Source organism: Petromyzon marinus, chromosome 80, assembly GCF_048934315.1.
Source record: "Petromyzon marinus isolate PM22_M1 ecotype Great Lakes invasive population chromosome 80, UKy_Petmar_22M1.pri1.0, whole genome shotgun sequence".
In the NCBI taxonomy this organism is placed as follows: Eukaryota; Metazoa; Chordata; class Hyperoartia; order Petromyzontiformes; family Petromyzontidae; genus Petromyzon; species Petromyzon marinus.
Genome location: NC_133746.1, coordinates 6976978 through 7049066, shown reverse-complemented (window position 1 = coordinate 7049066; position 72089 = coordinate 6976978). Strand labels below are relative to the sequence as shown.

At 47.4% G+C, this 72089-nt stretch overlaps 1 protein-coding gene across 1 annotated transcript; it reads left to right on the top strand.

Annotated features, from left to right (window-relative positions):
• The first annotated feature begins 55752 nt into the window (after window positions 1–55752).
• On the top strand, window positions 55753–70868 carry LOC142907642 (uncharacterized). The gene is made up of 8 exons (XM_076057212.1): window positions 55753–56601; window positions 57149–57350; window positions 58311–58432; window positions 65032–65128; window positions 66332–66370; window positions 66778–66816; window positions 68310–68438; window positions 69807–70868. Exons 2-8 carry the CDS (start codon window positions 57184–57186, stop codon window positions 69934–69936), a joined length of 723 nt encoding a protein of 240 aa, XP_075913327.1. The 5' UTR covers window positions 55753–56601; window positions 57149–57183; the 3' UTR covers window positions 69937–70868.
• Window positions 70869–72089: the final 1221 nt, after the last annotated feature.

The following is a 72089-nucleotide window of genomic DNA, read 5'->3' as shown; positions in this document are numbered from 1 at the left end:
CAACCAGATCCGGAAGGCTAACATTTAAACCATATTAGTCAGCTGCAGACAGGACCAAACCTGACTTATTTTACTCTGCTCCAATCATAAAATGGTGCTCTGTTGTCGGGCAAGTGTGAAAGTGCTGCCCCCTGCTGTGTGAACGAGCGATCGCTTGAAGGGACATCGGAAGTAGCTCGGTGGTATCCGCTAATGACACATAATTCTGTGATCTAACGAGAATGAAACCATTTATTACGAACAATACTGTCCTTTCCATCAAATGTATTGTGATTGTTTGTTATCGGCACCATGTCACAACACTACGCATATAATTAGAACTTCGCAGTCCAGTGCAACTCTTTGTGTCAAAAAGTAGCACACAACCTGCCACTACCAGACACAGCCAATTAGTAAAGTTTGTCACGTAAACAAAACGTGCCATTTAGTTACTACTTAAGCACACTGGTATTTAAGATGGCAAACTCACAACATTACTATTTAAATACGACGTTTTGCCACAAATTACATCCAGCATCATCGGGCGATTTTGCCAGAATTGTTTTGGTAAACCTTACTAAGTGGATGTGTCGGGTGGTGGTTGGTTAACGACAGATGTATGCTTACGAACTCGAAACCAAACCACCTTTCTTATAAATAAGACAGTATTGGTTAGTAGAAAGCTGATGTTGCAATGGTGCATGGTAAATAAAAACCGTGTGATGTTTTTTGTTGCTCTAGGTCGCAACAGTTGCAAATGGTTGTCAGATATCAGGTAAGCCCTACAACCATTGCTCTGTAAAACATAGCCTCACTATTTCCTGTGCTCACGGTCAACAAAAAAATTGGTGCAAACGTGGAGGAGGATCCTACAGATAGAGATACAGAGACACACTCAGACAAGATGTGAGCCAAACAGATAGGACACACAGTGACAAGTTGCAAGCAAAAGAGATGGGCCACACACCGAGACAAGATGCGAGTCAAACAGATAGGACACACACACACAGACAAGATGTGAGTCAAACAGATAGGACACACACACGCACACACGAGGACAACCAATCAGATGAGCTAAACAGATAGGGCATACACAGGCAAGATGCGAACCAAACAGATAGGACACACACAGAGCAGTAGTGTAACCATAAACTAAAAACTCTTATTATTTTACCAGATAAGGCCCATTGAGCTATATAGCTTTTTTCAGTAGCGTCCTGGATATAACAAATTATATCTCATCGAAGTATCTTTTCATTACGTGGATATGTATAGCAGCAACCAAATAGTTTCAATGCACGATGTTGATTCTAAATGTGGAGGGAAAACCCGGAGGACCCGATTGAAAAATCCACGTGACTATGGGGAGAGAGACAAGAAAACTTCAAATATACAGGCGTTAATGCCGGTATGGAACCCACTACCGACTGAATACCAGGCACGGGAGTTAACATCTTCTATCGTCGTGGCAGGGGGCGTTTTGGCCCCGATTGTTGACCAACGCTACGAGTTGGGGCCCCCTTGACAACCACGATGAGATTTGTTTTCAACAACAGTGTAAAATGCGGTTAAAATGTATGTTCATTAAAAAAAATCACATAGAACTCCGTTACAGGGATATTTATTTAATTAGATACGTGTCAACTGTACTGCAATAGGCATTACCGAGGTGTAGTGGCACCATTTTTCCAAAAACGGAGCGCCCCTATGGTGTTAAATGTTCGAGACCATGAGCGTAATGACGCCACAATGTATTATAGCCTGGGTGGCATCGTGCGAAGACACAAATCGCAATATTGGGGCTCCACCTGACCGATTTCCACACCCCCAGAGCTGATGATTTCACGCTACAATGCCACTGATAACACCGTGTAACGTATTTTTTAATTCCTGGGTAGTAAGTGTTATTTCCTAATTGCTTATGCCTCAAAAGTAAAGAAAATGGCTATTATTTCCCACAAACTTTGCTTCTGTTACCAATACATTGATATTTTGAAATGTATCTGTTTTCAATGATAAAACAGGCAAATTTGTGTCTTTTAGTTCACATAAAGCCAGAAAAAACAACAAATGAATCAAATTTTGATTTAAAGCTTTCGTGACTGCATGGATTAATCTTCTTGGCAAAAAAAAAAATATTTAATTATTTCCCTTCTACGTGACTTTACCGAAAGAACCTAGAAGATATTAATCGAAATTTACATGTATTTATACTAAAATAATAGAAAATTTACTACAAAAGATTTAGAAACTAAGGCGCACTACCACAGGCGGGACTGGCCACAGCGGACCGAGTTCTCTGTGGGGAGGACCAACATCAAGTGGGAGCCACTGGTGGACCCTTATGCAATAATTTGTATCTTAAAGACTGCTTCACTAAGCTGTCTGAGGCAAAGGTCAAAGCTGGTGTCTTCATCGGACCACAGATAAAAAGATCCTGGAGTGCAATTAATTCCCCAAGAATCTCACTAGTAACGAGAAAGCGGCTTGGAACAGCTTTGCTGCAGTGGTTCGTGGCTTCCTGGGCAATCACAAGGTCGAAAACTATGTGGAGCTGGTTGAGACTCTGGTGAAGAGCTACGGCACAATGGGCTGTAGGATGTCCTTCAAAGTCCATATCCTTGATTCTCATTTTGATAAATTCAAGAAGAACATGGGAGCGTACTCGGCGGAGCAAGGCGAGCGCTTCCACCAGGATATACTGAACTTTGAACGCCACTACCAAGGACAGTATAACGAACACATTTGAGAGCCGATTCCTGAAAGTGATTTACAGTATAATCGTAAATCTCTAAAAACTACTTACTTTTGAATCTTTTGCCATGTACCGTCACATCTTGGGTGAGAACATCCTTCCCTCAGCCAGGGCATTGAAAATGGGTCGTGGACGGGTATTCCAGCATGACAATGACCCAAAACACACGGCCAAGGCAACAAAGGAGTGGCTCAAGAAGAAGCACATTAAGGTCCTGGAGTGGCCTAGCCAGTCTCCAGACCTTAATCCCATAGAAAATCTGTGGAGGGAGCTGAAGGTTCGAGTTGCCAAACGTCAGCCTCGAAACCTTAATGACTTGGAGAAGATCTGCAAAGAGGAGTGGGACAAAATCCCTCCTGAGATGTGTGCAAACCTGGTGGCCAACTACAAGAAACGTCTGACCTCTGTGATTGCCAACAAGGGTTTTGCCACCAAGTTCTAAGTCATGTTTTGCAGAGGGGTCAAATACTTATTTCCCTCATTAAAATGCAAATCAAACATTTTTGACATGCGTTTTTCTGGATTTTGTTGTTGTTATTCTGTCTCTCACTGTTCAAATAATCCTACTATTAAAATTATAGACTGATAATTTCTTTGTCAGTGGGCAAACGTACAAAATCAGCAGGGGATCAAATACTTTTTTCCCTCACTGTACATGTTAATTTTGATTCATATGTTGATTCACAAAAGCAAAGTTTTTTAGGAATAATAGCCATTTTCTATACTTTTGAGGCATAAGCAATTACTAAATAACACTTACTACCCATGAACAAAATACTGTATTAAATAGTATAATGTAGTAACTATGCCACTGATAATGTAGCTGCAACACCACTTATAACGTACCTACTACGCCAATGATAATGTCGTTACTGCGCCACTGATAATGCAGTTACTGCATTGTTCGAGACGACGTGAGCGTAATGACGATGTGGTTAGGGCAATAGGAGCCACGATATAGAACAGCCTCTATGTGCCACCGTTCGAAGAGACAAATCACAATATTGGGGCCCCACCTGACCCATTTCTGCACCCCCTGAGCTAATGCTATAGCCACTATGCCAATGACACAGAGACAAGGAGAGAGGCAAGGAGATGTTCACATAGTCGCAGAGACAAAGATTCCCTGAATAGGATTAACAAACTATTGGGGCAAGTGCCGTTAGGGAGTAGCAGAGCCTATTAAAGCTGGAATAGCACACGATGGAGTTGGTGGTGCGGCTATTGCTGTACCCAGCCGTCTTTGAGACTGGCCCAGGGAGACAGGCATATTGACGAGACAGAAATACATATGCAGAGGGATATTTAAAGAATGGGTGAGAGATGAACACAGAGAGGGCAGGCAAAGAGTGAATACAGCGAGAAAAGCCAAGCTAACAGACATGAGAATAATCGGAGTCAAAACAGGGAGACAGACAAAAGCAGAAATAAACACGGAGATAAGGAGACACAAATCCTGATAGATCCAGACACAGCTAAACAAGGACATGAGTACTATAGAGAAACAAGGAGACGATGAGACCCGAAAAAAGAGAGCACAAGTGATTTTTTAATGGTGCGAGATGCACCGTTTTTAATTTTCAAAGAACTCCTTGCATTTATGGAGGAAGCATTGCCTTCGTTGAAGCATGGAGTTCCACTAAGGTTACCATGATGTGGAAAAGCACGAGATATTGTCTAAGGTAGGGTCCAATATAATTGTTTAATACGTTTTGTTAAATTATTCTACCGTGATTGGTGAAGATTTTTTCTGTTTAAAAAAAGATGTCTTAAATAAAATAACAAATGCAATCACATTCTTAGCTCTTTCGGTAAAGTCACGTTGAAGGGAAACAATAAAATAATAAAATAAATATAAAACAATAAAAATTCTCACGACGTTTCGACCATAACACAAACGGTCGTCATCAGGTGTGTAACATAATTCATAATTCACCTGATGACGACCGTTTGTGTTATGGTCGAAACGTCGTGAGAATTTTTATTGTTTTATATTTATTTTATTATTTTATTGCTTCCCTTCAACCTGACTTTACTGAAAGAGCTAAGAATATGAATTACTGCAGTCACGAAAGCTTTAAATCAAAATTTTAACGCAATCACGTTAAGGTTTAAACGAATATGAATTATTCATCAAGTTTTACAAAATGTTTGCGGTTTTATGTGATAATTGATTAACTTGACTATCAATTGTGTAATTGACAGCATCTGTGTCATCGATTTTAAAGATCAAAGGTTAGACTCCTCATGGCAAACGTCGAACCGCAGTTGAACTTTAAATGGCATCACGTTAACTATGCACATTTAATTCACAATCTGTGGACAACTGATGTAATGCTGATCGTCGTACTATTAAAAATTAATTAAACTAGCACGTAGGTTTTCGCAGTTATTACGATTCATAATATATTTTTTGGGTAGGCCACGCAATAATCTGACAAAATATATGCGGTAAAAGCCATCCACCACCCAACACGGCCCAATAAAAATGTATTGTCGCGTGTTCTACAAGCATTAAACGATTGCATACTTCGTTGGTTCGCTGATGTAACCAGCATAATCTGCTGGTTGTAACTGGCGAACTATGTTCAAACGATAAATATTGCGACATTGCTCTCCAGCGAACCGGTGGTTCTGCAGAAGCCAAGTGATAAATTGGTCACATTTGATCATCACGTGACAACTTTATTAATTGGCCGTGTTTGGTGGAGGAGGTTTCACGAACGCAACATTTTACTCATGCGGCGATTTGTCAATTATGAACCCTGATATCCACCGCTGGCTGAGGACACAGCAGTGGAGACGGCCGCTGGCCAGAACTTGTGAGAAAATGGGTGACATTGAGTTTGTTTTACTACGTATATTTGACATGAAGGAGGGCAGTGATGGCATAGTGGTTAGTGCACTGGTCTATGAACCCGGCGATCCGAATTAAAATTTTGGCCATGGATAGCATCCGTTTGACAGTGATATCTGAACTGTTTCTGCCGAACCTTACCCTTCCGAGCTCCCTCTCCTACCCCTTTCACCAATCCAGAATCATAATAATATGTATTTATACTGGTGGAATCCGATGAGCTATGGAGCTCTTTTTCACAAGTCCATGATCGACATGGCATGGTTGGTCTTTGAGCAGCGGAGAACTGACAAAAGATTGTTATTTATTCTTGTTATTACTGTGTTTATTAATATAGTGTGGATTATCTATAACTGAAGGAGAGCAGGTCAGTGCCAGGAGTGCTACAACGATCACAGTCACGTGGACTGAGGACAGCATGGACGCCACCAGCTACGTCTTAGAATTGACCGACTGGGTCACATTCTCAATCTCGTCCTTCACCGTCTATGGGAGTGCGTCCAACTTCACATTCACGGGGCTGGTGCCGGGCAGATCCTACAGCATCAGCGTAACTGTCAACTGCACTGGCGGAAGCTACGTCTCTGGCACCGTGTACGACAGCACATGTGAGTGACCTGCTATGAGGTGGAAACACAATGGAGTATTTTTTTTCACCACAATTTGTTTTTTTTTAAGTTTTTCTCTGGCTGACTTCCTGCCTGGCTGGTTGGCTGGCAGGGTTGGAGGGAGAGATACATGGTTACGTACCAATGACGTGCCGGTTGCTATTTATATGAAAAGAATCTTACCATCAATGGCACTGAGTAATCGAGTGGCCCTTTGAAGTGTGGGGCCCGTCGTCCACCCCACCGCCCTCGTTAGGCAGGTGGGCGTGACGTCCGCCCAACCGAGTGATCGGACCCCCCACGCTAGAACCCTCTCTGAGGGACATAGCTGTACTGCTGGCTCACCGCCACACGGAGTTAACCCACACAACCACGCACACCACAGACACCACGGCCATTCTCTGTACTAATCACAGACACCACGCCTATGCTGTGCTAATTTTTATTGTCGGCACAAACCCCGCACTGCACGGAGGGAATATTCTGTGAGCAGAGCTTTGTGACGTCTTATTTGACTTTTTGTGAAGCCGTGTGACGAAGGGGGGGGGGGGTTCAAAAATCGTCCAAAATACCATGACGTCATTTATGCAGATGGCTGCAATAATGAGTTCCTGTCCACTCTTAACTCGAGCGTGCTGAGGTCAGCTTTACACGCTGGCCTTCAGTGTTGTTTTCATTCATTATTTTGGAAGAAAAAAAGAATATATATGTATAGGCAAATTTCTCGTTAATATCAATGATGGAAAAATGGGCCATATACAACAATACAACAAAAAAATAAGTGAACATCTCATACCTGCAATAGTGATCAGTAACAACCTTCATGTCATACCACCGCAGCTGAATTCCTCTGTTAATGGGGTTGAGTGCCAGTTATTTAAATAATCTTTAATATCAAAGTCTTAACTGTACATATCTTCATTACCACCAATAACTCAATCAACAGTCAATCAACATTACCGAGTTCCTGTCAGTCGATTAACATTCAAGTATTATAAATTTAACATTTATATATTCGAACGTTTGTTTGTTCGTTTCTCAATCCACTTTAACCTGGAGAGGGTCGCTGCGGCAGCAAGTTGTGTTGGGCAGTCCAGATGTGGTGACAGACTTTAGCTCTTTCAAGGAATCAAGTCTGCATTAACCACATGTACTTATGGTGAACATGCAAACACACATGCTCTGATAATATATGCATTGTCTTTGAAAATGATTGGCCTACACCACAGACAGCCTTCGTTAGGGCCTAGTCTCACGCGTTTCAGACCAGAGAATGGTAAAAGTTGGCAGCTCTGCCCCCTCTCTTCACATGAGTGTCCAGAACATGCGGCCTATGATACAACTACAAAGTTAATCATTGACATTTGGCCGAATGTGCTCTTGAACCAAGTACACTTATGAACATCCTTGTGTTTGAACATGGTGCTTGTTATTGAAATTTCGTTACTAGCGCAGAATTCCTACAACATCTCAACATTGGGTTCAGATCAGGGGTGCTATTCCCTCCAATCATACCTCTCTAGGTGTCTCCATCTTTCCCACTAAGTATCGAAGTCGCTCAGTAAGATTATGGAGTCGGCAGGGGGCACTCTGTCGGGCATTTAACCTACTGTCTCCAGGAAGGCTGTTTGGTGCATAAGCACTAACATCAGTCAGAGTTTTCCTTTCTGAGACCCGAAGTCTCATTGAGGAAACCCTATTATCCACTGGGACAAACTCCAACTGAACAGCACCCACCCGGGTGCTTTTGAGCATCTACACACCCGATCGGGGCCTCTCACCAGGGGTTACTCTGAAATAGGAGAGAGACCACCCCCGTTAGAGAAGTTTGGTTCCAGTGCCAATGCTGTGTGCGGAGGTGAGACCGACTATATCTAGTTGGTACCAAAGGTCCAGTTCATCTGACACCATCCCTCTCCCTGCCATTCCAGTGTGGTGTCTTGTAAATCACTCAGGCGGACACGTGGTAACAAGTCACCTGCTTACACTTTATTAACCTATTTTTGCACCAGTTTTAGGCACTCTTAGAGCTATCTACACGGTAACTTAGATCTAACTTAAACTCGTTTCTACGTTACACCTCACCTATCCTGCCCTCGGCAGCTCTCCTCCCAGTGACTCTGCACACAGCTTAGTCGTACCCAGCATCTTAACATACAGAGACTTCGCACACAGCACCTCGGCAAAACAGCTTATTTTCCACACAGGGGCTTGCACGCAGCGCCTCAGCACACAGCAGCTTCTCACACTCCACCACTGCACTCAACTACGCTCCCTCAGTCCCACTCACTCGTCTGTCCCGGGCGGGGGGATCAACCATCACCCGCCCGGCGACTCGTGAGGGTTGAGGTCTGTCATGTGAATGTGATTCCAACCAGTGACAACATAAATGGCAAGTTACATCTGATGCAGTCTGTCACATTTCACTCGCTTACCCTGATAGTGGTGGTTACATTTGGTCAATAAATCCCTATGAGTAATAAGGCATGAGGAGGCTTTCGTTTACCAGTGGATTTGCAAACGGCTGTAAATGATCACTGATTAGTATCCCATGGTCAGAAAATAATCAATCCAGTGTATAATGAATTTGGTTAATGAGTTGAAAAAAGCGATACAAACTAGCCAATAATATGGTGTTCAATATTTATAATTAATTCCCGCAAAACCTTACATAAACCAAAAACATATTTACATATTTGTCCAAGTAATTGAATTATGAAATAATAAAGAATGTCTTGTTATGATTAAAATGTTTTTTTTTTCATTTGGATTATGTTTTGTTAAAAGCGTGAAACATCTTCATAAAATGTCGCCCATTGCATATGTCATTTCAGTGTCAAGTTACACCATTGTAACCATCACCAACAAGAATATGACGTCCATTACAGTCTCTTGGATGACTTCTCTCCCGAACGCATACTACTACTGGATCTACATAACAGAGACTATAAGTGGAAGAGAGATTTACAATTTTTATTCATATTCAAACACATCCACATTGACTAACCTGGTTCCTGGAATGAACTACTCCGTGTCTGTGACGGCATACAATGGGTACTCCTCCCAAATATCAGATGTCGTCATGGACAGTACTTGTAAGTACTTATACGGTCTACTATCAATTATTGTCCTGCATATCCAATTGACCACACTAGCAACGACGAACCCTAGCTAATCCATTAGCAGCCAAAATGATCATTTGACATCTGGCACAATAGAAAATTACCCATGAGAAAGCAAAGATGGTCAAAACCAGCGGGATGGACTATGGGATGTATCACACAGTAAATAGGGATATATTTAAAGCTCTGTGTCACCAGGTGCGTTAGCAACTGGGGACAGGACTGTTTGGCTAAACACAGACAACGGCTATGTTATCAGCTTGTTGCCACTAGCTGTGCAATCTGGAGGTCACGTTTCCGGTCCTTTGAGCAATTAGGTAAACGAGGTGCTTTGTGATAAAACGGTATCTCTGTGGATTGAACACATTTTTATCAGAGTTACATATGGCAGGTCCTGCACCTTACGAGTTGAGAAGGTGAATTGTTCCCTAATGTCAAAAGGAGTGATGTTGGGCAGGACTGGCAGCAAAACATCCAAACATTCCCCCAATATTATGAGCTGTTCTATGATATTTTTACTGAATGTAATAGCCATATTTATAAATTCACATGTTAGATGTAACAACTTTGCTAGAGCAGTTCTGCAATGGTTTACGCACATTGTGTCATGAACCCTGTATCTGAGTGTGATTCCCACCATCGACAACATCAATGTCAAGATATATCTGAAGCAATTTGTCACACTTAACTCGCTCACAATGGTGCTTCCCACTTATAACCTGCTTTGTCGCCTTGGCCTCGTGATAGGCCATCGACGTGGCCCTCATCGTACGGGCTGTTGGGGCGGCAAGAGACTTACAGTGCAATTGGGACACCATTCGGCCCATCTCGCGCTTAGACCGCCCTCAACCATTGCCGCACCCCCACAATCCCCTCGCCCCCAAGCTTCCCCCGTCATATTCGTCTTTCACTGCAGTATCACCTGATCTTGACGCCGTCATGACCATTGTCACACAAATAGCTCACACCTCCATGCACCTGAATAACCACTCTGCCATGGTTCCCAGGCCTCCAATACCTCCACAAATTACCCCCATCCACCTTGGCCTATGGAACTCACTCTCCATTTTAAATAAGCCTGCATCCACCCTCGATGCTTTCCTTTTAAAAAATCTAGACGCCCTCGCACTAACGGAAGCCAGGGTCTCTCCACTGAACACCTCTACCCCCGCTGCGTTATCCACCCGCCTGACCTAATTCCACCAATCACCAAGCTAGACACTGGATTTTTAAACAAACAAGTATGTCCTGCCCATAGCGGACATAGGAGCGAGACATTGCACTTCTAAATAAACAAGCATGGAGAAAGCAATTTTAGTAAAATTAGGAAGTTTAATTCACTGCAAGACAGAGAGTCGGTTAACACGCAGTTAACCATTTGCCTGGTTGATTACATTCTTCCAAAATATTGCTAAATTAGAAGGTAAGTGTGAGAAGCACGGCAAATCCTCGTCATAGAGGTGGTTAAAACAAGATTCGAAGCTTTCGTGACTGCATGAATTAATCTTTGGTTATTTCGGTAAAGTCACGTAAAATAAATGTTATGAAATAATAATAATAATAATAGAATACGACGTTTCGATTGAACACAAGCAATCGTCATCAGTACTCTTTGGTCCTTTCGGTAAAATCACAGAGTTACCTACGTGACTTTACCGAAAGAACCAAAGAGAATGGATTCCTGCAGTCACAAAAGCTTCAAATCAAGTTTGAATTGTCAACAGGTACGAGTGAATGAGAAAACAAACCTAGTAAACTTAAAATTATAATGCAATATAAAACAGAGAGTGGTTGGTCCACACCAGAGACGGCTTTGTTTTGAGACTCGTCTCAATTTGTGCTAGACCAGAGGACGCCAAAAGGTGTACAGCTCAAAGAAAATGCACTATCAAAGTAATGAGGGCTCGGTGTAAGCATCTATAACATTAGACCCCCTTTTCCAGTACGAAAATATAATAGGGTTTTCCCCCTTTTTTCTGGCAACAGAAGTGATACCTTTTTACGAGGAATCATGTGTACATTAACCACAATACTTGTGGTAAAATGCAAACAAAAAAACTGCTAATATATGCATATTCCTTGAAACTGATTGGTCCACACCAGAGACAGCTTTCTTTAGCTTCAAGGACAATGCATATATTATCAATGTGTTTTTTGTTTGCATTCTGACAACAAGTATTGTGGTTAATGCAGAGAGGATTCCTTGTAAAAAAAGGTTTTAGTTTTGTTGCCAGAAATAAGGGGAAAACCGTATTCTTATCTTCATAAAATGTCGCCCATTCCATGTCATTTCAGTGCCAAGTTACACCATTGTAACTGTTAGGGTCGTCGGCCCCCGGTATCTCTCCTGCCTGCGACCCTGTCCGCGAAGTACCGACGCCCCCAGACTCTCCACTAGTGTGGGAGCTGCCGCCGCTGCACTCCTCACCGGGCGGGGAACGGTCGCCGCGCTCCTGTTCCCCCCCCCTGTGCTGTCCCCCCCCGAGTCCGGGTTTCCTGCCGGTGAGGCATCACCCTCGACCGCCCTGGGACCCGCTAGCGCTTCGCCGGCACCCGAACGTGACGCTCCCCGCCCGCGCAGTCCCACGCACCAATCACACGCGGGTAACAGGGTGTTAGAGGTCGGAGGGTAAGCGACGTCGTTCGTACCCACTCCGGCGATTGGGGGGATTGGATTAAATTGGTTTAAAGGGCTATGCGATGGGCATGCGTGCGAGATGGGTATCCGCTCGCAACGTGGGAGTCCGCAGCCGACGGTTTGTAGCGCACACACCCCACGCGGCGCCGCTCCACACACGCGGCGACCACCGCGAACAGCAAGCGCACCCACGCTTCCACTCTCTTTCCACACCCTCGCAAAAACCACACCAGTCCGTTATTTAATCGCCGACGATTTATTCCACCGGGTCGGCGAGCCCTTATTTAACCGAGTCAGTCGGGATCAGCGGGGCAGGACCAATCTATCTCTCGATAGTCGGCACTATACTCTACCTGTCCTTCTCCCCTTAACCCTCTCAGTTTTTCTTTTTAAGCTAAGTCCCAACTCCCTCTTTCTCTCCCTCCCTTACTCACGGTTCGTCGTCACTGTCGGCTGGTCCTCGCGGCGCGTCAATACGTCCCACGGACGTTCGCGCGGCTGGACTCGGCAGTTGACGGGCCTGGGGTTGACTCGAGTAGCCAGAGACCCTTTTTCCTTCGCCCTGACCCGCTTTATTCTTTCTACATCAAAGGGGCTACCTGGTGCCGACTCGCGGGCCAATCAGCTCGCTGGGATCACCCGCCAATCGGTAGGCCCATCTGTATCCCAGCATCCCCCGGGCCATTGTTTTCAGCGACGTCCGCATCTAAATTTACCTGCTCAGCGGCCATCCAACCAGAGGGCGACCCTGCTTTCCCGCCGCTCGTGGCTCCGCCCTCCCCCCTACCTGCCCTGCCGACCCGTGTGCGTGAGGTGCGTACTAACCGCGGTGGCGGGGCAGCCCCGCCGTGAACATGTCATTTCTACTCAAGTCACGGCGCCACGGTGTGTGTTAGCGTCGGAGGAGACCGTCCAATTCCCTGGCCGCAGGAAACCGTGAAGATTATCCCTTTACGAGGGCTTCTGGGTGAAAACCTGTAGGCCAGGGTGTCTCCCCACGCGCTCTAATGGTGTGGGGAGTGCGTGCGTGTGTGTTTCGGTGGGGGGGGGGGGTGGGGGGTGGTGAGGTGGAGCAATGTCGGCCTCGCCGCTCGGGGCCGGCGAGATCGCAGGTGGGCCACCCGCCGATCGGCTCCATGGCGGCGGCATCACATAGCCCCCCGAGGTGCCAGTCCCCGTTCCGGGTTGACTGGAGCACCTCGCCTGGGCCTCGCCCACGAGGTAGCGCTGTGGGGTCCGGGGGATCCGCCCGGATCTCGTGGCTGGCCTCGGGGGAGGTGGCTCCGTCCTCGGGGTTTCCTGCGGCGGTCTCCTTCTCCACTCCAGTGGCTCCTCTTGTCCCTCGGCACCTGGGGGCTGGGGAACAAACTCCGCGGCAGTGGGGTTTAAGGGGCGGCGTCCCCGCCGTCCTCTGGCGGGGCCGGGACGCCTCGGGGCTGGAGGCCCGGCCGGGCCCATGTAGTGCGCGAGGCCCCCGAGCACGGGTGGCGCGGGGGCCCCGGGATTTCACGGTACTCGGGCGGCGAGGTTCTCCCCCGCCGGGGATGCCCTCCATGGTTTTAAGCGGCTGACGTTAACCACCGTTTCTCAGCCCCTCTCTCCACCCTGGATTAATACCGTCCAGGGAGAGATCTGCCGTACCACGGTCCAGGGTCCCCGCCAGTAGGTGGTCAGCTTCCCCACCTGTCCGGCCCCGACGCGAGGGGTGTGTAGCCACACCTTGGTGCCTGTCAAGAAGAGGGGGGGCTCCACGCGGGGTCGGGTGCTCTGCTCCTGTCGCCGATGCGCGGCCTCCCCTTGCGGGTAGGCCCGGTCTCGGACCCCTCATAGGGTCTCCATCAGGTGCTCCACGGGGCGACTCCCTTCCTCCGTTTGGGGTGGAGGAATGCCGAACAGCAAGTCTGCGGGTAGACGAGACTCACGACCAAACATCATTAGGAACGGGGTTTGTCCCGTCGATGTGTGCACCGTGGTGGCGTAGGCGAACAGGGCGTAGGGGATTTGTTCATCCCAATCCCGTTGGTTTGCGGCCGCCATACGCTTGAGCTTTCCGGCCAGAGTCTGATTCATACGCTCAACCATACCGTTCGCCTGGGGGTGGTACGCCGTGGTTCGGTCTTTCTGGATTCCGAACTCCCGGCACAGTGCCTGAAACAACTCGGCCTCGAACTCGCTACCCTGGTCGGTAAGGACTCGCTCCGGGATCCCGTGCTTAAGTACATAGTGCTCCACGAACGCCCGGGCCACTACCAGGGCCGTTTTATCGGGGATGGCCACCGCCACGGGGTAGCGGGTGAAGTATTCCACCGCTACGAGGATATAGCTGTTGCCCCGGTGGGATCGTGGGAACGGCCCCTGGAGATCGATGCCGACCAGCTGGTTCATTCGACTGACGCGGAACGGCCTTAGGGGTACCTGGTATCGTGCTGGTTTCGGTCCGCACTGCTGACAAGCGCGGCAGCCCTGTACGCAGGCGGCCACATCTTGCGTCAATTTGGGTCAGAGATACTGGCGACGCAGAGTCTCCCGAGTGCGCCGTTCCCCGTCATGGCCCCCGAGCGGGTTGTCGTGTACCAGCCGTAGCAGCTGGGGTCGCACCTGGGCGGGAACACAGATGCACCCCGGCTGGCCGGCCTCGGTTAACTCCCGTACCACCCCGTTCTGCACACACAACCAGGCATACAAACCGCTCCAGGGCCCTGGTAGGGTGCTTTTCTCCTCCCGCAGGGCCGCTTCCACCGCTGCCAGATCCGGATCCCGCTGCTGGGTCTGCCTCAGCTGCTCGTCGTTCAGGCCCGGGAAGGCGCAGCCGACGTACTCCTGGATCCGTCCGATCGGGGCGGGGTGGTCCGCTGGGTCCCGAGTCGTGGGCCCTGCGCTTGCCGGGCGGTCGACTGGGTCCGCGCCTCCACCTGTGGGGGTCTCTGTGGCGCATACCGCACTCCCTCTCGCCGGGGGTGGGGGTTAGGTTCAGCGGGTTCCCGGGGGTCCGTTGCCTGTCGGCAACGTCCCCCCGTGAAGCACGGGCAGGCCTCCTCCGCCCTCGTCTCGGCACACACCGCGGGTCGCCGTGATAAGGCGTCCGCGTTTGCATGCGTCCGTCCTGGCCGGTACTCGATTTGCAGGTTGTACTCCTGCAGCTGCGCCACCCATCGGGCCATCTGCCCCCGCGGTTCCTTGAAGGTGAGGAGGAACTGCAGAGCATAATGGTCCGTGCGCACCCGACATTTCCTGCCGTACAAATACGGCCGAAACTGTTTACACGCGAAGATCACAGCGTACAATTCCTGACGGGTCACACAGTAGTTCAGCTCGGCCCCGCTCAGGGTCCGGCTGGCGTATGCAATAACCCGTTCCATCCCTTCCTGCACCTGCGACAACACCGCACCCAGCCCGCTGCTGCAGGCGTCGGTGTCCAAAATAAAATTGGTGGTAAAATCGGAGAAAGCCAGGGTGGGGGTGTGGGTGAGGTGGTCTTTGAGGGTGGTGAAGGCCGTCTGGCAGGCATCCGTCCACTGATAGGGGTTCTTGGGGGAAGTGAGTTGGGTGAGGGGGCGTGCAATCTCGCTGAATCCCTTTACAAATCGACGATAATAGGTGGCGAGCCCCAAAAATGATCTTATCTCCGTCAGGTTCCTTGGCTGTGGCCAATCAACTACGGCGCGTACCTTGTCCGGATCGGTGCGCACCCCCGCCTCGCTGACGCGATGTCCGAGGTACCCCACCTCGCGCTGTGGGATGTAACACTTACGCGGCTTGAGCTTGAGATGAGCCGCTCGCAGTCGCTGGAACACCTCCCGTAACCTGGACCAGTGCTCAGACAGAGATCTACTGAACACGATCACATCATCCAGGTAAATCAGGCATTGCTCCCACTGCAAGCCCCGCATCACGAACTCCATCAGCCGCTGGAACGTCGCGGGCGCGTTGGTGAGCCCGAACGGGAGTACTCGAAACTCGAATAGTCCCATCGGGGTGGTGAATGCGGTTTTTGGCCGATCCTCCTCCGTCATCTCCACCTGCCAGTACCCGGACGCGAGATCGAGGGTGGAAAAATACCGCGCTCCGGCGAGGCTGTCAAAGGTGTCGTCGATGCGCGTATGGGAAAGGCGTCGCCGAGGGTGACTGCGTTTAGTTTGTGGTAATCGACGCAAAACCGGGTTGACCCGTCCTTTTTCGTTACTAGTACCACCGGGGCAGACCAGGGGCTCGCCGAGTGCTGAATTATGTTATCGCGGAGCATGTCCCTGACCGCCTCTTTGATCTGGGCGCGTTCGGGTGCGCCCACGCGGTACGCGGGGAGTTTTATGGGTCGGGCGGCCCCGGTGTCGATTTGGTGCTTAACGAGATCTGTGCGACCCACGTCTGAATCGTGTTCGCTGAACACGTCGGCGTACTCCCGCAGTAACCCGCGTAGCTGATCAGCCTCTCCCTTGGTTAAATCTGCCCAAGGTACGTGTACCGCGTCAAGAAGGGGAACGACCTCGGCGTGGGGAGTCGGGCCAACTCGCCAGGCCAGGTCCTGGTGGTCCTCGGGGCGACCGGGGTCCTCCGCCCAGAGTGCGAATACCGAGTCGCTGGAGTGGCGCACGTGTAGGGGGTGCACGGTGGCTACTGTGGTGCGCCATCGTAGTATTGCTGGGATGCCGTGGGGGTTAAACACACGCATAAACAATCGGCCCCCATCGGCGTTTACCAACGTGGCTGACCCCACAACCCCGTATCGTTTTGCCAACTCCGGGTGAGGAGTTAGCATTACCTCCCCCGATGGTCGGTGCGCGGGGTCGGTGGAGGGTGTCGCCACAGGCACCAGCATCTCGGCGAGCGGCCCGATAGTGACGGCCGTCGTCAGGGTAGCGGCCACGGGTGTGAAGCGGGGGCGATTCGGCTCCCGTCCCAGGAATGGAATCCGTTCCCCGCTGCCTTCCACGGTGGCGCACCGCTGTCGGGGCTGCACGTTGAGCCCCAGCTTTTCCAGGAGGTCGGTACCTGCGATACACTCATGGCACAGCACACTCGAGACGTAGAACTCCTGGGTGCACACCTGGTGGCCTATGCGGACCTCCAGGGTGGCCCTCCCCAGGAGCCCCATTCCGGCTCCGCTCGCCGTGTGCCGTGCGCGGTCCGGGGCCTGCAGGCGGCTCACGTCGACCCCGACCGCGCTGCAGTGCGCCGCGCTCAAAAGCGAGGCCACCGCCCCCGTATCCAGCAGGATCCGGGTACGCATTCCGTTAACCTGCCCTTCTACCAGCGACGTGGCCCCCGTGATTCCTGCCACCAGCTCCCGTAGCCAGTCGCCAGGAGTCACCGCGTCCACGGGCGTTGTCGCTGGAACCTGTGTGAAGATCACTCGCTCGCCATTATTCCCATTGTCGTGGATATGTGTCGGGACTGCGTCGATTGCACCCCTAGGTGGTCCATTCTCTAGGGGGCGTTGGCGTTTAACCCTTTGGTATATCTAGCGCGGGCGATCTGTGGGCAGTCTCTCACGAGATGCCTCTGACGGCTGCACATATAACACGCCCGGGGGGGGGGGGGTGGCGGCTCCGTAGTGGGCACCCTGCCCGCTCCCTCTCCCCCCAGTGCGCCGCTGCCCAGACTCTGCTTCTAGTCGGGCTACCCTCCCTGCTAGCCCCCCCACCGTGGAGCGCATCTCCCCCATCTCGAACTGGATGGTCCCGACGGAGGACTGCAGCTTGGTCATACTTCGGTCCATTTTGTCCTCCATCCCCCCGATGCTGGTCTGTATCCCGGCTACCCATCCGGGTATTGCCTCCCGGGGTCTCGGGGGCTCCCTTGCCTGTCCCCTTGTCGCGATGGCGAGCTCCTCTTCCTCCTCGCCGGAGATTAAGCTCGCCACGGCGCTCTCCCGTCCCCGCCCTCGGGGCTGCGTGCGCTCACCGGAGAGCTTCTCACATTTACGCGCGCGCTCGACAAGGGTGTCGAAGGGGAGGCGTGCCCCGTCTACATTTGGTTGCCACCACGGGGTACGCATCAAATATCGCTGTACCTTCCCGGCGGCAAGGTCATCAATTATTTTCGCCTCATACTCCGGGTGCGCCATCCGGGTTAGTGCGCGCACGTCCTCGGCATAACCTCGCAGATCCTCACCGGGTTGGCGGCGGCGCGCCTCTAAGGCCGCCTGCGCCTCCTCCTCATCATGCGTGCCGAAGCGTAGTTCAAGCCGGCGCATTAATTCCCCCCACTGGGTTTGTGCGCTTGCGGGCAAAGCCTCTACAAAGTCGGCTGCCCGCCCATCCAAGTGCATCTCCAGCTGCTGCAACGCCTCCGCGTCCGTCCAGCCATTAAAATTCTTCGCACCTCTGATGCTGCGGGCAAACGATTTCCATGACGGAATCCCCTTGCCCGTGAACGTGCATTTTATCTTAGCCTGGGGTGGGGCGCCTCTCTCACTTGGGGGTGCGGGGGATCGTACCACCTCTGACACCAATATGTTAGGGTCGTTGGCCCCCGGTATCTCTCCTGCCTGCGACCCTGTCCGCGAAGTACCGACGCCCCCAGACTCTCCACTAGTGTGGGAGCTGCCGCCGCTGCACTCCTCACCGGGCGGGGAAAGGTCGCCGCGCTCCTGTTCCCCCCCCTGTGCTGTCCCCCCCCGAGTCCAGGTTTTCCTGCCGGTGAGGCATCACCCTCGACCGCCCTGGGACCCGCTAGCGCTTCGCCGGCACCCGAACGCGACGCTCCCCGCCCGCGCAGTCCCACGCACCAATCACACACGGGTAACAGGGGGTTAGAGGTCGGAGGGTAAGCGACGTCGTTCGTACCCACTCCGGCGATTGGGGGGATTGGATTAAATTGGTTTAAAGGGCTATGCGATGGGCATGCGTGCGAGATGGGTATCCGCTCGCAACGTGGGAGTCCGCAGCCGACGGTTTGTAGCGCACACACCCCACGCGGCGCCGCTCCACACACGCGGCGACCACCGCGAACAGCAAGCGCACCCACGCTTCCACTCTCTTCCTACACCCTCGCAAAAACCACACCAGTCCGTTATTTAATCGCCGACGATTTATTCCACCGGGTCGGCGAGCCCTTATTTAACCGAGTCAGTCGGGATCAGCGGGGCAGGACCAATCTATCTCTCGATAGTCGGCACTATACTCTACCAGTCCTTCTCCCCTTAACCCCCTCAGGTTTTCTTTTTAAGCTAAGTCCCAACTCCCTCTTTCTCTCCCTCCCTTACTCACGGTTCGTCGTCACTGTCGGCTGGTCCTCGCGGCGCGTCGATACGTCCCACGGACGTTCGCGCGGCTGGACTCGGGAGTTGACGGGCCTGGGGTTGACTCGAGTAGCCAGAGACCCTTTTCCCTTCGCCCTGACCCGCTTTATTCTTTCTACATCAAAGGGGCTACCTGGTGCCGACTCGCGGGCCAATCAGCTCGCTGGGATCACCCGCCAATCGGTAGGCCCATCTGTATCCCAGCATCCCCCGGGCCGTTGCTTTCAGCGACGTCCGCATCTAAATTTACCTGCTCAGCGGCCATCCAACCAGAGGGCGACCCTGCTTTCCCGCCGCTCGTGGCTCCGCCCTCCCCCCTACCTGCCCTGCCGACCCGTGTGCGTGAGGTGCGTACTAACCGCGGTGGCGGGGCAGCCCCGCCGTGAACATGTCATTTCTACTCAAGTCACGGCGCCACGGTGTGTGTTAGCGTCGGAGGAGACCGTCCAATTCCCTGGCTGCAGGAAACCGTGAAGATTATCCCTTAATGAGGGCTTCTGGGTGAAAACCTGTCGGCCAGGGTGTCTCCCCACGTGCTCTAATGGTGGGGGGAGTGCGTGCGTGTGTGTTTCGGTGGGGGGGGGGGGGGGTGGGGGGTGGTGAGGTGGAGCAATGTCGGCCTCGCCGCTCGGGGCCGGCGAGATCGCAGGTGGGCCACCCGCCGATCGGCTCCGTGGCGGCGGCATCACATAACCATCACCAACAATACGCCGACGTCCATTACAGTATCTTGGATGACTTCTCTCCCGAACGCATACTACTACATGATCAACATGACAGAGACTATAAGTGGAAGACAGATTTACAATTTATTTTCATATTCAAACACATCCACATTGACTAACCTGGTCCCTGGAAGGAACTACTCCGTGTCTGTGACGGCTTACGATGGGTCCTCCTCCCAAATATCAGATGTCATAATGGACAGTCCCTGTAAGTACTTATACGGTGTACTATCGATTATTATTTTGCTTTTTCCATTAACCAAAGAATAACAAATAACCCTATTTTATCCATTTAAACAACAACATAAATGGCAAGTTACATCTGAAGCAGTCTGTCACACTTCACTCGCTCACCCTGATAGTGGTGGATACATTTGGTCAAGGAATCCTTATGAATAATAAGGCATGACGAGGCTTTTGATTACCAATGGATGTGCGAACGGCTGTAAATGATCACTTATCAGCTTCCCATGGTCAGAAAATAATCAACCCAGTGTATAATGGATTTTGGTTAGTGAGAATTAAAAGCCATATAAACTAGCCAAGAATATGGAGTTAAATATTTATAATTTATTCCCGCAAAACCTTACATAAACCAAAAACATATTTACGTATTTGTAAAAGTAATTGAATTATGAAATAATATAAAATGTCTTGTTAAGATTTAAATGCTTTTTTTCATTTGGATTATGTTTTGTTAAAAGCGTGAAACATCTTCATAAAATGTCGCCCATTGCATATGTCATTTCAGTGTCAAGTTACACCATTGTAACCATCACCAACAAGAATATGACGTCCATTACAGTCTCTTGGATAACTTCTCTCCCGAACGCATACTACTACTGGATCTACATGACAGAGACTATAAGTGGAAGCGAGATTTACAATTTTCATTCATATTCAAACACATCCACATTGACTAACCTGCTTCCTGGAATGAACTACTCCATGTCTGTGACGGCATACAATGGGTCCTCCTCCCAAATATCAGATGTCGTCATGGACAGTACTTGTAAGTACTGATACGGTCTACTATCAATCATTGTCCTGCATATTCAATTGACCACAAAAGTATCGACGAACCCTATTTGATCCATTTGCAGCCCAACTTATCATTTGACATCTGGCACAGTTCAACACTTCCCATGAGAAAGCAAAGATGGTCAAAACCAGCGGGATGGACTATGGGATGTATCACACAGTAAATAGGGATATATTTAAAGCTCTGTGTCACCAGGTGCGTTAGCAACTGGAGACAGGACTTTTGGGCTAAACAAAGACAACGGCTATGTTATCAGCTTGTTGCCACCAGCTGTGCAATCTGGAGGTCACGTTTCCGGTCCTTTGAGCAATTAGGTAAACGAGGTGCTTTGTGATAAAACGGTATCTGTGGATTAACCGCTCCTAGTTCCCTCCCCCCCATCTTACCCCACACCTCAGCCACAACCTACGCTCCTTTGACAACTACGCACTTCTTTCCTTGGTTTCCTCATCGCTTCCACCGACCTTTGATTTCTCCTCCATGCACCCTGGCACTATTTTTTTTGTCCTAATTTCAGTACTTTCTTCAAATTTGGACGTGCTTGCACCAATGCTCCCCTTCCACTCTCCACAACGCAGCCCATGTCTTTGGTTATCATCAACGCTCTAGTCACTGCTTCGGATCATGCTCAAAGCAGAGCGCATCTGGAGGGCTTAACGAGCCGATGACTCACGTTCCTAATATTATTCCCTACTATTCCATACTATCAAATGACGCTTCGTCCCTGGAGGCTTCTCAACACTCATACTTAATTTTTTAATTTCCTCCCTATCTCCACACCCTGCTCTACTCTTCAATACCCTAAACTTTTACTCTACCTGCAACTTCCTCTGCCGCCCCCACTCCTGTGGTCTTCTTCAATTACTTCATGACCAAGATCGACCATATCCGCTCCTCAATGATCACTGCGAAACCTCCTGATATCCATTAAACCTACTGATCCCTCCGCGCTCCACCGTACTACTCTTTGGTTCTTTCGGTAAAGTCACGTAGAAATAAATTTGATTAAATAATAATAGAATACGACGTTTTGATTGCAACGCAAGCAATCGTCATCAGGTACGAGTGAATAAGAAAACAAACCTAGTAATCTTAGAAATATAATGCAATACAACGCAGAGAGTCGGCTAACATAACAGTCAACACCCTATCTGATTGAATACCTTCTTCCAAAGATTGATAAATTTGAGAGAGAGACAAAACACAGACACGGTGACACACACACAAGCAGAGATAGACTCACACAGAGACAAACAGAGAGAAACACACACATAGGCACACAGAAACAGAACGCCTATGTGCCGAGGCTTTAAAAAGAGAGAAGGGGGTTGGGGCAGAGAGGGGGGGGGGGGGTAGAGATAATTTAACAAACAAGCACGGCTTGCCCATAGCGGACAGGAGAGCACGACACTTCACTTCTAAACAACCAAGCCGATAGCGGATGGACGAGCGAGACACTGCATTTCTAAACAAACAAGCACGGAGGAAGCAAATTTAGTAAAATTTGGAAGCTGAATTCACTGCAACCGTATTACTCATAGCAATCCCTATGAGTAATATGGCACGAGGAGGCTTTCGTCTACCAGTTGATTTGTAAAGGCCTGTAAATGATCACTGATCAGCAACCCATCGTCAGAAAAAGAATCAACCCAGTGTGTAATGAATTTTGGTTACTGAGAAATGAAAACCATAAAAAAACAGCGAAGCATATGGTGTTCAATCTTCATTTGAAGCTTCCGTGACTGCAGGAATCTATACTCGTTTGTTCGTTTGGTAATTTATTTGTAATTACGTGACTTTACCGAAAGAACCAAAAGCATATGGTGTTCAACATTCATAATTAATTCCCGTCAACCCTTACATCAACAACAAATGTTTATTTAAGTATTTGTCAAAGTTATTGAATTATAAAATACAGAATGTGTCATGATTTCAATTAGGTTTTTTTTCAGTTAGGTTACGTAAAAAATAACGTTGACAAAATGTCGCCCATGCCAAATGCCGTTTCAGTGTCAAGTTACACCATTGTAACCATCACCAACAAGACTATGACGTCCATTACAATCTCCTGGATGACTTCTCTCCCGAACGCATACTACTACTGGATCTACATGACAGAGACTATAAGTGGATACCTGAATTACTATTTGTATTCATTTTCAAACACATACACATTTACTAACCTGGTCGCTGGAAGGAACTACTCCGTGTCTGTGACGGCTTACAATGGGTACTCCTCCCAAATATCAGATGTCGTCATGGACAGAACCTGTAAGTATCTCTACGGCTTACTGTCAATAATTGTACTGCACCCTCAATTCATACCTGTCAACCCCTTATCATTGCATACCTTATTACATACCAATCAGACCTCATCGGTCTCCCCGTGCCCTTATCAATCTCAACGTTCATCCTAAGAAGTTCCATCACATGGGAGAAACACAAACAAATAGACAATTTTTTTTGCCCGTATCGAAACGGTTGTACACCATATATGGACCGGAAAACTAAATTTCCTTGTACAAGAACACGGGTAAACCGTATGGGTTTGACGGGTATGTCAATTGTCCACAAGCGTAATGACGAACCCTATTTTAGCCATTTGCAGCCCAACTCATTATTTCACATTTGGCACTCTTAAACTTTACCCATTAGACGGCAAACAATGTCAAGACCAGCGGGCTGGACTGTGGGATCTATGAAAATGTATACATGGGCTGTATTTAAAGCTTTTTCACCAGGTGTATCATCAGCAGATAACATAGCATTTCCTGAGAGTACTCTCCTTAACGGGGTGTCTTGGGATAATATCTTTGCTCGCCGAGTTAAATACATCTTTAACCAGGGGCATATGTAAAATGTTGTGTAATTGGATGGTCACCTAAGGTTTTATTTGTGAAGGGAAAATTTAACGCGTAGGGTTCACGGCCAATAATCAGATTCATAATTGATGTTTAGGTCAAGTCATTTATTGCTCTGAACATATTTCTGTCACTAGACGTTCTACCATCCGACTTCCTGAATTTAAATTCCTGGAACTGGTCCTGGTGAAGTATAGCGTAGTCTCATGCGATTTGCCGAAGCAAACCTTGGTTGTGAGAATTGTTCCTCAACTTTCCAGTGAGGTTAAACAATTATAATTGTTACGTAAAATACTTATACGAGTAAAAATGTATTCTGTTTGGGGATCAAGCTTTTATGACATACATTTGACCAGATGATTAAGCGGCCATACTCAAAAAGAACATATAAATTATGTTCGACCTTGAAACAGGATTTGATTTTACCATGTAAAAGCAGTTAAATAAAGCAGTCTGTTAAGAAAGGAGCCCTGTGGCACCCGTAATTTAACAATTTAGAACATGTTTATCCTCACATGTTTCATAAAAACATGATTTGATAGATAAGAACAGAACCAAGACAGTAAGTGCCTGCAGTGCATACATATTTCTGAAGGCACTGCAGAAGAATTAGGTGGTCTGTGTTGTCAAATACATCTGTGAGATCAAGGAGAACCAGATGGGCAAGAAACCCACAATCGGCATAGCCTAGGAGGTCACTTAGCACTCGTAACAGTGGTGTCTCCTTAGAGTGGCCTTGACTGCACTGGATAGCACAGACAATATATGCCAAGATTATTAGACATCCATAAATATTTTATGTTCCAAAGCAATAGTAATGCCGTGTTCAAAATCAAGGTATTTCAATGTTAACGAAGTTTAAATTGCGAAATTCCATTGTTTTGAATAATGGTGTTTTGTGAAAACGTGAACATGTTGCTCATATTATTAATCTACTTCTGATGCTGTTTCACAGTGCCACCCAAAGTCATTGTGATAATCAGTGTCAAGACTGATACAACCATGACTATCTCATGGACGGCTCCATTTGCTGACATAGACTACTACTCAGCTTACTTAAGAGACACTGCGACTTGGAATCTGATCGGAAACGAAAACTACAGCTTTCCATCTACAAGAACATTTTGGGATTTGGTTACAAACAGAAACTACTCTGTGTATGTGGAGGCTCATAGTGGGGCCAATTCACAATTGTCAGATGTGGTCACAGGAAAAACCGGTACGTCTTAAAAATCAAAATTCCAATGTTCTTTGGGATCGTAAGCACAATTGAATACCGTTTGATACTCATTCTGAAAATGTGCTGCCCATTTTTCTGGCATATAAAGTATATAATTGCAAATTTAAACAAAGCACACAATTCCTGTAGAGTGTTTATGCTATTGTGCAATAAGACCATAATGGCGGGACCCCCGGGTCCCGAATAAACGTAAGTAAACATCATAACAAATTTTTTTTGGCAATTATTATTGCCTGGTAGTTGGATTTTTCACTAACGTGATTGTGTTAAATTTTCTGGGTTAAATAAGTGAAGCTCCAATTATCCCAAGCAATCTTACATCGAATCAGCAACTGAAGGGGAGAGACAAGGTGAATCAGGGCTGAGCTGACAAATGAGGCTCCATCCATCTCACACAGGCACACACCTTTGCAATCTTGCGAATGAGACGATGCTGGTCTCTTGACTTCTCACACTATTAAACAAATACAGGCGTGTCTGGCTTAACGAGCGAGGTTTTTTCCGCGAAAATCGTTTGTAATACAGAAACTCGTGAAACTAGTCGTTTTCCCATTGATCCCGCCCATGTTCAATTATGAGTAACGTTTCAGCCCCACAATCTTCCACTCTTTAACAACTTTTGAAAAGTGAAAAAGTACGAACTAAAATTAATAAATAATGTAATACACATCAAATGTAACACCACACATGAAAGAAGTATGGTGCGAAATAATTTGAACATACATACATTAAAAAACAACAGTGCTTGGTATTTATTTAGTTTCCATGGAAGACGTTAAGTGTGTGGAGGGAGCAGCAGGGGCCATGCAGGACAGCTGGTTCAAATATCACTTGCCACTGATGTTAGCCGTGGTTTGGAATCGAACCAGAATTGCTGGGTTTATAGCCACGATGGGAGCTGGGGCGCTGTCATGGGATAAAATGAATCCGCGACAGAATGAATGACAAATTATGTGAATATAGAATAAAGCCAATTAGTGTCAAGGGGCGGCATAATGTGTTTTTCATTAAACAAATCGTAGGTTTCGATCCAGAAATCACGTAACAGAAATCACCATGCTTGATCAATGCTTAATCAATGTCGATTCCCGTTTAATCGAGCATTGAATCGTAAAAAAATACGTTGATCCCCGTTCCAGCATTCATTATATGAGCAAAACCAAGCCCCATTATTCCATATATGGGCCTTCTGTATTAACATATTTTATAATTTATAATTCATTATTTTGCGGTTTCATTTTATCCTGTTCACAGCGCCACTCTCTTTCTTCCATGTCTGCAATTAATTAAGCCCGCCACCCATTTAAGGTGTCACAAAAAGCCCCCCCCCCCCCCATGACTAAGCTCGCAGTTCACTCAGCACAACATAACTGGTAAACAAACAGCTGCGAGCAGGCGGGTGCCCCCTCCCCCGCCATCACGGGAAGCATATTTATCAAATGATGCCAGTCCCCGTCCCGGGTTGACTGGAGCACCTCGCCTGGGTTGCCCCTACGAGGTAGCGCCGCGTGGTCCGCGGGACTCGTCCGGCTCTCGTTGTTGATCTCGGCGGTGGCGGCTCCGTCTCTCGGGGTTCCGGCGGCGGTCTTCTCCTCCACTCCAGGGGTTCTCTCTCGTCCTGGGTACCTGCAGGCTGGGAGACAAATTCGGGGGCGGTAGGGTTCAGGGGCCGTCGTCCCCGTCTCCCTTGGCTTGGGTCGGGACCCCCTGGGGCCCGGGGCCCCGTGGGGCTCATATACGGCGCGAGGCCCCCTCGAGCGGCGGGGTCCTCCCTTGCTGGGGCCGCCCTTTATGGTTTCAGTCGCCGGACATTGACTACCATCTCCCGGCCCCCCTCTCCCCCCCTGAATCAGTACCGTCCAGGGTGAGATCTGTCGCCCCACCGTCCAGGGTCCCCGCCAGTAGGTGGTTAACTTCCCCACCTGTCCGGCCCCGGCGCGAGGGGTGTGCAGCCACACCTTAGAGCCCGCCGAGTAGAAGGGGGGTTCCATTCGGGGTCGGATGCCCCGTTCCTGCCGCTGGTGCGCAGCCCCACCTTGCAGGTAGGCCCGGACCCTATCTTCTCGTAGGGTCTCCATCAAATGCTCCACGCGGCGGCTCCCTTCCTCGTGTTGTGGCGGAGGGACACCAAACAGTAGATCTGCGGGCAGGCAAGACTCGCGACCAAACATCATTAGGAACGGGGTCTGTCCCGTAGAGGTGTGTACTGTGGTCACGTAGGCGAACAGAGCATAGGGGAGGTGTTCGTCCCAGTCCCGTTGATTCACGGCCGCCATGCGTTTAAGCTTCCCGGCTAGAGTATGGTTCATCCTCTCTACCATCCCATTTGCCTGGGGGTGAAACGCCGTAGTTCGGTCCTTCTGAATCCCGAACTCCCAGCAGAGTGCCTGGAATAGCTCTGCCTTGAACTCACTACCCTGGTCAGTAATGACTCGTTCGGGGATCCCGTGCTTAAGTACGTAGTGTTCCACAAACGCTCGGGCCACTACAAGGGCTGTCTTATCGGGGATGGCCACTGCTACGGGATAGCGTGTGAAGTACTCCACCGCTACGAGAATATATCGGTTGCCCCAGTGGGATCGCGGGAATGGTCCCTGCAGGTCGATGCCAACCAGCTGGTTCATCCGGCTGACCAGGAATGGTCTCAGGGGTACCTGGTATCGCGCTGGTTTCGGCCCGCATTGCTGACATGCGCGGCAGCCCTGTACTTAGGCGGCCACATCTTGTGCCAACTTGGGCCAGAGATACTGGCAACGCGGGGTTTCCCTAGTGCGCCGTTCCCCGTCATGGCCCCCGAGCGGGTGGTCGTGTACTAGCCTTAGCAGCTGAGGTTGCACCTGGGCGGGAATGCAGATGCATCCCGGCTGGCCGGCTTCGGTTAGTTCCCGTACTACCCCGTTCTGCACGTTCAACCGGGCATACAAACCACTCCAGGGTCCCGGTAGGGCGTCCTTCTTCTCCCGTAGGGCCGTCTCCACCGCTGCCAGATCTGGATCCCGCAGCTGGGTCCGTCTCAGCTGCTCGTCGTCCAGGCCCGGGAAGGCGCAGCCGATATCTTCCTGGATCCAATCGGGTGGGGTTGGGCGACCTGTCGGGCCCCGGGGTGTGGGATCCGTGCCCGTCGAGTGGTCCCTCGGGTCCCTGGTTCCCCCTGCCGGGGTCTCTGTTGCGCATACTGCACTGTCTGTCACCGGGGGGGGGGGGGGGGGGGTTAGTCTCGGTGCGCTCCTGGGGGCCCACCACCTGCCGGCAATGGCCCTCCGTGAAGCACGGGCAGACTTCCTCCACCCTTGTCTCGGCGCACACCGTGGGCCGCCTCGACAAGGCGTCCAGGTTTGCGGGCGTATGCCCAGCTCGGTACTCAATTTGCAGGTTGTACTCCTGCAGCTGCGCCAGCCATCGGGCCATCTGCCCCCGCGGTTCCTTGAATGTAAGGAGGAACTGCAGGGCATAATGGTCGGTGCGCACCCGGCATTTACTGCCGTACAAATACGGTCGGAACTGTTTACACGCGAAGACCATGGCATACAGTTTTTGACGGGTCACGCAATAATTCCGCTTGGCCACACTCAGGGTCCGACTGGCGTATGCGATGACCCGCTCTGTCCCACCCTGCACCTGTGACGGCACCGCGCCCAGCCCACTGCTGCAGGCGTCGGTGTCTAAAATAAAATCAGTGGTGAAATCGGGGAAAGCTAGGGTGGGAGTGTGGGTAAGGTGGTCTTTGAGGGTGGTGAAGGCCGTCTGGCAGGCCTCCGTCCACTGATAGGGGTTCTTAGGGGAGGTGAGTTGGGTGAGGGAGCGTGCCACCTCGCTGAATCCCTTAACGAATCGGCAATAATAGGTGGCGAGCCCCAAGAATGATTTGATTTCCGTCAGGTTCCTTGGCCGTGGCCATTCCACTACGGCGCGCACCTTCTCCGGATCGGTGCACACTCCTGCCTCGCTTACTCGGTGTCCGAGGTACCCCACCTCATGCTGCGCAAGGTAACACTTACGCGGCTTGAGTTTGAGATGGGCTGCTCCACCTGCCAGTACCCGGACGCCAGATCGAGGGTGGAAAAATACCGTGCTCCTGCGAGGCTGTCAAAGGTGTCATCGATGCGGGGTATGGGGAAGGCGTCGCCGAGGGTGACTGCGTTCAACTTTCGGTAATCAACGCAGAACCGGGTCGATCCATCCTTTTTCGTCACTAGGACCACCAGGGCAGACCAGGGGCTCGCCGAGGGCTGGATTATGTTATCATGTAGCATATCCGTGACTTCCTCCTTGATCTGGGTACGTTCGGGCGCGCCCACCCGGTATGCGGGGAGTTTGATAGGTCGGGCTGCACCCGTGTCAATTGTGTGCTTAACAAGGTCTGTCCGACCTACATCCGAATCGTGCTCACTGAACACATCGGCGTACTCCTGCAACAACCTGCGCAGCTGATCGGCCTCCCCCTTAGGTAAGTCCGCTCAAGGCACATGTAACACGTCATGCAGGGGAACGATCTCGGCTCGGGGAGTCGGGCCGACCCGCCAGGCCAGATCCTGGTTGTCCTCGGGGCGGCCAGGGTCTTCCGCCCAGAGTGCGAACACCGAGTCGTTAGAGTGGCGTGCGTGCAGGGGGTGTATGGTAGCTACTGTGGTGTGCCATCGTAGCATCGCCGGGGTACTGTGTGGGTTAAACACCCGCATGAACAGTCGGCCCCTGTCTGCGTTTACCAGCGTGGCTGACCCTACGACTCCGTATCGCGCTGCCAACTCCGGGTGAGGGGTTAGCATTACCTCGCCCGATGGTCGGTGTGTGGGGTCGGCAGAGGGGGTTGCCACTGGCACCAGCATCTCGGCGAGCGGCCCGATGGTGACGGCCGACACCAGGGTAGCGGCCACGGGTGTGAAGCGAGGGCAATTCGGCTCGGGTCCCAGGAACGGGATCTGCTCCCCCCTGCCCTCCACGGTGGCGCATCGCTGGCGGGGCTGCACGTTGAGCCCCAGCTTTTCCAGGAGGTCCGTACCTGCAATACACTCGTGGCACAACACACTCGAGACGTATAATTCCTGTGTGCATACCTGGTTTCCGAGACGGACCTCGAGGGAGATCTTTCCCAGCAACCCCATCCCGGCTCCGCTCGTTGTGTGCAGCGTGCGATCCGGGGCCTGCAGGCGGCTCACGTCAACCCTGAGCACGCTGCAGTGCGCGGCGCTCACGAGTGAGGCTACGGCCCCCGTGTCCAGTAGGATCCGGGTGCGCTGCCCGTTCACCTGTCCTTCCACCAGCGACGTGGCCCCCGTGATTCCCGCTACCAGCTCCCGCAGCCAGTCGCCCGTGCTCACCATGTCCCTGGGTGTTGTGGTCGGAATCTGCGTGGGGGTCACTCGCTCACCATTATTATTATCGTCGTTCTGCAAAGGGACCGTGTTGACTGCACCCCTATGTGGTCCACTCTCTAGGGGGCGTTGGCGTTTAACCCTGGCGCCTTTCTAGCATGGGTGATCTGAGGGCAGTCCCTCACGAGATGCCCTTGACGGTCGCACAGGTAGCATGCTCGGGGGGCGGTCCCATAGGAGGCCCCCTGCCCATCCCTTCTTCCCCTTCCCGTACGCAGCTGTCTCAGGTCGGACTCTAACTGGGACACCCGCCCAGCCAATCCCCCTACTGTGGAGCGTAGCTCCCCCATCTCGGACTGGATGGCTTTCATGTTTTTACTCGCTTCCTCACGTGCGTGGGTCACCTGGCCAGCTACATCCTTTATGCCCGACTGTATTCCCGCCACCCATCCTGGGTTGTCTCGCGGGATGCCGGAGGCTCCCTTTCCCGATCCCTTACCGTCCTGGCGAGCTCCTGTTCCTCCTCTTCCTCCTCTAGGGACAGGCTTGCGACGGTGCGCTCCCGTCCCAGTCCTCGGAGCTGCGCGCATTCACTAAAAATTATTTCACATTTGCGCGCGCGCTCGACAAAGGCGTTAAAGGGGAGACGCATACAGTTCATGTCTGGCTGCCACCACGCCGTGCGAGTTAAGTATCGCTGGATTTTCTCTGCGGCCAACTCCTCAATCACCTCCGTGGTGTACCCCGGGCGTGCGATCTTTGTTAGCTCGCGCACATCCTCGGCATAATCGCGCAGGTCCTCGCCGGGTTGGCGACGGCGTGCCTCTAAGGGCGCTTTTGCCTCCTCCTCATCGCGCGTACCGAAACGCAGATCAAGTCGGAGCATCAGCTCTTCTAGCTGTGTCTGCGCGCTTGCGGGTAGGGCTTCCACAAAATCGGCTGCCCGCCCATCCAGATTCATATCAAGTTGACGTAACGCCTGCGCGTCCGTCCACCCATTAATTTCCTTAGCCCCTAGAATGTTGCGGGCAAACGCTTTCCACGAAGGGGTACCCTGGCCGGTGAATATATACCTTATTTTCGCGTGGGATAACGTGGGGGTTCGTACCGCTTCTGACGCCAAACTGTGGGGGCTACCGTCCCCCGCCATCACTGAATTGTCGGGGCCGTTGCCCACCGACTCCGCCGTTCCATTCATACCGCTACCCCCTGGCTGCTCTGTCAGGTCCAGACTACCGACCCCTAATGTCTCGCCCCCCTGTACCTCTGCCTGAGATGTCGACCGCGTTTGCATAGCTTAATTAGCGGCTCGTACGCTTTGCACTTGCGATGTGCTACACTGTTCAACGGCGGCGTGCCACGGTGAGCGCGCTCGCAAAGTAAAACCCCGTCCTGCACGGGAATAAACAGGTGCGGCGCGCCGCCGTGGGATTCCCTCCCACCCACGCTCCACGCGCTTAAGCAAAAACAAACACGCCACGATTACTTTGCTTCGATATAACGGGCTGTTTACACAGCTGCGTATTCGCGCACTCTAGGCGCTTAATTCACTACCTCGCTATCAGACAATCGCGCGGGTGCGCGACCGCCACCCCGCTACCCCATCATACAGGCGCGCGAGCGTTAAGCCCTACTGTAAACAATCGTACAGGTACGCGAGCGCTAAATGCCACCGAAACCAGACACGTAGGCACGCGCACACTGAGCGCTCCGCCTCGTTGTAAACAACCGCGCACGCACACACGCGAGCACAAAGCGCTACTGTAGGCGATTGCGCAGGTACGCGAGGGCTGGGCACCACTGAAAATATTCGTTTAGGCACACGCGCACTGAACAATACTGTAAACAATCGTACAGGTACGGACACCCAGCACGCTCTACTCCCTTATTCCCCACAAACAGCCGCGTGTGCGCGCGAACACAAAACACTCTCCACCCTCCTCTTCACCCTCCAAAGGACCACACGAAACAGTTTATTCCCCTACCAGTTATTTTATTTACCGCGAGCGACCCGTTAAGCTACGCGTAATTGTGTGGGTTAGTGGATGTCAGCCTATTCCCCTTGGGATCCTAGACTGTATTTCCTCTGCCTATTGCTCTGCTTTCTACCCTCGATCAAATAGCCCAAACTTACCTCTCTCTCTTACTCACGTGTACTTCCACTCTGCTGCGCTGGAAGCTGTAGAAAAGCGATCAGTAGAGGGTTCAGCCTGGCTGCGCTGAAGTTCGTCACGCGGACGTCTCGAACGGCTGACTCCCCTCCTGCGTGGACCGTGATAATCTTGAAGAAGAACTGCCTTGCTACCTGAATCCCCCTCCCTTTATCCCACCTACAACAAAGGAATTTCGCCGTTTTGCTCCCTTGGCCTCCCGTCTAATCAGGGGCTCGGATTTTCTCGCCCTTTCGATACCTGGATCCCAGCTCGGGTGATGTCGCCGCAGTGATCTCTCCGACGTCCGCTCTCTGTTCTCCCGCTACCAGTCCACTGACCCGTGCTTGTGTGTGTGTGGCTCCACTCGCGGTGGCTCGATGGCCCTTGCCGTGACCATGCAACTTTAATCTTAGGTCACGGCGCCGCAGTGCATGTCAGCTACAGGGGGAAGATCGCCCAATTTCCCGGCCGCAGGAAACCATGAAGATCGATCCCATTAGGGACTTCTGGAAAAAAAACCTATCGGCCGGGTGACCTCCCCTCCCGGCTCTACGTGGGGCGTGGGGCGTGTGTGCGTTCGTGCGGGGGGGGGGGGGGGGTGGCGAGGGTGCACCACGTCGGCGTCGGCATCCCCTGGTGGCGGCTTCACGGCGGTGAGCACGGCCTCGGCAGAGCGGCTCTGCTGTGGCAGCCTGAGAAGGCACCAGCCCAGGGAGAGTGGCGGGAAATCCGAGGCATCGGTGACGGCATCGCGGCGGTGGGCACGGCTCCGCTGGAGCGGCTCCGCTGTGGCGGCACCACAGAGGCAGCAGTGCTATACTTACTGCTGAAATGTGGATGCACCACACCAATAGAGCCACCAGTGCTCTACCGACTGCTACACTGTGGAGACACCACACCAAAGAAGGCACTTAAGCACTGCATATTGCTACAGGCTGACTATTAAGGACTGGGACATGCATGAACTTGAGTCCTGTCAACAGGAGTTCCGGTGGGTGTGTAAGCGTGATGGAGTTAGGCGGTTGTGTTGCGTGTACAAAAGGGTTCCTTTTTTAATTAAGTGACATACAGCACACAAGTCAGATAATTCTTGTGGGGGTTCTGCCTATAAGTGTGCATGAAAGTATCATCGATTAAAGTGTGGCAAAACGACCAACCCGCTGGGCGTGTTACTTCCCTCGCCAAGGAATTATACTCCCTTTAAACTCTGAAATTAATCTGAATTGTTACACTTAAGTGGAGGCTCGGTCTGGGATTTGTCCAGCCTAACGAAGCCATTTGTATTTTTTCGGAGTAGAGTTCTCGGAGAATTGTGATTCCTTGAGCTGGAAAAAAACACAGGGTGGATTGCGAAAAACAAATCATGGAACTTGAAGAGTTGTGTAAAGAGGGGGAATTACTGGGATATCAAGGACTCAAGTTTTTACGGAAGGAAAGAGTATTACGGGGAGCAGCAAGCGAAAGAGAGGGAAAAAGAGAAGTGAGAACCGTAAGAGTGGATTGGAAGGCCTGAAAATTAAATCTGAGGAGGCTATACAGCTGGCAAGGACACGGATAGGACAAGGGTTTGGGAAAATACCTCTCGTACAAGCTAAGGCTAGTATTCCTTAACTACTACCTGTTGAGGATGGCAAATATAGTTTGGATTCGTTTTTGCAACGATTTGAGAGGTATGCTGTGTGCCATAAATGGTCAGAGGAAGAATGAGTGCTCTGTGTAGGGGAAAGGCATTGATGGTATACGACCGATTGAGTCGCAAAGAGGCTGCTGATTATAAAATTGTAAAACGAGCTTTGATGCAGCGTTTTCAGCTAAATGAGGAGGGGTATAGACTAAAATTTAGAGAAGATAGGCCAGAGGTGGGAGAGATTTTCACAGTTTGTGATACGGTTAGAAAACTTTTTTTAAAATTTATTTTTGTGAAGTTTCACACCTAATGAGGCGTTGGTCAACCTAATCATAAGAGCGAACTTTTGAAGGTTGTCCATGAGATGTCCGAGTCTTCTTAAAACAGAGAGAGCTGAAAGATGTTCCACAGATGGTCAAATATGCAGAACAATATTTGAACGCACATGATCGGACATATGCTATTAGGGGGAGAGATCTGGAGCATGTGAGCAGAACATGTGACTGATGTCAAACCCATCGCTCCTCTGGCGAAAGATGAGGGTACGGAGAGAGAACCCTCGGGGTGCTATTTACGTGGCAGTTTGGGCTACATCGCAAACAAAGTGTTGGCAAACCCATAACATAACTGGAAGACAGACTGAGAGGAAGATCAGTCCTTGGTCAACTGAGGCTGTGTCAACCAGGACAGAAGCTCACATGACCTATGTATGCAAAACTGGTTATGGGATAAATGAAATTGGTAGTCTTAGTGAGATAGTGGAAAAATTCCAGTGTTGGGTATGTGGGTGGATATTTTTGAAAATCAAGTACAACCAGGAGTAGTGAATAGCCCACAGACCTAGACAAGCAAGAGTGTGAAGGGACACTGGATGTAGTGGAATCAGGGTAAAACGAGTTATTGTGGCCGACTCCCAATTAACAGGAAAAGACGGTTAATAGATAGGAAATCACGAACATGTCCAATGGCCAAGATTGACTTGACGTCCCCTTACTTTTCATGAGTTAATGCTAGGTGTGTGGAGGAACCTCTGAAGTTGTGGTGGGTAATATTCCAGGTGCGACAAAACTAAAAGGGGTACAAAGGCATGACGGAGTAAGGGATGCATCACAGGAGCTCGTGCAGGAGAGGAAATATCTCAGGCCGTTAAGAGAGCAGACAGAGCATGTGATGAAAAACCCATCAAGTAATTACGGATAGTGTATACCCAGATTAAAGGAATGCCTATAGACTTTAAAAGTGCCAAGGAGCAGGACTTTTCTCTAAAGACGCTGTGGGCAAGCAAGGCAAAATAAAATTGGGCATACTGGTCAAAGTAATACCAGTAGAAAAGTAGTGGCAAAGATTGTTGTATCAAGAGTTTTCGTCTGCTCACGTAGAAAATGGGGAGATGTTTTCACAACTAGTGATACAGAGTGAGTTAAGAACACACGTGATGGGATTGAAACATGATTCCTGGCTTGAGGAACATATGGGTGTGCGAATTACTCTTGGTAGGATAATCTCTTTCATTTTTACTGGTCTCGGGTCAATGTAGATGTAAAGCGATATTCTATTTTATTTAGGATTTATACCGTGCCCTTTTCAGGGCACTTTACAACACAAGCTGACGGCGGTACACAAGAGGCAAAAGGGGAGCAATGGGTGGGGTCGAGCGGCTGTCGGTGAGGGAGGTGATGGAAGGGACATGTAGGGACAGAGGCTGGGAATGGAGCTGATGTTGTAGGTATGGGGAAGGATGAATACGGTGGACAATGATGGTGAATGAGGAGGACAGATAGGTGAACGTGGATTAAAGGCAGCGGGATATGGGACACATGCATGAAGTGGTAAGATAGGTGCTTTAGCTGGGCATGGATGAGGGTAGGTGTAGGGTGGTAGGGGCAAAGTTCTGGTGGCCGGATAGTTGAGCTGATTTAGGAGTAAAGCGGAGGGATGAAGGAGAGATGTGGTTAGGTGCACATAGAGAAAGCGAGACATGGGAGCCGGGTCAATAATTAGGGTTTTGTAGGAAGAGGACCGGGGGAGTTTGTCAGAGGTGGGAGAAGGAACCGATGGAGGCAGTAGAAGAGAAAAAACAATAGAAAAGAGAAAGGACCTAAGGGCAGAGTGAAACAAGGAAAGCGAGGGAGAGAGTCATTTAAAGAGGGAGTTTTTTCTAGTGCAATTGGGCAAGAAGAGAGAAATAAGGAAAGCAAGACTGGGCAAAAGGAGGTGAAGGAACAGTGAGAAAAAGGGAATATTGATATAGGAGATTGCGTGAAGAAACGTATAGGGAAAATGAGAGAAGAGAGGTGGGGGGGGGGGGGGGGAGGGCAAGACCGTGCAAAGCTTTGAATACTAGGGTGAGGAATTTAAAAAGACAGCGGTGATAAAACAGGAAGCCAGTGAAGTTGGAGAGGAGAGCAGTGAGATTTGTAGGAAAGGTTGAGTACAGTGCATGCCGCTGCATCTTGGAAGTATTAGAGAGGGTAAAGGCTTAAGCAGGGAGACCTACCAGGAGTGAGTTGCCAGTAATCAAGACAAGTGAAGACAAGGGCGTGTACGAGGAAATTGGCAGCAGTGGTAGTGATGAAGGAGCAGATTTTCCTGGTGTTGTACAGATCGTAACAGCATGTGTGAGTGGTCTTGGCAATGTGGAAATTGAAGGAAAGATTGGAATTTAAAGTACCACTGAGAATAAGGGTGGAAGGGTTTGGGAAGAGGCTAAGGGAGGCAGGGGGGGGGACAAATGGAGGGTGTAAGAGGGGGTGAGTAACAGGATAGAAAGAAACACACCGAGGTTTTAGAAGGATTCAGGGAAAGGAAGTTTTGGGTAATACATGCTTGTATGACTGTCGGACAGGATTAAATGCAGAGGGAAAGATCGGGGGTGAATGATTTGAAGAATAAAATTTTAATGTCATTGGCAAACAGGTGATAGGAAATATCAAAGGAACAAAGAATAGACTCAAGGGGCGATGTGCATATGGAGAACAGAAGTAGATCAAGTACTGAGCCCTGGTGGATACCAACCATGACAGAGGTGGTGGAAGAAGAGCAGTGGTTGAAAGAGACAGTCGATGAATGGGAAGTTGGGTAGGAATGGATCCAAGAAAGAGGGGTGTCAGAGATGCTGCCGTTGGAGAGAGTGGATAGGAGGATGGAGTGGTCAAAGATGTCGAAGGGAGAAGACAGGCCGAGAGAGATGAGGATGCAGGATAGACCGGAGTGACGCGAGTTAGCCAGGTGGTTGTGGATGTGAAGGAGGGTGGTTTCAGTTGAATGAAGAGGGCAGAACCCAGACTGATGGAGGGATATACAGTCAGTGGGAAAATATGTAGGATGAGAGGTGGGATTGCACTAAGCATTCAAGGAGTTTGAAGAAATTAGAACGCAAGGAAATGGGATGATAGTATGCAGGGACAGGAGGATATAGAATCAGAATCAGAAAGGGTTTTATTCGCCATGTAAGTTCACACCGACACGGAATTTACTTTGGCAGGATGGTGCATACATTCAACATATAGGAATCTAAAATCTTAAATAAGTTTTAAACAAGTCTTACTATAATAAGGGTTAAAAGTCTAACACCAAGGGGCTGAAGTATATAAAATTGAATAAATATCGAATATAAAATAGCTTTAAGATATAATTTAAAAATAAAAAATACAAATAGGCTAACATAGTTAATATCGGCAAGGTGTCATTATGTAGATAAAATGTTAAAAACAGTGTAAGCCCTTGGCCTTATTTAACAGGCCAGCAGCAGATGGGAAGAAACTGTTTTTATGGCGTGAGGTTTTGGTCCTGATGGACCGAAGCCTTCTGCCGGAGGGGAGTAGCTGAAACAGAGAGTGTCCAGGGTGGGAGAAATTGGCTATAATCTTCCTCGCTCGCCTCATGGACCTTGTCGTGTGCAGGTCCTCGAGGGTTGGTAGATTGCAGGCAATTACCTCCTCAGCAGTGTGGATGATACGCTGCAGTCTGCTCTTGTCCTTGGCAGTGGCAGCAGCGTACCAGACGGTTATGGAGGAGGTGAGGATGGATTCAATGATCGCTGTATAGAATTGCACCATCATTGTCTTTGGCAGGTTGAATTTCTTCAGCTGCCGTAGAAAGTACATCCTCTGTTGAGCTTTCTTGGTGAGGGAGCTGATGTTCAGTTCCCACTTGAGGTCCAGGGAGAGAATAGTGCCCAGGAAGCGGAAGGACTCTACAATTTTGACTGGGGAGTCTAACAGAGTGATGGGGGTGAGTGGGGCTGTATTCTTCCTGAAGTCCACAACCATCTCAACTGTCTTTAGAGCATTTAGCTCTAAATTGTTCTGGCTACACCAGGTCACCAGATTGTCAGCTTCCCACCTATAGTCAGACTCATCCCCACCAGAGATCAGCCCAATGAGGGTGGTATCATCCGAAAACTTCAATAGTTTGACGGACAGATGATTGGAGGTGCAGCTGTTGGTATACAGGGAGAAGAGCAGGTTTTTTGAGAAGCGGTATGATGATTATGGTTTTGTAAGGGTTGTGGAAGATGCCAGAAGAGAGGGAAGAGTTAAAGAGAGTCAAGAGAAATGGATGTATAGTGGGGAGAATGGATGGAGGAAGGGAAGGCAGAAGGGGCACGAGGGAGGAAAAGGTAATGCAGGTTTTGGAGGTTATTGTAGACAGTTCCAGAATGGAAATATGGCAGACAGCATTTGAAGAAATAGAAGTAGTGTAGTGACATAGAATTGGTCACTAAGTAGCATAGCGCTGGCTGCTGACAGAGAAGGGGATCTGCAGCTTGTAGCAGCCCTGATTGACAACAGTCCACGTGATAGACCCGAGAGGGATCTAGGGTAAAAGTTATGGAAGGGACACTAAGGGCCCGCTAGTAGGTTCTAGAAGGAGCATGGCCAGGGCGGAGTGAGGCCACGCTAACAGGATAACGTCGTTCGTAGTGGGATCCCCTCTTCGCCGTCACTGCTGTTGCCTTCGCCGATGTCGTCTCGTGGCTTCATCGCTGTCGTCGTCCACCTGATAATTGCGCTGCTAGCAGTAGTTGGCTGTCTTAGTTCAGGGCCGTCAGTGTCACATGGCTAGCGTTGTGTTGAAGGCTCGCAACCAATGTATAGTTGCGTTTAAGCGAGATAGTGTTGTGTGTAAGTGTGCTAAGTGTTTAAAGAATTGCCTCCAATAATTTACCTCTTCAAGTCCGTCACTATAGTAGAATGTAGTGTGGAGGGGTCAGTAGGTACAGGGATGTCAGGTGATTGCACAGTCACTAAGGAGGAGCATATATGGTCGATCTTGGTCATAAAATTGTTGGAGAGAACCACAGGATTGGGGGCTTAAGTGGGAATTACAGAAGCGGTAGAAGATGGATGGAGCAGAGTTTAGAGTATTGAAGCGTACAGCAGGGTGTGGAGATGGGGAGGAAATGAGGGAAAGTATGATTGGCAAGAAGCCTCCATAGCCAAAGTGTAATTTGATAGTTGGGAAGTAGATGAGGAACATGACTTGGTGAGGTCCTTCAGATGTGCTCCGTTTTGCGCACGAGCCGGTGCTGTGACTTGAGCATTGGTGATAACCAAGGACATTGGGGCGGTGGGGGGGGGGCGTTGTGGAGGGCGGAAGGGGAGCAGAGGTGCAAGCGCGTCCAAAGAGAAAGAAACTACTAAATTTATGACAGAATAAGCAGTGTTGGGGTGCAGCGAGGAGAAATCAAAGATAGGGGGAAGAAATGAGGAAACAAAAGAAATAAGTGCGCAATGGTTAAGGGTGCATGGGTTGCAGTGGAGGCGTGGAGATGCGGTGGAAGGAATGGGGGGAGGGAACTAGGAATGTCGTATAACTGTAACAATTCTTTTTTTTTGTCCCTGGGTAGTATTATTTCCTAATTGCTTATGCCTCAAAGTACAGAAAATTACTATTATTTCGCACAAACTTTGCTTTTGTGACCAGGACAGTAATATTTTGAAATTTACCTATTTTCCAGAACATTCCAGATAGGTTCAGTGCTGAGTAAACTTGGAGTAACTTCTATAACATTTTAGAACTTTCCAGTAATATAAATGGTAGTATAAATACAGGGGCCTTAAGCCCACCAGTTTAGTTTAGTTCCAGCTGCCTAAGTGGATAATATCTATATTTTTCTGAGTTGGCATCAAGAGGCTGCAAGCATCCGGCAGACGCATTTTACTATGTCTGCGCCAATGTATCAAAACAAGGGTGAAAAAGCACTCTGTGGAAGCATCTGCTAAGATGTGTGAGGCCTACAAGGCATATTTCGGCATGCCTGTCGGGGATCAAAACACACCCTGGGCACCTCATTTCACCTGCGAGCAATGCAAAAAAAATCTGGGAGGTAAGATGGACAACTGTTAGTCGGAATTTTATGTTAGTGAAATGTGAAATTTCAAAATTGTAAACGTTTTTAATTTTAAAATGTTTCACAATTTTAAATGTTATTGAAAATATATATCATATTTGAAAAATGTTACAAGAATCTCTTACACAATAGTCATGGGTGAAATGTATTTTCGTAGGATGGTACAGAGGGGAAAAGAGAGCCATGAATCTAGATTTGAAGTTTTCGTGACTGCAGCGATCCATACTCTTTGGTTCTTTTGGTAAAGTTACGTAGGTATAAAATAAAATAAATTCAATCACGACGTTTTGGGCGCAACACAAGCATCCGTCATCAGGTGGGAAAACCACAACAATAAAACAATTGCTGAAGTTGGCAAAAGGGCTGCTGCAACAAGAGGCCATATCGGCAAGAGAAGGGGGGAGGAGCCAGGGAGGAGAGACAGGGAGGGTTTGGGGGTGTGGGGTAGGGGGAGTGGAAGCTACAAGTTAAGACACAAGCACGGCAAAAAATGCCGGGGTGGGGAGGGGAAGTGGTCGGGGCTGAGAGTGGGAGGGTTAGAAGCCAGGGAGTAGAGACAGGGAGGGTGTGGGGGGTGTGGGGTAGGGGGAGTGGAGACTACAAGAGCAGCAAGTCAGAGAGCGAGGAAGACATTGTTAATCCAGATGACAATTTCAGAGGTGTAGCTGAGGAGAGAAACCCATACTACCCCAAACAAAAAAAAAACTTCTACGACTTGATCAGAGATCTTGGTCTCAACAAATCCAATGCCGAGTTTTTGACGTCTAGGCTCAAGCAATGGAACTTGTTCGATGCAAGTATGCAAGTCTCAGATCAGAAGAAGTGTCACCAACCTTTTTGCAGCTTCTTCACCCATCAAGATAGGCTCTGCTTCTGCCACAATCGGAATCGCCTGTAGCCAAAATGAGTGGCGCTTCTTTATTGACGGCTCATCGAGGAGCGTCAAAGCTGTGCTGCTTCCATAATGGTAACAAGTACCTGTCTCTTCCCCTGGCTCACTCGGTGCACCTCAAAGAGGATTACAACAGCATAAAGACCTTGCTGGATGCCTTGAAGCACGATGAGTACGGCTGGGAGGTCATCGGAGACTTCAACATGGTGGCTTTCCTGATGGGTCTCCAAGGCGGTTTGCCTTGGGACAGCAGGGACACCAAGGCGCACTACCACAGTCGGGACTGGTTACAGCAGACCGAGTTCTCTGTGGGGAGGAACAACATAAAGTGGGAGCTACTGGTGGACCCCTGGAAGGTGCTGATGCCACCACTATACATCAAATTGGGCCTTCTAAAACAATCTATCAGAGCTGTAGATAAGGAGTCGGCAGCCTTCAAGTATCTTCAAGACTTCTTCGCTAAGCTGTCTGAGTCAAAGGTCAATGCGGTGTCTTCGTCGGACCACAGATAAAGAAAATCCTAGAGTGCAATGAATTCCCCAAGAAGCTCACTAGTAAGAAGAAAGCAGCTTGGAACAGCTTTGTCGCAGTGGATCGGGGCTTCCTGGGCAATCACAAGGTCGAAAACTATGTGAAGCTGGTTGAGACTGGTGAAGAACTACGGCACAATGGGCTGTAGGAAGTCCCTCAAAGTCCATATCCTTGATTCTCATTTTGATAAATTCAAGGAGAACATGAGAGCGTACTCTGAGGAGCAAGGCGAGCACTTCCACCAGGATATACTGGACTTTGAACGCCGCTATCAAGGACAGTATAACGAGAAAATGATGGGAGACTACATTTGGGGGCTGATTCGTGAAAGTGATTTACAGTATAATCGTAAATCTCTAAAAACTACTCACTTCGAAATCTTTCGTAGTAATTTTTTTATTACTTTATTATAGATACATGTTATGCATAATAAAGGTTTTTGGGTTAGATCGCGTTTATTTATAAATGTGTCGTAACCCTCCACCACCCGACACGGCCAATCAGCAAAGAAAAGTGTCACGTTGACAAAAGACAAATAATTCACTACTTCAGCCCACCGGTGTGTTGAGGAGTTAATCCACATTTACAGTTTGAGTACGACGTTTCGCTGGTAAATACTTCCAGCATCATCGGGCAATTCGCCAGAATGGTAAAGCCCTCGCTTGCTCCCGGTTTTATATAGAGCAGAAGAGTGACGTCATCACTTAACTCATCAGGTGCAGTGATTAGAGGCGGAGGGGGGGGTAATGTAATTATATAATCGATTAGTAATCAGTCATTGGTTATGATTAGTAATGAGTTGTAGATTAGTAATTCTTTAAATCAAAATGTAATGTGTATTATTTAATAATACGCTTCCAGATATACACCTTCTGTTGATAGTTTAGGTACCTAAACTATCAACAGAAGGTGTATATCGGATTAATTGTTCATGTGGCAGCTGCTACATTGGGCAGACGGGACGTAACATCAGCGTAAGACTAAAAGAACATCAGAGAAATATTAAATTATCTCAAACACAACTGTCGGCAGTGGCAGAACATGCTTGTCAACAAGGACACTCAATTGATTTTGACAATGTTGCAGTGGTGTGTAAAACTAATTATTACTGGCAAAGACTAATTAGAGAATCCATTGAAATTGAGAGGAACAAGAATAACTTTAATCGCTCTGACAGCTACCGGCTTAGTGCGGCCTGGAAGCGTATTATTAAATAATACACATTACATTTTGATTTAAAGAATTACTAATCTACAACTCATTACTAATCATAACCAATGACTGATTACTAATCGATTATATAATTACATTACCCCCCCCTCCGCCTCTAATCACTGCACCTGATGAGTTAAGTGATGACGTCACTCTTCTGCTCTATATAAAACCGGGAGCAAGCGAGGGCTTTACCATTCTGGCGAATTGCCCGATGATGCTGGGAGTATTTACCAGCGAAACGTCGTACTCAAACTGTAAATGTGGATTAACTCCTCAACACACCGGTGGGCTGAAGTAGTGAATTATTTGTCTTTTGTCAACGTGACACTTTTCTTTGCTGATTGGCCATGTCGGGTGGTGGAGGTTTACGACACATTTATAAATAAACGCGATCTAACCCAAAAACCTTTATTATGAATAATATTGGTCGGGAAAGCCTACGTGTTAAACTGAGATACATGTTAATTTTGATTCATGTTTTATTCTGACCTTATGAACGAAAAGACATAAATTCGCCGGTTTTCTCATTAAAAATAGGTAAATTTCAAAATATCACTGTCCTAGTCACAAAAGCAAAGTTTGTGGGGAATAGCAATTTTCTATACTTTTTAGGCATAAGCAATTACAGAATAACACTTACTACCCAGGGACAAAAAATTATGTTACAGTGTAATTAGTGAGTGATCAGACGGAGGGTAAGGGTCAATTAAAAGATGGAGGCCGAGTAATTGGAAATGAAGATGAGATCTAGTGTGCTACCAGAGGAATGAGTAGGGAGAGAGGGGATCATATGGAGGTGGAAAGAGCCAGCAAGAGATGGTAGAGAAGCAGAGGTGGATGGGGATCTAAGATATAGGTTACAGTTGCCCAGTAGGATTAATGGAGAAGAGGTTGGAAAGAAAGTAGATAGGAGAGAGTCAAGATAATTGAAGGGAGAGGATCAGGGACCAGGAGGATGGTAAATAATGAGGAAGGTATTTGAGTGGGGTTAAGAGAAAGATAAAAAATGTATTCGAAAGAGGAAAATGTGGGGAGATCAGATAATGTCGAGTGGATCCAGGAGGAGGGGATGAGCAGCCGAACGCTGCCACCAAATTTGCCAGAGGGGCTTGGTGAATGGAGGAATTGGGTCCGTGGGGTGGATAACGTGGCGGGGGGCAACAGTGTTCAGTGGAGAGGTCAAGGTTTCCGTTCATGCTAGGGCGTGGAGTTTTTTAAAGGACAGCATCGAGGGTGAATGCAGACTTCTTGCCAACAGAGCGCTTAGTTCCATAAGTCTAGGTGGATGGGGGTGATTGGTGAAGGTGATGGAGGCCAGGAGATGGGATGGAGTGGTTGTTTTGGTGCAGGGAGATGGGAAGGATGTGCGAGTGATTTCCATACAATTTCAATGACGGCGTTAAGATGGGGTGATATGGCAGGGAAAGACGGATAGGATGGGGGAAACTAGGGGGCAATGAGATTTGGGGGGTGCGGCAATGGTTGAGGGGTGGTTTAAGCTCAAAATTGGCCGTAGAGTGCACAAATCGCGCTGTACAGACCCTGGCACCCCGACAGCCTCTATGACGAGGGCTACATCGTCGGCCTCAGGCGACCAAGGTGACGGAGCAGGTCACAGATGGGAAGCACCAGTGGCAGGCAGCAGAGCCATTGTGTAAGTGGGTAGGCCAGTGTTTGGGGGGACGTCCACAAGCAGCAAAAGTAACCGTCATAGTCGTCACATGGCGATAACCACACCAAGACCGCAGGAACGTGACCCCACTTCGTGGATGGTGTGGGACCTCGGTGCCGATGGAGGCGGCGCCAGCAATCAACCACAGCACAGAATGAGAAAAATTCCCACTGGTGTAGGCTATCACTAAACGGAGGGTATCGAAAGTGCCATTGAGGTAGATGCCTATGATAGCTGCACCATTCAAGAACATGGCGATTGACAATCGGACCACTCCCTATGTCAGCAAGGGGTTATAGGCATATATTGACTGACATATTATGATGCACGATACCCGGAAGCCATTCCACTTCCAGGTATCGAGACAGTGGAAGTGGCAGAGGCACTGGTGTCCATCTTTGCGAGAGTAGGAGTGCCAAGAGAGTTGCTGAGCGATCGTGGGACTTGGTTCACCTTAAAACTCGAGGGAAGTGGCAAGGTTACTTTTTATTAAACATTTGATGACCACCCCCTCCAATCGCAAATGTAATGGATTAGTTTAACGAATGAATGGCACGTAAAAAAACTTATGTCGATGTCACAAGAACAACCAAGTGACTGGGACCGGTACCTTGTGCCTTATGTTATTTGCCTACAGGGAAGTACCATAGGAAAGCATGGGTTTCTCACCCTTTGAGTTGTTCTATGTGTAGTGGGCACAAACAGACATTCAGACGTGCGGGCTGGAGGCAACACATGATAAGTCCCCCGTCCCACTAGGAGACCAGCTTTTATCCCCATGGCGGGGCTCGCTCCGCCCCTGGCCACGACCACCTTATCGAACTCTCGAGAAGGGTCCCTCCTGGACAAGTGGTCCCCGCAGCCCCCCTTTTGGGGGTCCCCGGGTGGACGCCCCCAGTCACGTGTCCTTCAGAGTCAACCAGAGTTCCATGGGCTCCGTGGATCCCCGTTCTCGAAGCCGGCACCCCCCCTTACCCCCTATCCACTAGGGCTGGCAGCACATTGCGTGGTGCGCCATTCGCAGTCCGGCCATACACAGTGGCATTCAGCGATGTCACTACATATGGAAGGACAGTGAGGGGCCCTATGGGAATACTGAAAGAACTGCTCACTAAAGAGGATACGGATGAGGAGGTAAAAACCTCATATCAGTACGTATTTGACTTGTGGAATGGGTTGGAGGAGACATGTCAGCTAGCTATGCAAAACCTTAAATGCAGCAGCTAAACAGAAGTGATTGTATGACCGATGGACAACAGATGGGAGAATTTAAGTCGGAACAGTGTTGTTGCTGTTGCCTACCTAACAGAGCAAATTACTGTTGTTATGGAAGGGTCCATTTGTAATAACAAAGATAATTGGAGTGGCTGATTACTCTGTGCATATAAATGGTGACATTTACTGGAATGTCGAACGGGTAACTGTTGGGGGTGTAAACCAAACTGAGGAGCTAATAGTATTCGGATGTGGAGCAGTCTACATAGATGGCGAGGTAAAGGCTGTGTCACTACAACCATATTGGTACACCTTACGCAGTATTAAAGGCGCTGACAATATTGGTGCCTTCTACCCGAGTTGATGTCAGCAGTAGCTGCCCAGGGCAAGCCGTGGTGTGGCTTCTCTTTTACACTTGCATTAGATGAAGTAAACTAAACGTTGACTCTCCTTAGGAGGGAGGCAATGTGACGGGGTGAAACTTGAGGGTCACACACCTGGCTTCCCTCTGTGGCAATTATAGCTGGTGGGACTGGTTTTAGAAGTATGGATGTGGGGAAGCCCGATTATGCAAAAGTAACTTCTACTAAATGGGCAACAAAGAAGGGGGACGCCACGTGAGGAGAAGGGTGTGGCACTAGCAACCAGTAGCAGCACACCTCTACCTACCGCTGTAGTATGGAGACATCACACAAAGGAGGCAGCAGAGCTCTACCTACTGTTAGACTGAGGAGACCACATCAAAGAAGGCAATAAATATCTGCATATTGCTACAGGATAACTTAAGAACTGGGAAATTCAGGACCGTGAGTCCCTGTTAACGGGCCTGGTGGTGGGTGCATAAGGGTGATGGAGTTTAGCGGTTGTGTTGCTTGAACAAATGGGTTCCTTTTTCTTTAAGTCACATACAGAACACACAAATCAGACAATGCTTGTGGGGTTCTGCCTATAAGTGTGCATGAAAGTATAATCGATAAAAGTGTGGCAAAACGACCAATCCGCCTGGTGTTACATTCCTCCCCAAAGATTCGAACTCCCCATAAACCCCGCAAATATTCCGAATCGTTACACACATACAAGCAGGTCGTGCACCTTACGAGTTGGGGAGGTGAATTGTCGCCTTATGTCAGAAGGGGTAATGTTGGACAGGATTGGCAACCAGACCTCAAAATATTATATATCTTCCAGAATGTATTCACCATGTTTATAAATCTACATGTTAGATGTTAAAACTTTGGAGCAGTGTTGCAATGTTTTATGCACTGGGTTATGAGCCTGATGATCTGAGTGTGGTTCCAGTGATAGACAACATCAATGGCACGTTACATCTGAAGCAGTCTGTCACAGTTCACTCGCTCAAGCAACCCCCATGAGTAATAAGGCATAAGTTGGCTTTCATCTACCAGTGGATTGGCAGGGATGTAAATGATTACTGATCAGCAACCAATGGCCGGAATAAGTTTCAACAACAATGTGTAATAAACGTTCGTTACCAAGAAATTAATATTATTAAAACAAAATTAGCCCAGGGATGTGGTATTAAATATTCATAAGGCCTCGGCACAGATTCGTTGTCCTTCTCTTTGTCTTGGTGTGTGTCTTGCTCGGTGTGTTTTTGTGTGTGTCTCTCTCTGTATGTGTATCTGCCTATGTTGTTTCCATGTCTGTGTTTTATCATTAATTCGTACCTGATGATGGTTGATGGTGTTGCAATCGAAACGTCGTATTCTATTATATTGGAATTGTATTTTCTACATGATTTTAACGAAAGAACCAAAGAGTAATTCCTGCAGTCACGAAGTCTTTGAATCTAGTTTTATTAATAATTTAATAACTCTAAACATAAAATGGTCATTTGCATGTTATTGAACGTTTTATTGTGATTTTAATTATATTTCTCATTTGCTTTGATTTGTCAAAAAAAAGTTAAACATTTGTTTTTTAAATGTCGCCAATGCCAGATGTCGTTCCAGTGCCAAGTTACACCATTGTAACCATCACCAACAAGACTATGACGTCTATTACAGTATCCTGGATAACTTCTCTCCCTAACGCGTACTACTACTTGATCTACGTGACAGAGACTATAAGTGAAAGAGAGATTTACAATTCATCATCATATTCAAACACTTCCACATTGACTAACCTGATTCCTGGAATGAACTACTCCGTGTCTCTGACGGCTTACAACGGGTCCTCCTCCCAAATATCAGATGTCGTCATAGACAGTACTTGTAAGTACCAATATGGTCTACAATCAGTAACTGTACTGTATCTTCAATTGGTCACGAGTAATGACGAACCCATTTTCGACCATTTTCAGCCCATCCGCTTAATTAATTTCTGGAACAATTGAACTTCACCCAATTAGACAGCTGCGAAGGTCAAGACCAGCAATGTGGATAATGGGATCTATCACAATGTATAAACGAGCTACATTTAAGGGGGCCGGACTGTTCGGCTATACAAAGATAACGATGGCTATGTTTATTTAGCTGTTGATACCAGCTGTGCAGTCTGGAGGTAACGTTGCGGTCCCTTTGAGGAAATCTGCAACCGGGGTGCGTTGTGTTAAAAAGGTAACTGAGGATTGAACACATTTTAAGCATCGCTACATACGGAATGTCTTGCACCTTAAATTGATTTTAAGGTGAATTGTTGCCTTATTTTAGAAGTTGTGATGTTTGGCAGGACCGATAGCCATAGATTCAAACATTCTCCCAATATTACGAGCTGTTCTCTGCTATCTTCCTGAATGTAATTGCCATATTTATAGGTTTACATGTTAGATGTTAAAACGCTGGTGTGGCAGTGTTTCAATAGTTTGCGCACTGCGTTATGAACCCAGCCATCTGAGGATGATTGTTTTCCATAGAAAAGTTGGATTTAATTATCTGTGGGTTCGAAGATGGCTGAAAATACCGATTGGGATCGATAGATTCTGCCTCAGCTCGGGCATCCGTGTCCAGAAAAAGTGGTGGTGGTGTGGAACTGCATTAGTAAGTCGCGCTGCAGCGTTGCTGTCTCCGCCGGTCCCACTTTTTCTGTTTCCGCCATTGAGTTTCATTGAAATCGACTCTGTGTCCATCTGAGGTGACCCTGGGAGAGTCTCCCTTGATTTGGTGTCAATGGAGCACTTCATACTATTTGGTTCTTTCGGTAAAGTCACGTAGGTATAAAATAAAATAAATCACGACGTTCGATCGTAACACAAGTGGTCGTCCACTGCTGGACACAAACGAACGTCGTGATTTATTTTATTGTATACCTACGTGACTTTACCGAAAGAACAAAAGAGTATGGATTTCTGCAGTCATTAAAGCTTCAAATCAAGAGGGAGCGCTTTCATATTGGCCTTGAGGATATCCTTGAAGCGCTTTCTTCTGCCCTCCTCTTAAACGAACACCCCGACCAAAGCTGAGAGCAGAAGACTTCCTTCAGGAATCTGGAGTTGGGCATCTGGACGACATGGCCGGCCCAACGAAGCTGATTTTGAATGATAATGGCCTCAATGCTCGTGTTTGTTTGCGAGAGGACGCTGATGTTATTGCGACTATCTTCCCACCTGATTTAAGCATCATATTATTGGAGCTAATGTATTATGCTGCTTGCCAGCAATGGATCAGCCCAAATGTAAAAATTGGGGGCGTGCCTTGTACCCTGCAGTACGCATAGGGCTCTGGGTCCAATCTCTGATCACCATTGCATAATCCTTAATTATGAAAAAAAACCTCATCTGGCTAACCATATCAATTAGCAGAGTGCACAATTAAGGGTCAGAAGAAGTATCAGCTCAATGTGTAATAAAGTTTGGTTACTGAGAAGTGAAAATTATTAAGACAAAACTTGCCCAAGCATGTGGTGTTCAACATTCAATGGTAATTCTTGTTTGCTCTTAAATCGACACCAAATGGTAATTTACATATGTTATTCTATTATGAAAGAATACAGAATGTTTTATAATTTAAATTAATTTGTCTCCATTTGCATTGTTTTGTTAAAATGAGAAATCTTGTTCATAAAATATCACAATTCTAGATGCCGTTTCAGTGCCAAGTTACACCATTGTAACCATCACCAAAAAGACAATGACGTCCATTACAGTCGCTTGGATAACTTCTCTCCCGAACGCATACTACTACGAGATCTCCATTAGCGAGACTATAAGTGGAAAACAGATTGTCCAGTTTGGTTCATATTCAAACATACACACATTTGCTAACCTTGTTCCTGGAATGAACTACTCCGTGTCTGTGACGGCATACACCTGGTGGTCTTCCTCCCAAATATCAGATGTCGTCATGGACACAACCTGTAAGTACTTATACGGTCTACAATCAATAATTCTCCTGCATCTTCAATTGACCACGAATAATGACAAACCGTATCTTAGCCATTTGCAGCCCAACTGATTATTTAACTTTTCCCGTTAGCCAGCATAGGTCAAGATGAGCAGGCTGGACTATGGGATGTGTCACAAAGTATTATCAGCTTGTTACCACAATCTGTGCAATCTGGAGGTAACATTTCGGTTCCTTTGAATTCTGGAAACGGGGTACCTTGTGATAAAACGGTAACTGTTGATTGAACACATTTTTTTTTATCAGAGCTTCATACGGCATGTCTTGCACCTTACGAGTCGGGAAGGTTAATTTTTGCCTCATGTCAGAAGGAGTGACGTTGGACAGGACCGGCAATAAAACATCCAAACATTCCCCCAATATTGCAATATCTTTCTGAATGTAATAGCCATATGTATAATGCACATGTTAGATGTAAAAACTTTGCTGGAGCAGTGCTGAAATGGTTTATGCACTGTATTATGAACCTGGTGATCTGTGCGAATCTAGCCAATGGCAACATCAATAGCAAGTTACATCTGAATCAGTCTTAGACCCACTTCACTCGCTCACACTGGTAATGGTGATGAAGTTTGGTCAAGTAATCCCTGAGTAAGAAGGCATGAGGAGGCTTTCGTCGACCAGTGGATTTGCAAAGGCCTGTAAAGTGTCACTGATCTGCAACCCATGGTCAGAAAAATAACCCAATGTGTAATGAATTTTGGTTACTGAGAAGTGAAAACTACATATAAATCTAGCCAAGCATATTGTGTTCAATATTCATAATTAATTTCCATGAACACTTACATCAACAACAAATGTATTCATGTATTTGTCAACGTCATTGAATTATGAAAGAATACAGAATGTTGTCAGGATTGGTTTTTTTTTCAATTTGCAGTAAGTTTTGTATTTTCTTTACTTTGTTGACTAAATATCGCCCGTGCCAAATGTCGTTTCAGTGCCACTTCATACCATTGTAACCATCACCAACAAGAATATGACGTCCATTACAATCTCTTGGATGACTTCTCTCCCTAACGCGTACTTCTACCGGATCTACGTGACAGAGACTACAAGTGGAAGGGAGATTTACAATTCAAATTCATTCTTAAACATGCACACATTGACGAACCTGGTTCCTGGAAGGAGCTATTCCGTGTCTGTGACGGCTCGCAATGGTTCCTCCGACAAAATATCAGATGTCGTCATGGACAGAACCTGTACGTACTTATATGTTCTAATGTCAATAATTGTACTGCATCTTTAATTGAGAAGGTGTAATGACGAAGCGTTTTCTTTGCCATTCGTAGCCCAAATTATTATTTCACATTTGCACAATTGAACTTTGCCCATTTAGACAGCATAGAATGTCAAGACAAGTGGGCTGGACAGTGGGATATGACAATAAATATGGGCAGTATTTAAAGATTTTGCAAACAAGTGCCTCATCTGCAGGTAACATAGCATTTCCTTAGTACCTGAGTCCCCCCAGTACCAACCGAATATGTTCCTCACTTCTCTCAAGTTTCCAGCGCTCATTAACTCTGTCTGACCTTTCTATTGATTTGCTTTAAAGAAAGGCCTTTGCTAGAATTTTTGCCTTTTATATATTTGTTTTCTTTCAAGGCCACAGAGTTGTGGGTGACAAATATATTGAATTTATTTTTAATTGTGCATGACATGACATTCATGTACATTTAGCAATAGGGTAGCTATTCATTCAGCATATACAAATACGTCTTAGTGCGCTCTAGCTTCAGGGTTATACCGAAGTTGCATTTGTGTATAGTATGGGTTTGCTTCCCTTTGTGGTTTCTGTGTGTGTGATTTTGCGTAAATTTGCCTAACCTATTTCTACCCACAATTCTCCACGTGGTTTAAATTCAATGATATGCAGCTATGTGGTCGGACATGATACAACATTGTGTGTGTACTGTTTGCGCTACTTGGCATGCATCTGTCTTGTGTGGTTCATTGCAGGTTGGGTGACCGTGGCTTATGCTCTGTGGTTTTGCTTTGTGTCCTGTTTTTTCTAATGCATCTACTGCATAAATCAAAGGAATCTGGAAATTGAATGCAAAGCCTTTCACTGCACGTGCCCTCCCTGGCAAAGTCACCATCTCTTTGCCCCATTATCTTACTGTGGCCTCGGGATATACTACTTTTTCTGTACCGGGTGCGAATTATAGTGATTGCTTTTACGTTTACTTTTGAGTACAAACTCGCATTGGAAAACATTACAGAATCAAAGCCCAAGAATGTTGTGTTTTCCTCCTTCTCTGTTGCTGTTTAACAGTGCCACCTAAAGTGAATGCCTCAGTGCTTGCGAAGACCACGACAACCATGACCATCTCATGGCCCACCAATCCTTGGGATGTGGACTACTTCACTGTCATCTTAAATGAAACATCTAATACTTCCGCATCTCAGACCCTCAATGTATCATCTAGCCCTGCGACATTAACATATCTGGTACCTGGCAGCAATTACAGTGCATCTGTAGTATCTCACAGTGGGAGAAATGCCACACCATCGGACATAATCTCAGACAGAACCTGTAAGTACCTAATTATCTCATCCATTATTGATTCCATTACATTTCTAATATGTTACACATAAACGATGCCATCACCTGACTGAGTGATAAGATGCACCATTAGAAACTGTTTCAACGAGGGGAATTACTATGCTTAAAAGCCCCACTGTCATACATGTCAACGCTTTATCTAAGCCTACCTTATTGCAGACCAATTCAGATCTTATTGGTCACCCCGTGCCCTAATAAATATCAACGTTAATGCTACAAAGTCCCATCACAAGGGAGAAACATAAACAGACGAAAAATGTTGCCCGTATTGAAACGGCTGTACGCCGTTTGGACCTTAACTCAATTTCTTTGTACAAGAGTACGGGTAAACCATATGGGTTAACAGGTATGCACTGTACAACAAACTGTGGTGTCAATTCCCACAGTTGTTGCACTGTATTAACATAGCATGATGCGGTAATGACTTAGTGCTCTGTCATGGTATTAACTACCCAGATATTTGCTGATATTAATGTTTATGATTGTTTCATGACTGTGCAGATTGTGACAGTCAACATTTCATGGACATTGTTCTTTTTCCAGATCCAGCAACTGTCAGAGGCTTTTATTGCTCCAAGTATTCCACGAAAAATATTTCCTGCAATTGGTCTCTCCCCATTGGCGTGTGGAGCTTGCTGTACCTGGAAGTGATTAATGGCAATACTCTATTGCAGACCGTGAGCATTTCAAATGAAAATCCCTTTTTCATAACCATATATCCTGTGGGCGATACAATTGTAGAGCAACAAGGATATGGAACTACCAATAGGACATTTGCCATGCTTGGACGTCTGAATCCGAACACTGAATATCAAGTCAATATTACCACCCACTCAGGAGATCTGTACAGTGAAACTCTACAAGGCAACGCAAATACCTACGTAGGCGGTGGGTTCGTTGATTTTATTGATATTTGAGTGCCCGTGATTTGTGTGGCTTGTGCCAATATACGAACGCATCCATCTGTCACCATTATAAATGGTTGCAATGTACTCTAGAGATGGCCAGGTGGTCTAATGGCAAGGGTCCACTGTACAGGCACCTCTTTCCAGCCCCTCTGAGCTATATCACCACATTTTTACTTTCTAACCTGTGCCTATCTCCAAAATGACACCTCACCACATTTGTGTGATACTGTAGTTTCTAAGTTGTCATCATGATATAAACCCAATAACTTGAGTTCCCATCAATAGCTAACAGAGGGACAGTTCTGGGCCTCCCTGTGCTCGACTAGGCCTTTTTGACTGCCTGGTGAAGTATTAAACGTCAGCACTGGTGATGCTTGTGGAACTGGCCTCATCAAACCCTCTCATGCGCCCGTCCTCACTTTAGTTAGCTGCTCGTTAAGAGCCCTTCCCTGGACAGGCTTTAAAAAATGATATGAGGGATTTTGTTTTGTGAGGTGCAGTGATTGTTTAGGACACTGCACTATGAACCTGGTAACCAGAGTTCATTATCTGACACAAGTGAACACCAATTGGCGAGTGATATCCGACACCGGTCTGAGGTCCCCCTTTCACTATCCCACACTGAGCAGCATGTCGAAGTACGGTCAAGCAATGTCCATTCCTTCATCCAGCAGTGGATGAACACATTGCTCTCAATGACTACAGTTTGTGTAACTGTGCTTATGTCCAAACCTCATGTGGGCAGCTCCTCCACCCGTTCCGAACACGGTGACCATCACAACGGTGCAGAACCAAGTGACACTGAGCAGCCTGACCGTCTCCTTCAGCTGCAGCTGGTTCCAGAACACAAACGGTGACCTCAAGTACTACACGGTCATCGTCAAGCAGTCCGAGGGTAATGCAATGGGCGTGCCAGGAATATGGCTCGGTCACTTCATTCTTGCACGACTAAAATGAGATTTAACTTTCTACCAGGGGGAATGAGATGAGACAGAGCGCTTGCTGAGTATGCGAGAGGTAGTGGGATCAATGTCTGCATCTTCCAATCTGTTCTATAACGCGGTGGGAGTTTCGTTCCTGAAGGACACTGCATTATGGGAAAATCGTGTTTAAAGAAATAATATATATAGGGTAAAATACAGTCTTCGATCACATGTGCGTGGGTAGCATCCAGCAGCATCCCACCTTACGCAATGCTACATCGAGGCAGCCACAGCACCGATTATTCCTACTCATGTAGCGTCATTCTGCTCAATTGTTATAGCCAGTTCGCATCCGGTTGATCAAAAATGTGCTTCCCAATGCATTCGCGTTCATATCCAATTCCCGTTATGAAAACACGTTTATCCAGGCAGTGGTTGCGATGCAGACCTGTAATTCACAACAGTGGAGGCCAGGGTTGGTGAATCGCACAAGTATAGTGAAACAGTCTTGCCCTCCGTGCATTTTCTCTGGGTACACCGGTTTCCTCCTGTATGCAAACACCCATAATTGATCGATAACACCTTAATCTAGAGAGAACTGCAGAGCTAGCCTGGGGTGGGGGGGTTCCGGTTCTGAATTTGCTGCCAGCTCACTTCCTGGCTGCTGCATTCCATTTTATCTGTGGTTCCTCCTTGCATCTCTGAGTCATTCTCCATCTGCGTGAGTGAACAAATGGTGTGTGGCGCATTACAAGTTGAAATTGCTAAGTGTTTTTTTCTTTGCTTTAAGTAAAACACAGGTCCGTTACAGCACATCATGAGACTCGTATGACCCAATGTAGCCGTTTGCACGGGATATTCCCAATGCATTTGAGGGGTGGGTAACTTATTGGTAGAGGGGAGCCTGCTGTTCCATTCAGTAGGGAACCTCGAGGAGGGGAGAGGGTATACATCGAGAGAAGTGTTGGGGGGGGGGGGATTGTTATGGTTATGAATAACCGTAGTACAGTAATCCCTTGCCAACCGCGAAGGGTTAGGTTCCTGAAATCCCTCGGGGTTTACATTATCTTTGCCAGTAACAAGATGTAGTAATAGGTTTTACCCTTTTAACTGGCACAAAAACTGACACCTTTATTCAAGGCATCATGTTTGCAATAACCACAAGACAAGCAGGCAAAATGCAAACAAAAGAGACAACTCTGATAATAATATTGGCACTGTCCTTGAATTTGATTGGTCCACACCCGAGATGGCTTTTCTTAGAGCCTAGTCTCCACTAGTGTTCGACCAGATGACGCCAAAAGGCGTACTGCTTGTCTTGTGGTTATTGCAAACATGATGCCTTGAATAAAGGTGTCAGTTTTTGTGCCAGTCTTAAAGGGTAAAACCTATTACTATCCCTCGGGGTTGGTAAAGTGCAGGGCCTATGAGAGAGTGCGTTTGGCGAAACATTGCCGCGGTAAGACTCACCATAGCTTAACTAAGTCTCCTGTTCATTAACTAATCACTGAATAAAATACAATACGTTACACAATAACATCATAAAACATTAACAGTACCTTTACATACCTTCAATATGAACAGATGATGACGATAATAATGATGGGGGAAGGGCTGATTAGAAGGAGTGGCTCAACCCACCCTCCCCCTCTTCGTCTGGGTCACAGACACAATACTATCACCACTTGCTGCATGCTTCGGATCCATTATTAAGGACGATATTAATGTGTACTGTACAATATGTCCAATAAAACAGAGGGTCAGCTGATCAGCTAAGCAGTGCCACGGCCCCATGAAAAGTGTAAGAATGACTATCACTCTACACAATGTCATTCTGTACATCATGTCATTTCCTTAACACCATGCTTACCTGTGGATACACAAATTTCTAGGCCGCGGTTGGTAAATTGGTGTACTGTATAATTATTTTGTGAGAAGTGTGAATCTGACCGATGGAGGAGGTAGCAACATGGAGAAGATTGGTTAACTACTGACCAAGATAGTTGTCTCGCGTCTCGCAGGAGTCTGCGAGACAACATGTTGGATGCTATGCGGTAGCACCAATTTTGGTTTCACTACTCGGCGTGACTCGCAATTTGCGTATACTCAAACTGAGATCCTCGTGGTAGGAAAACAAGTAAATCCATGTACACTCACATCTCATGGTTGGTAAACAGGTATATAGAAGTAAATCCGCGTATACTCAAATCTCGCAATGAATACATTTGCGGTTGCCAAGATATTACTGTTTATACACATTTTAAATCTAAAGTGCAACTTTTCCTGTGCAATTTTGTGCCATGTATATGGAGGAATCCACTCATGAATCACTCCATCCAATGACACAGGAACCCAAGTCGAAAGTCCAGAGAAGAGGTGGCCAATGAGCAGGTACTATGATAATGGCAGCACAGACGCGTACCAGGTGGAGGATCGCGTCTACCCATCTGAGTGCTCCAACTCCAACTCCACCGCCAATGTCCAAATTGGCACCGGTAGATCGAACGGCAACTTCTACGATGCACCCTTGAAGCAAGACACTTCATACAGGTATGTCCTGGCCGTGCATTAGCTTATTCAATGCATGAAATCCCACTGGAATGTTGATGTGATGTTCCCATAAGCAGTGTGACATCACGTAGTCACATGAGCAGAGCCTTGACCAGACCTACGTAGAACACGTTCATAAATTAAATGGGCAATTTATTCATAAAATAAACTTCTGATTCTGAGACATTAAACTGGTGCAGTTTTCCTTGACCGACAGTTGCTTATGAGCGAATCTGCCATGCTGCTCTGCTGCTAATATCCTTGGTTCTCAGGGATGCACTCGTGGTTCACGAAGTACTATAAAAATAGCGCTATAGGTCATTATAACATGGTTCCAATGGAGACTTGTTACCGACAGCATTATATATTTTTTTTTTATAAATAAGCGATATACGAGGATTTCATTGGGGTATCGGTATAATATTTAATAGCCTTAATAATTATACTTTTACATCTGATAAATATATTAAAGCATAATATAAATAAAATTTACTTAATGGTGACTTGTTACCGACAGCACTATATATTTTTACTAATAAGCGATATACGACGGTTTCATTGGGGTATCGGTATAATATTTAATAGCCTTAATAATTATACTTTTACATCTGATAAATATATTAAAGCATAATATAAATAAAAATAACTTAATGGTGACATGAAAATAAAATAAGTTATGTACTCACCAGTGCATTCGGTCTATGCTTACGTAAGATTAACCAGTCTGTCGTAAATACACATTCCGCGGCAAGCTGAACTAACCAATGGGATTACTCGATCCATGTTTGACCACAAGCATGTGGTTAATGCAGACTTGCTGCCTTGCAATATATGTCTTTGGTGTTTGAACATCTTAACACCTTCTGTATTATTGCCTTTTCCTAATTCCCCACTCATCAGGTGTCTAAATTCCTGTGCCGATTCTCGTGTTCTTCCACCTTGTCCATTATGACTATTCAGGCTCAGTTTCCGCGTCTACACGTACCTCCCAAATGCACTCTCCATCCGCGCTGGAGGGGTAGCCATCTACACGGACACACTCTTCTCTCCACCGCTCAGGACCTTAGCAGGCGGCATCGGGAGTAAGTATCCCAACTACTGCCATTCCGCATGAAAACATCCAATCAGTTTGTGTATGTGTAGTGACTAACTCGGAGACGGTAAGACTTGGAGACACTTCTTCATTAACACTAAATAATTAGTCCGTCTATTGTCGGCGACGCTACTCAACCAGGACAGTTGGTAGGCTGCCTGACTAGCGACGCCCCGAGATGGTAAAGACAGAGACTACGACAAGACGAATGGTGAAGATGACGAGAAGAATGGTGAAGACGACAAGAAAAACGGTAACGAAGGATTTCAGCAGCACAACGGAGATCCCACTCCAACAAGAGTCCCGAGTTCCTCTACAGGGCCCCCTCTTATACAGTCAGTGTGGTCTCGCTCCGCCCCCGGCCACGCCTCCTTTCTATAACCTACTAGCGCATTCCTGGTGTGCCCCCTTCTGTGACCTTTCTCCTAGATCCCCCTCTCGTGTATATCCTGGCCTGCTGACGTCAGGACTGCTGTATGCCGCAGATCCCCTTTTCTGCCAGCAGCCAGTGCTATGCCACTACATCACCTCCCCACCCTCCCCATGAAAAAAAAAATCGGCTGACACCAATCACATATGGAGAGGGGAACTCGCAAGAATGTGCTAACGCAATTAAGCTAACATGGAGGGATAACGAACTTTAGATGATAAATGTTTTCACTATGAACCCGAACCACAAGGAAGTAAACAATTTCCGATGACCACTGGCTTGCCGCAGCCCACAAGCATCGGGAAGGAGCCCAGATAAACCAGTGGCCACACCTCGGCTCGCGTCTGTGGCCACCCACCAGATGGCGTCGGAACTCGATTGAACAACAGAAAGGGAGCAGTTCATCGAAACAAAGCACTCGTTGAACATGTCCCCACCGCCAGACCCGCAGCTGGGATGGGAATTGGCATACTGGGGACCCACGGGACACTACACAAATGGCCTAATGGACACGGCCCCTCCCGGGAAGAAGAAGATGGCAACCGGTTCCTCACAAGCGGTCCATCCCTTGGAGGTGCTGCCGGATGGTCTGCGGGTGTCAGGCGCTGGAATCCTGTTGGCCATACAATGGAATCCTTCTGAGACGTAACTTCCGGGCTCGCCCACCCCAGGTCGTCAGACAAGTCAGAAACCCGGCACTCAGGAAGTGGAGATGAACTGTCAACATAGGGTGGAATATAGGATTTCAACCGTGACGGGTGCACAAACCAGCGACAGCGACCAACCTGTATACGCATGCACTGCGGCCTCCTGACCTCAATCACGTCAAAAGTGCCCTGCCATGGCCAGTGCAATTTAGGGGATGTGCCCAGGGTCACCTAGGAACAATGCAACCACGCCTTGTCCCCAGCGGTCCATGGGATCCCATTCTCCCGTTGTCCTACAGGTTTTTCATTCGCGGCCTGTCCTTTAGCTGAATTCCCTCGAAGCGCCTCCACCAGCCGCTTAATCGTGACCTGCATGGGCATAACGACGTTTTTGCCCATGTCCATGCCCAACTGAGCCTCCATGGGGGGGTCACTTTACCTCCCATACATGAGGTAAAACGGTGAGAATCCTGTTGGGGCGTGAGGGGCCATCTTATACGCAGCCTGGACACCGGGAATGTACAAGTCCCAGTCCGATTATGCCTCATTAACCTGTTGGCACAACATGGATGTAAGGATCCTGTGCAAGTGCTCCACTAACCTGTTCGTCTGGGGATGGTAGGGTGATGTAGGAATTTTTTTCATTCCCAGAGAATCGCACACCTCCCTTAACAATTTTGAATAAAAATTTCATCCCTGATCCATAAGAAGTTGTTCAGGAGTCCCTTTGTCCAAAACATATCCGTGCAGAAATGCATCTACAATGGATGCGGCCAACTGGTCTGGCACAGACCATGCCACCAGCCACCGGGACAGATATTCCACCCTGACAAGGAGGAATTTGTTTCTCCTCTGAGCGGCGGGAAACGGCCTGAGAATGTCCAGAGCAACTAGTTCGTTAATACGAGATACCGTGATAGATTGTAAAGGCAACTGGACCTACCTTGGCGGCTTGTGCTCTGCGGGGGGCAGCACACGGCTCCCGTAGGCCACTAGCATCTCTGCACCATTCACGACCTGGATTCTGGTGTTGCAGGCGTCCATATCCAACACAAAGGGCTGATAGAAATCAGGGTATCCAAGGAGAGGTGCATTGGTGAAGCCATCGCGCAGCGTGACAAACGCAGCCTCCTCCTCCCCTCACCAAAATCTCTGGCCCTTGGCAGCGAGCGCGTGGAGCAGCTTAGCAATCATTGCGAACTTGGGGATGAACCGGCGATAATACGATGCAAACCTGACAACGCTGCGGACTTCACCCACCGACGTGGGGGTTGGCCATGTGTGCACTTGTAGTGAGTCCAACTGAGTCACAGATGTTGTCTTTGGGAGCAACAATATTGTTAACTATTAACACAACATACTCTATGGTGGTGACCACCCAACTAACCACAAATCCCCTCGATGGGTTCGCGATCTCAGTCCGGACAATGAGCTGGGTCCTGTATCGTGTGGCTGGAGGCTTCTTCAAGCTGGACGTGGATCTCCTGCCTCTCCAAAAGTAAGAACCCCGAGCCCCTCTCAGGGCCCCCCTTATTTTGGGCCGGGCTGAGGCTGGCTCCACCTCTCGCCCCACCCACCTTCTCGATCTCTCTCACCCTTGCCCGAAGGTTCTCTAGAGTTCTTCCTGGACCATGTGACCACCCATTGGCCACCTCCACCAGTGGCCCCTCTCTAGTATCATCTGGTCACGTGTCCCCAGGTCAGCCAGAGTATCATGCCCCCAACGTAACCCTAGCTGGCTGACACTCTCTTGTTCTCTCAACGGGAGCCCACACCACACGCTGTGCATGGTTCCACCATTCTTAACCAGCGCTCACCCAAGCCCCCACTAGGGCTGGTACTACACCCCGTGTCCTGGGTGTCCACACAACAGTATTCCTCCTGCCGTGGCCTCGCAGGCCCGGCACCACAGTGGCATTCCCAGTCACTACACACGCACGCAGTTTTGTCAGGATCTGTGGCTATCCCAGACTAACTAACATTGTGACCGAAAAACCACACCGATGTTTGCAAAAGATGGAACATTTGCGGGTTGAATTTGAGATTGGTCGCCCACACCCTGATTAAATACCAACCGCTGCAGATGCTCCTGAAACGTGTGCCCAAATACAATATCGTCATCCAAGTAAATGAGGCACGAGTCCCATTGAAGACCTGCCAAGACCAATTCCATAAGCCGCTGAAATTGGCCAGAGCAGAGTGAAGACCCATCAGGAGGCAGTTAAATTGGAACAACCCTTGTGTCTGGAACGCGGTTTTAGGCCTGGATCCAAGGGCAGCTGCCAAAATCCCGACAAGTCGAGGGTCGAGAAAAATCACGCACCCGACAAGGCGTCCAAGGAGTCATCCATCTGGGGGAGTGGATACGTGTCTGCCACAATTATTTTATAAAATTTATGGAAGTTGACGCAAAAGCGCAGACTCTGATCTCGTTTTTTGACCAATACAATGGGAGCCCCCCACGGACTGGTGGAAGGGGAGATGATGTCCGCGGCCAACATTTTGTCAAATGCTTGACGAACGTGGTCCTTCTCCTTGGGACTGAGCCTGCACGAATTCTGCCATATTGGAGCAGCGTTACCCATGTCGATGCGATGTTGCAATAGTGACGTGTGGCCAATATCAAATTTCCCTTGGCTAAAGATATCCTCATTCTCGGAGAAAGCACGCAACTTGCCCTGCTGTTCCCCAGACAATTTAGAACCTTCGTTGCGTGTTGGACGGTGGTTCCAAAATGGCAGCCATCTGAGTGCATGCCCGAGGTAGAGTTGCCCGGTCAGTCTCAGGGATGGCCTGAAATGCTGCCAGTGAGTCGTCATCCAGTGCCGTGGGCAGAGCCCGCAGAGCCTCCTCGTCGGACCACCCGACCTGGGTGCAAGCTGCTTTGAAGTAGTGTTGAAACGCTGTCCAGTCGCCCTCCACGGCCATGAACTCACGGATGTAGGCAGGCGCTTCCATAACAACAATGTCCCCTGCAGAAGCCGCCGATGGCGACTCGAATTTGGCGGGAAGACTTTCCCACTCTGACGACAACATGGCAGTCAACTTGCTGCGCCGCGCCCGCGGTGGGCAAAATGGCGACCGCTTGTGTGGGCGGGAACGCCGCCATTTCCATTGCTGGTGTGGCGGCAAAAGGTGAGCCGTCCACCTGCTGCTCTTGTGCTGTAGCATCTCCAGCAGACCCCACGGACTCGAGTTGGATGACAAGCTGTGAAGAGCAGGTTTGCAAGGTGCCCGGTGAGGTCGCACCACCCTTCTCCGAAGGGCGGCTGCAAGGGGGCGACATACTCCTGCTGCTCCGCTGGTATCGCCGTATAAGGATACATCACCGGAGTCCTGGATTCCGGGGCTGTTGAGGGGATCACATCCCCGTCATCCTCGTCTCCAGAGGACACTATCGGTGGGTTCTTCCTCTTTGCCGCTTTGACATGACGAATTAATTTTTCTTTCACACTTCTGACACCAAATGTTGCGACTAACTCGGAGACAGTAAGACTTGAAGGCACTTCTTTATTAACAAGCACCATCGGGGTTAACACTTTTAATAATTAGACCATCTATTGTCGGCGACGCTACTCAGCCAGGACAGTTGATAGGCTGCCTGACTAGCGGCATTTCGAGATGGTAAAAACGGAGACCACGACAAGACGAATGGTAACAAATGACTTCAGTAGCACAACGGGGGATCCCACTCCAACAAAATCCCCGAGGTCGCCTACAGGGCCCACTCTTTTACTGTGAGCATGGCCTTGCTCCGCCCCCTGCAATGCCCCCTTTCTGGAACTTACTAGCGGGTTCCTGGTGTGCCCCTTCTGTGACGTTTCCCTTAGATCCCCCTCTCGTGTATATCCTTGCCTGCTGACGTCAGGACTGCAGTACGCCGCCAATCTCCTTTTCTGCCAGCAGCCAGTGCTATGCCACTACATATATATTATGTTGAATGTCTTTTGAACGGAACATTGCCAACCATGCTAATTGGAGGTCTAGGGGAAGGACAGCAAACTGAACACAAAGTTGTGAAGAAACAATTTTCAATTTAGAATTTAATGTGCAAAGCCCCAGTGGCTTCCTAATATCAGAAAAGCGTTCCAGACGCTCGCAGAAGCACATCTGAAAGCACCACGTGATGCGGTAACTATCTTTGTTAGACAGTTGGCCACAGCTGCTGCTGCTGTGAGAATGACTGGAGTTAACGTGATGGTTTATGCTCCTTGATGAGAATAGCTTTGTGTGATATTTAGACGAGAAGTCAATGGTGCTAGAAAATAGTTGAACTTCGTTCAGACCATCTTACATCTCTACTACAAACCAGTCACAATTGTCAAGTCTCCAGCTAACTTAATGACATTGGATCCAGCTTAATATGCTCACGGCTGAAGGCCTTCCAACGCTGTCATGACCATGTTTCACCACACGTGGCAGTTGCGTGATCACGTTTCACCAAACTGGTCAGTGTGTATTGGTGAACGGGGGTAGAGGACAGGACCGGTTTAGATATCGGTCGTCACCCCTGATATGAACTGTAATCGGGAATTCAATTCTGGTAACCAGGTTCATAATAAAAGTTCGTGTAAAATATTGACCATTTACAATGTGCATTGCTATATGAAATTATTTAATCGAAACCCTGTTATTTATTGCGTTGGCCGGCACGGTCCCGGTTCCAGAAAGGCTGTTGCCAGTGTTGCGAAGCATTTTGAAAAAACTGAGAAAACTGAGCAGTGGACAGGGATGATGGACAATGTGGGGTAAGCAGCAGGGCCAGTATCTGAGAGAGCAGAGCACCGCTTATTGCGTGGGCCACGAAAATGGTTACGTGAAGCCATATACAAGTGGGTGCTGACATAGGGAGAGGGAGGAGAGGAAATTAATGAGAAAAGAAGACTGCTTAATGTGGAGGGGTACATTTGTTCCAGTTAAGGGGCTGGGGGGGAGAGAAGAGGGGTAGGTGGGAGAATCACGGCCAGGTAGAATAGGTGGGTGAGTTAGGACCAGGAAGAGTACATGGGTGAGTCAGGACCAAGTACATTATATGGACGAGTCAGCAGCAGGTAGAGTAGGTGGGTGATTCAGGGCCAAGGCAAGTAGTTGGGTGAGTCAGGAGCAGGGTTCTGGTTTATGCCGACAAGTGGGGACCCGAGGTGGTGGCACCGCATGCTGGGGGGAGGGGTCAGGAATAATAGTAGTACTTTCGCGACCGATATTGTTCATAAAGGGTGGTTTTTTTTAGTTAGATCGCATAAATATGAATGTGTCGTTAAACCAACCACCACCCGGCAGCCAATTAGTAAGGTTCGTCGAATCTGGCCATCGCGTGATGAGGCTGGTTGTAATTACTGGCTAAACATCGTACTCGAATTGTAAATGTTGTAGGTTTATTCTCCAACACATAACCGCTTAGTGCTGAACTAGTAACTGATTGGCACGTTTATTTTTGAGAAATATCTCAAGTATTTTCAGTCTCGACACAGCACTGATGCCACCCGTCTCCCCCTTTCTCTTCCATATCAGGCTCGGGAAGCATCGTTGGCCCTGTGGTGGGAGGTGTGTTGGGAGCGTTGGTGATCATTGTTGGAGGGGTTTTACTCTACATACGCCAGAAGCAGCTGTACGTTCTGAGCGCAAACACAGCACATTCACTGCGATATCAAATTTGGTCACAAGGGTGTACATGAACAATCCTTCATCAATGCACTGTTGGATGAAGGCCTGTCAACACCCCACGGGTTGTGGCGTTATTTGACAATCCTTCGAGACCCTCATCAGTGTCTCTCTTAACTCATGCAGCCTCATTGTAAAAAGCCAACTCTGCTTTCCTAAATGAAGTGATTCATTAAGTTTTGGTGATGATGTGTCTTTCCCTACAGTGCTATTTCAATAGTGCTATCGACGTTTCATCATGAGACAAATTACATGTTCGGTTCTCTCGCAGAGTAGTGCATCACCCCGTGTTAGACAACGGTCTGCGGGAAACAGATATCACACAACTACGTCCAATATTCCTTAATGTTACGTCTGAGTCAGTCATCCTTGCAGTAGCAGCGGCTTTTGTCTGGCCATCAAACAAAAACGGTCACTCCATCACGCGCTTTCGGATGCACTTCTGTGCCCGTCTAGAACGCTCTTCCATCCGATATTAGGAAGCCACTGGAGCTTTGCACTTTACAATTATCTCGATGGGCAAACCAATTTGTTTAAATTATTTTTGTGTTAAATTTCTTGTCCTTCCCCTGCACCTCCGATTATCGCGGCTGCCCCCTACTGTATACATAGTCATACAGTAGGGGGCAGCAGATTCCTACTCACCCAGCGACGGAATAGGCAATATTCACCACGGCATTCAAACCTATTGTTTTAATATTATTTGAGATACTGCAATGGCAGTAGTTCATAAGCATAGATAACAAAAACTAAACGCATTTGTTAATACCACTGCTCTAAAAGGAAATACAATAGATGACGTTTTTGGTAATGGTCCTTCTTAATCTATGTGTTATAAAGAAACGCCATTGCCTGAAATATCATCTAGTATATATTTACTTTCAGGAAAGTGTATGACTGAGTTTGTAATTGTCACAGCGGAAATGTATAAAAAGTACTGAAGCAAATGTATGTTGTCCGGTTTTTGTGCATTAATTGGCAACTGGGTTGAGCCCAGTTTTAAAAACAAGCATCTGCCCAGATTAAACGCCAGGAACTCAGTTGGTTTGTATACCTATCACTGCTGCTGTCTGTCCATTCATCTGTGTGTCTGTCCACCTAGTAGTCTCCCTATTGGTTAAATGTTCCCAACATCTCCCTCTTTCTACAGGAACTGTTTCAAGAGAACCAATGCCACACAGCAAACTAGGTAAGTATTCATTCCTCTTATCCGCTTGTCTCATCCACTTATCTAGCTCCCCTTCACCAGTCCCCCTTAGGTCTCAGAGATCTGGAGATGCAAATATTCTCTGCATTTCAAGGACGATCATCTAGTATATATTTACTTTCAGGAAAGTGTATGACTGAGTTTGTAATTGTCAGAGCGGAAATGTATAAAAAGTACTGAAGCAAATTTATGTTGTCCGGTTTTTGTGCGTTAATTGGCAACTGGGTTGAGCCCAGTTTTAAATACAGGCATCTGCCCAGATTAAACGCCAGGAACTAAGTTGGTTTGCATACCTATCACTGCTGCTGTCTGTCCATTCATCTGTGTGTCTGTCCACCTAGTAGTCTCCCTATTGGTTAAATGTTCCCAACATCTCCCTCTTTCTACAGGAACTCTTTCAAGATAACCGATCCCACAGAGCAAACTAGGTAAGTATTCATTCCTCTTATCCGATTGTCTCATCCACTCATCTAGCTCCCCTTCACCAGTCCCCCTTAGGTCTCAAAGATCTGGAGATGCAAATATTCTCTGCATTCCAAGGACGAGGCTTTGTTTGAGTAACCACGGGTTTTCTCCTGTAGCCCTCAGACTATGGAACTCTCTTCTACAAGATATCAGGATCTGTGAACATTTTTAAAGGATGTCGTAAAATATTTATATTTATTTACACAAATATGGTCATATAACATATTTATGTTTACGACGCCACGGTGGCGAGATGTGAACCAACTTGCCTGGCATGCATTAGTTGGTGAATTCGATCCAGTTTATATGTTCTTCCCATTGTGGCGTGGATTTTTCTCCAGGCCCATTTGTTTTTCCCTCCAAATTTCGAAACATGCGTTTGCACTTGAATATTTGGCTGCTATACATTCCCCTCTGATACACCACTTTGTTGAGTTAGCATTCGTGGCCATTTCACTTCTTAAAAATAACTACATTGCTCAGTGGGCCTTACCTTGTAAAATAAAAGTGAATCCGCTTCCATGTGTTCAATTATTATTAGTTAATTTATCAAATGGCTTTAAGCATTTTTTCAAGAGTTATTTTTAATGAGTGCTTGCCTCTGTCTTGTACAGCATTTGAGATCATCGACATTATAACAACCAGTGCGATACGGTATACAACTTATTCTGTTTGAGTCGTGAGCATATACAGTACACTGAATATATCAATAATGCTCAGCATGGTTTTATGTCACTTGGGCAGTTCGCAGTAACCTGCGGTCATTAAATAATGGTGGTGAAATTAGATTTTGTTTGCTTTTTAAACTATTTCTAGCATTAGCGGTGGCATTATTCACGTGTTGGTGTCTTAGTACCTGCAGGCTCTGGTTGTCTCTTCGACGAATCGTAGATGCTCACCACTTGTACGTGCGTATGTACATATGTTGAACCTCTTTCATACCGTACATATTCAACGGTGCTCATCGGAGGTGCGAGGGGCGGGAAGTACAAACTAACATAAAACGCAGTTCTCAAGATATGAGTTTTAAATCTAGTTTTAATAAGTGCATGGCTGCCGTGGCTTCCGCATGAAATGACAATTTTTAAAAAGCAATTTTGAAAACACTACAATGAGCTAAAACATGTAGATTCCGTAAGTCACAAGTTGAAAGGCAGGAGCTTCCATTGATGTAAAGTCTCTATTTGTAGACACGTTTCAACAAAGAAGAACACGTTTCAATTATTTATTTCTGAAGTTAATAATTACGTAATTATATTCCTAAGGGGAAAAACTACAAATATTAAAACTCAACGGGGATGGAGTGACAGCGCAGTGGATAGTGTTGTTGCGGTTTGAGGCCGGCAACATCAGTTTTACCTATCTTTCCGATAACAGTACTTTTTGCATATTGCCTGCATGTTGAAATAAAAAAAATTGCTCAGCAATATATTGTAATCCCATTTTATTTTTAAAGCACAAGAAAATGGGACGATCTCCCAGCTATTCCAAGTGACGTGAAAAAGGACGTTTGTGATGCAAGTCATAAAGCCGGCAATGAATACGTGATTCCTGACGACTCCGTTTATGAAGATCTGGATAATTGGTACGTATGCAAGTCACAATTACATACAAGTGACACAATTTGCTATTAGTGTAGGTAAACCAATTTTACACGAGTTATAAGCATGTTGAATGTAAGCGCCTAGTTCATGCAATGAACAATAATATGGGTAATACTTTGTATAAGTTAGAAACATTTACACTTTACATTTCAAATGTATCACATTCTGATCCAGGCTTCGTCGATTTAAAAATCTAAATCGAATTCAACTTGATTTAGTAGCAGGCTTTTATATCTCACATTTGAAGTGAATACACCTTCAAAACGTCCAGACATTGCAGGACATTGCAACAATGGAGAAACGCTATCAGGGCAAATGGAGCCCATCAATTATTGCAGACTATTGCTGGACAGTGACAAGAGATGCTCCATTTAATGAATACAAGAGACAAGCCAAGAAGCGCAGAGTAGACACTGAATAAGGACTAAACTATGTACTTATATAAACTTAATAGTTTTTTGCCTTTTGTTTAATAACATATTTTATTTATACAACCCTTTTGCTGATTTATTGACATGTAATCATGTAAAGCAACCATAAACACATGCAACGACCTAGGTTTACAATTTACGAGTCAAACTCTATCTACACAATATACATAGTCGTAAAATGTTCAAACGTAAATATCATGGGAACAGTAGACAATCAGTTGTTTTATTTATCATATTTGAATTCAGCACATCAAAATCCATAATCAACAGCACATTTCATTTCTGAAGCAGACGTCTATAAAATTGTAGACCAGTGTAATTATTAAATGTGTTTATTGTTATAACGTTATGTTAGTAACAGTCTGTGCTGCTCTCCAGTTTTTTGGGTGAAAAGTGGGTTAAGTTTAGCCTAATTGTGGCAAGTTGGCTCAACAAACTCAACTACAATCGAAATTTTGTTTCATATTTGATACTCTAACGAAATATTTAAGCATATCGCTGATTGTGATTCACCATCAGAATTTAGGCCGAGGCAAAAAAAAAATACCAATTATGATTTTCTGAATCATGAGTTACCGGCGTTGGTTCGACTATATTGGTATCGGATTTCATTATCTCTGTATTCCTTCTTAAAACAACAAAATTATTTGCGTCAGGTCACTGCCTTGGTCAAAATCACTTACACTTGTTAAAATAACTCGGTTTAGACTTTTAAAACATGTTATTATTATTCGCTTTCATCATAGTTCTTCATTTTATTGGAGTTATGGGCGTAATTGATAGTTGTCAGCTTTCTATTTCGCTTAGATTGTATCTATACTTGTGAGTGGCGCTTTGTTAGAATAGACATTATTACAGTATTATGTTACATGTGTATTGGATCATCGTACTCAAAGTTTTCTTTTCATCTTATTCAAGTAAACACCAAGAGGACCACCACTCAGGTGCACCGTTGAAGACAGGAGAAGATGATTCCAAGACCGTGGGCAGTTCCGATAAGACCTATCTCGCCCCCGACAATATACCTGTATACCTCAATCTGAAATAGTCACTCTCCACCTCCTTCTGTTCGATATAAAAAAACTGCTCCTCTACTGAGTTAAAAAAAATAGCCAGACCTTTACTTTGCTGGGTTCATGCCAAGGTCAATCTTACCTCCTTCTCAAGGTTAATTCAACCATACCAGGTACAAATTAATGAGGTGTGATAATGTTATGCCACCAGCGAACAGACATTGCAGGTCTTTGAGAACAGATGTTGCACTTGCAAAAACTGCTGGTGTTCAAGGCCTTAAATGGACTTGCTTCTCGTAATATTCTTCACCTTCTTCTGTCATATATTCCATTGAGATCATTAAGATCATTTTCTTGGTTCCTTCGGTAAAGTCACATACCGAAAGAACCAATAATATGAATCCCTGCAGTCACGAAAGCTTTCAATCTAAAATCATTAAGATCGTCAGATTCTGCACTGCTCACTGTCCCAAAGTCTAGGCTTCACACTTGGGGGTGATGGCACCTTTGCAATTGCGGCTCCTAAACTCTGGAACTCGTTGCCCTTCGAGGTCAAGGGGACTTCCAAGACGCTACAAATCTTCAAATCTCCACTAAAAACACATCTTGTTTAAAACCGATTTCTCTCGTTACTTAATTTCAAACGTCTGTCTTCCTTCTTCTTTCCTTGGTTGATGTGAACTATTTCCGCCTTTTCGTGCAAAGCACCCTGAGAACGATTGTTTAAGGGCACTTTATAAAATGTCAATTATTATTGGTCTCTGTACGAGTCTAAGGGTACCTATGCAAGTGTAATGGTCTCAGTGGAAATCTATAAATAAGTCTTCGAATGGCTGATGTAGGTATAGAGTAACAACTATAATTTTATACGCTTTGGTTCTTTCGGTAAAGTCACATAGGTATAAAATAAATAAATTTAATCACGACGTTTCGGGCGCAACACAAGCGGTCAGTCATCAGGTGGGACAACCACAGCAAGAAACAATTGCTGAAGTAGGCTAAAGGGCTGCTACAACAAGAAGCCATATAGGCAAGAGAGGGGGGGAGGAGCCAGGGAGGAGAGACAGGGAGGGTGGGGGTGTGGGGTAGGGGGAGTGGAGGCTACTAGTTAAGACACAAGCACGGCAAAAAATGCCGGGGAGGGGAAGTGGGCGGGTTGGGAGTGGGAGGGTTAGAAAGCTGGAGATGCGGATATGAAGGCAGGCCAAAAGCAGTTATGGCTTTAACTGGTTAACAACATCCTTCCAATTATTGCTCAAACTGTATCCATCTTCCCGGTTGAAGTTACGTCTATGTTTATATATCTGGATGGCTTCATGAACAAACCTGGCTCCTAACCATCCCACTCCAACCCCGCCCACCTCCCCGGCATTTTTTGCCATCCTTGTGTCTTAACTCGTAGCCTCCACTCACCTACCCCACACCCCCACCCTCCCTGTCTCTCCTCCCTGTCTCCCCCCCTCCCTTCTCTTGCCTATATGGCCTCTTGTTGCCGCAGCCCTTTTGCCCACTTCAGCAATTGTTTCTTGCCGTGGTTGTCCCACCTGATGATGGATGCTTGTGTTGCGCCCGAAATGTCGTGATTGAATTTATTTTATTTTATACCTACGTGACTTTACCGAAATAACCAAAGAGTATGGATCCTTGCAGTTACGAAAACTTCTAAACTATAATTTTACATTGAAGTGGTCGATCCAGATGACTGCGTCATATGTAGTGGATTGTCCTGCTCTGATGATGCCTCCCTCCACATTTGTGAATTGGGCATTGAGACGTCATACCATATATGGTCTAAACTGGGTAACCACAGGCACAATACTACCAGATACATTTTATGTTTATTTTCATGTATGCTTCAAGTAACCGCATCTGCCATATTATGTGTAGATTAGATTTTGGGTTGTGCACATAATTTCCGTGGAAGATCGATCAAGCCATAGATTGTCTGCATCGGCTCCACATTCTGGGTAAAGGTAGAGATGGCTGGCCTGGACAAAACAAAGCCATGGGTAATGCCAAATATACCATATTGGGTGATAAAATATACATGTATTATTTACCTACATACACTATATAAGGGTGAATCAATCAAATGTGTGCATTTGTTGTTATTCTTTAAGATAATCGGTTGACTGTCGGAACTCATTTGTGGTCACATGGTGACGAACGAGTCACAGACACACAGGAT

Excerpts from the sequence above, each read along its gene's own strand:
- LOC142907642 (XM_076057212.1), top strand. The coding sequence starts at position 57,184 with ATGAGCAGGTACTATGATAATGGCAGCACAGACGCGTACCAGGTGGAG. Across the intron at positions 66,371-66,777 it reads AATGCCACACAGCAAACTAG|GAACTCTTTCAAGATAACCG; the intron begins GTAAGTATTCAT and ends CTCTTTCTACAG. Across the intron at positions 68,439-69,806 it reads TATGAAGATCTGGATAATTG|TAAACACCAAGAGGACCACC; the intron begins GTACGTATGCAA and ends ATCTTATTCAAG.